This window comes from Papio anubis, chromosome 2, assembly GCF_008728515.1.
Source record: "Papio anubis isolate 15944 chromosome 2, Panubis1.0, whole genome shotgun sequence".
NCBI lineage: Eukaryota > Metazoa > Chordata > Mammalia > Primates > Cercopithecidae > Papio > Papio anubis.
In genome coordinates, this window is record NC_044977.1 from 167,157,303 (window position 1) to 167,229,391 (window position 72,089).

The 72,089-nt window shown below is 36.3% G+C and overlaps 1 long non-coding RNA gene across 1 annotated transcript; it reads left to right on the forward strand.

Moving 5' to 3' along the window:
* The first annotated feature begins 11,559 nt into the window (after window positions 1-11,559).
* On the forward strand, window positions 11,560-43,675 carry LOC108584707. Its single transcript, XR_001900145.3, has 4 exons — window positions 11,560-12,512; window positions 25,559-25,640; window positions 35,934-36,070; window positions 41,531-43,675. It is a non-coding gene; the product is annotated as an uncharacterized LOC108584707 (long non-coding RNA).
* The last annotated feature ends 28,414 nt before the right edge of the window (window positions 43,676-72,089 follow it).

Sequence of the window (72,089 nt, forward strand, 5' to 3'; positions counted from 1 at the left end):
TTAGAGTATTATGAGCCAATCTACTGCACTCAATCCTTTCATTTGGATTGATTTCCCCTTTTCCTTGAATGCTCTTGATGCTGTGTGTAGCTCTCAATTGTGACATTAATTTAATTATGCTTTGTATTGTAGCTATTTGTTCACATTTTCACATTCTATCCTAGACCACAAATTCCATATACCTGAAGCATTTGTTCAACAAATATACATGTGCTCATTTAGATTTCCCAGGTTCTCTTTGGCTTTTTAAGATTTTTAAAATGGCTTTGGGACCCTTCCTCCCTCCCTCCCTCCCTCCCTCCTTTCTTTCTTTCTTTCTTTCTTTCTTTCTTTCTTTCTTTCTTTCTTTCTTTCTTTCTTTCTTTCTTTCTTTCTTTCCTTCCTTCCTTCCTTCCTTCCTTCCTTCCTTCCTTCCTTCCTTCCTTCCTTCCTTCCTTCTTTCTTTCTTTCTTTCTTTTCTTCTTTTCCTTCCTTCCTTCCTTCCTTCCTTCCTTTCCCTTCCTTCCTTCCTTCCTTCCTTCCTTCCTTTCTTCTTCCTTCCTTCTTCCTTCCTTCCTTCCTTCTTTCTTTCTTTTTTTTCTTTCTTTCTTTCTCTTTCTTTTCTTTCTTTTCTTCTTTTTCTTTTTTTTGAGATGGAGTCTTGTTCTGTCACCCAGGCTGGAGTGCAGTGGCAGGATCTTGGCTCACTGCAAGCTCTGCCTCCTGGGTTCACACCATTCTCCTGCCTCAGCCTCCTGTGTAGCTTGGGGCTACAGGCACCTGCCACCATGCCCGGTTACTTTTTTGTATTTTTAGTAGAGATGGGGTTTCACCATGTTAGCCAGGATGGTCGCAATCTCCTGACCTCGTGATCCACCCGCCTCAGCCTCCCTAAGTGCTAGGATTACAGGCGCGAGCCACTGCGGTTTCTAAGAATAGAAAGTGAGTTGAGAATTTTGTGGCTCTAGAATAAGCCACAAAATTCTAGAGATAAGCTACCCTACAAAGCCCAGTGCAGGAGATGGTTGAGAAAGAAAATGAAAAATGAGGAGGGCAGAGCTCGGGCACAATGGACAAATAAGAACTTCTTAGCAGAAGCAGAGCCTAATCAAGGGATTACCTTCCTATTCCTCAGAGTTGGAGTTAATTATGTCTATCTAGTGGGATTTAGACTTATGTTCCAGCAACTGCTGTATGTCTCCTATTCTTCCCTTTACAAAATAAGGGTGCATGTTGTAGTTATCCTATTGCAGCATTACACATTGGTGTGGAGAGTAAGATAATGAGCAATGTCATTCTATGATCTCAAGACTATGATGTGCTACCCCAGTAAGATGAAGAAAGTGCCACTCCACACCCAGAGATGGTAGACTTTGAGGATGCAGAGTCTGTGTGGAACTTTGTATTGGCTCCTTGTAAGGGGATTTTTTAAAATAAATGTTTCTTTGCAATCGACTTTATTTTTTAGATCAATTTTAGATTTGAACAAGACTGAACAGAAGGTATGGACACACTCCTCTCCCACTTCCCACAGCCTCCAGCAATATCAACATCCCCCACCAGAGTGGTACATTTCTTTTAATCAGTGTGAGAGAGGTTGAGTGTATTTACTGTATGTAAAGAAAGGAACAAGGAATATACTGGTTCTAGAAATATGACTTAGGCTCAACAAATATGTGCATGCTTTCTACTCATTCCCCAGACATGTTTACAGTTAGGTTGGGGCTATGTGATTAGATATGGCCAAGAGTCTGTGAGCAGAAGTCATGTGTTTCATTTTTAGGATAATGCAGTTAATATCTAGGGTGATGCTTCTGTCTTTGTCTTCCACTGTCATGACAATTTGAAATCCATTTTTTTCATAAAGTACAATAAGAAGATGAAAGAAGACATCCTCACCTGTATTGAACAGTGTTAAACCACTGAAATCTGGAATCTGTTTATTGCAATAACTAGTGTTAATCACTTTAATTAATGCATTCCTGGGAGGAAATCCTTCATAAGTGCTTTCACATAGGAAGAGCTAAATAACCTTCATCTCTTACTTCTCATTTCTTCTCCAACGTTATACACACCCTTATGAGAGACGTTTAAAGTTTCACATATTTCAATCCTTCATTCAATCTCTGCTCCATTTCTACAATTTTTACAACAAAAAGTTTGCTAATTTGGCATTATCTTCCATATATTTTTTGAAGTGAACTAACATATCTTTGGCTGTGGCCTTCATCCAAAAGTAAGTGCACCTATTATCTTACCATCCATCCAGAAATTTGCTTTTTCTTCCTTGTTTCGCAATCCTAGTCCGTAGGGCTGTCAGTTGCAGTGTCATAACTTGAAGTGTTCTCTTGAACATTCTATATGTAATTGAAGACATTTGACATCTGTTTTACTTTCCTAAATTCTTGCTAATACAATATGGTATAGTGGCATACATTTTATGGAAGAAAAAAATGGAAATTCAAGCATGAAAATAGCAAAGATAAAATAAAAGAAAAACATAGACATTTGAGTTGCATCCAGTAGTTTCTTGTTTACTTGTTTTGTGCTTTGTGTTTATGTACATGTATGGATATTTTGTTATGTTTTGCTTTTTGCTAGTAAGAATACATTTAATGAGAAACTTCTTGTTTGAGACTCTGATACTCCTGAACAAGATTTTTCTCCCAGTCTATGTTACAGAGCTGGGGTTGACAATGCTGGGAATTAGTTGAGTGAAAATAATTAATTCAAAGAGAGTATGAATGTCTATATGGTATGTATATGACACAATTTTTGTAAAGCTTAAAAATAAGTAAACATAAATAATATTCTATTTAGAAAGAGCTTATGGGGTAAAGCTATTTAAATAAATTATGGAATAACAAATGTAAAATTTTAGATAGAAATTGCCTCTGAGGGAATGTAAGGGGATATAAGTAGGCAATAGTAGCATATGATTTTCACTGGAATTTGGTAGTATTTTTGTGGTTAATTTGGGTGATGGGCTCATAAATGTTGAATGAATCACTATAATTCACAATTTCCACACTACATAAAGTTTTGATTATATTAAGTGAATATATTTTTTATAATTCAGAGGTAAACAACTACCTCTAAAGTTTAAAGAGCCAGCAAGATATAATGAACTCTAAAGAAATTTTAGAGTTCACTGAGTAAAAAAAATTTTATTGTCTATATGTGTTTTATTTGAATTTCAACGTCCCTCCAAAGAAAAGGAGACTCTGTGGCAGATAGATCTAGAGATGACACCCGGCAATTTCCACTTACCAATGTGCATGGCTTTGGGTATTCCCCACCTCTTGAGTATGGGTGAGACCTGTGACTTGCTTTTAACCTATTAAATATGAGAGTTCACTTCCACAGTTAGTGTAGATTATATGGCAAAAAAGATGGAGTGTCACTTTTGTGATGATAAGTATGACTCGTGCCTCAGCCTCCCAGTTGACTGGGATTACAGGCATACGCCACCAAGCCCTGCATATATATATTTGTATTTTTAGTAGAGACAGGATTTTGCTGTTTTGGCCAGACTGGCTTGAACTCCTGGCCTCAAGTGATTTGCCCGCCTCAGCCTCCCAAAGTGCTGGGATTTCAGGCTTGAGCCACTGCACCCAGCCTGAAATCTCTATTTTAGAGTTGTTATTAACCTTTGTGAAACACAGGATTGTAGCTTTATTTCTTTCTCTCTCTCTCTCTCTGTCCTTCCTTCCTTCCTTCCTTCCGTCTGTCTGTCTGTCTGTCTTTCTTTCTTTCTTTTCTTTTCTTTCTTTCTTTCTTTCTTTCTTTCTTTCTTTCTTTCTCCTTCCTTCTTTCTCTCTCTCTCTTTCTCTCTCTCTTTCTTTCTTTCTTTCCTTCTTTCTTTCTTTCTCTTTTTGATGGGGGTTGGGGAGACTGAAGAGAGAGAGAGATTATGCACATGTTAACCTCTTTAAAACTATCTCAGGAAAGATCCTCAAGAGACCAATATTCTAGAAATCAGTACCAAACACAACTAGTGTAACATAGCTTCCATTCTTAAAGAATAGCTTCCATTCTTAAAAAAAGCTATTTGAAGAAAGTTAGCTGTCAATCAAAAACTGTTTTATTTGATCAGGCAGAGGCAAGATACTATGGCTATTTAGCGAAAGAAAATGGCATTATAGATACTTGTAAAATTCCAACACATTGTGTAATGTAACAACACTTAAGCTGTCTTCTCCTTATTATTGTAATTAATTTAGATCTATAGTCTACTGACTTAGGTGAGAAAATTGTCCACTTTCCACTTTGAAAGTTAACTAACTTTTATGGGTTGTTCATTTGTTTAATAGTACAAGGAATGAAAACATGTTTTACCATAGGTCTAAAGTATGTAGCACATCCCTCCCCCAGTATTTAATCATAGACCTCATACTACAGTCTGCAGTGTTATGTATCCGTGACAGAATAGTATAAGTAGGATCAAAAAAGATTGTAAACTATCCTTAGACTATGATATTTGAGGGAAGGGATTGTACCATATTTATCTTTATGTCCAACTTTCGAGAACACCTAGGACTAACAAGTCATTGTAAAATGTTTCCTAAATTAAACAGAAAACCAAATCATAGTTATTTTGTGCCAGTGAATCAGGCACAAAATAACTTTATTGCACTAAGTTTCACCAATATTGATGGCCAATACTTGCCATGAGAATTGGATGGCAGTATTTAGAGCTGAATTTAAATGTATATTATTTGAAAGATTTTCTACTCTTTTCAGTTTGTTGGGACCTTAAATGAGAATTTTGAATCGGTGTGTAACTAAAATAGGAAAAAGCATTTAAGGATCTGGTTTGAACTGCAGATGTTTGGGATTACATCTAATTGCTTCACTGCTGCTGCTATTTTTGTCAGTCTGCTGAAAGGACTTTTGTAAATGCTGGAAGAAAGCCTAACTTAAAAGGGTTAAGCTTCTAAAGTGCTGTGATCTACAGTCCAGTAAGAAGTGACAAATTGTAAGCAAAAGATAATCTCTTCTACTTACAGAAATGCCAGACCAAATATCATCTGTAGAAAGACTTCAGTAACTTTAATATATTCATGTTAATGAAGCAGAATTTAAAAATATACATTTATGGATCTTTGGAGTCCTGTTGCTTTATAGATTTCAACTATGCTGGTTAGCAGGTCTTTTCAGTCGTAATCTGATGGAGTACATGGAGGGTCTGTATTTTACAGAGATTCATGGAAAGCCTTTACCTTTACTGTGGAGGTGAGCCAAAACCCAGTCTCCCAACTTTTTGCATCTTCTACACAATGGAAACCCACAGCTTGTGACACAAGGGGCTTTAAACGCATTAGGAAAGTTTTACATTCTAGGTAATAGAACATAAAGTGACTTTAAAAAAGAAAAAATTTAAACCACATATGAGTTATGAAAGTACTCCTCTAAAAGAATCATCTCAATTATGTCAGGATTGTGGGCATTTTTGCTTACCTCTAGTTCTCCCCTCATGGGTACAAAATAGGAGCTACCCTCAACAAAGGACACCACAATATCATATTTCAAACAAAAAGTGAAGGCAAATAGAAAAGGGGCGTTCCTTTGATAAAGAGTAAAATCCTTTTCAGATTTCTCAAGTAACCTCTCTTTATCTCTACTTAGCTAAAAATCACATAATATGGTCATCTGTGGCTGCAAGGGAGGCTGAGAAAGTGCGGAGATGGCAAAGAAGAATGAAATAGTCATAAGTAGCTTAGATAAAGGATGTTTAATCCTATGTTTTAATTCTATGAAATTGGGTGTTTTCTTTTTGTAAAAAAATTTGGGACCTGTTAGCAAGAAAAAGAGTGAAAGCTATAGGGTAGCAGGGTAGCCATGCAACAATGTTTATAAACTCTCATTCTGTTTTATGACTGTCCTAATTTGAAGAACAGTTAAAGGAACTTCTCCACCATCTTCCACATATATTGTTGTTATACTTAATCCAAAGAACAATCAACAAAAACAAAATTAAACCTAGTAAAAGACAACACTAAAGACTCTTGAAATTTATCCATAATTTTATCACTGAAAAAGAATGTGTGTTCAAATTTGTATATTACTATCAACTTGCTCATATTATTTGCATATAATTATACTTTTAAAGTCTATATTCTTTTGCATTCTTCCATTTTCATTTGTTATAAGGCATTTCCTTCTGTAAATTGTTGTAACAATTTTCACTCAGTAGTTTCATAGGTTTTTATCTCATGTTAGACCCAAGTATATGCAACAATTTTCCTATTATTGGAAGTCAATATGCATAGAGAAGTAGCCTAGCAGAACACAAGCTACAGCATCACACTACCTGGCCTCAAATTTCAATACACCACTTTCAAAGTTGGTGACCTTTGAAGGTTATTTAATTTCCCTGAGCTACAGTTTTCATATCTGTAGAATAAAATTAATAGAAAGATCATAATAATAATTAAGAAATGTAATTTCTGTAAATTGCTTAGTATGTGTCTCACTGTGCAGTCCAATATGATAGTCACTAGCCATACATGGCTACTTAAATTTAAGTTTGAATTAATTAAAATTAAATAAAATTAAATATTTAAATCCTCAGTTGCATATGACATTTCAAATACTCAATAGTCACATGTGGCTACCATATTCTACAGCAGGTAAAGAACATTTACAACATTACAGAATGTTTTATTGGGAAGCACTAACTAGAATATGGTAAGAGTTCAATAAATAGTTGTCCATGTTCTTTTTCCTTCTCCTAAATGTCCTTGGAAAAATATCCCTAGGAGTATAGTTTCTAAATCAGGGAATATGAATTTCCTCATAACTTTCAAAATGATATGTATCTATATTTAAGTAGAGTTAAACACCTTTCAAAATGCCTTTGCAAATACTTATGCCTTTTGAAAGCAGTGTTTTCCTCCTTTTACTTACTGAATAACTACTTTAGAATAATAATGTCACATAATATACACTCAATAAATATAGTTGTTGAGTGAATGAATGATTGAATGATTGCCCAGTGAAGTATCTGAGCAAATATCCTTTCCATTTTAAGATGGAAAGTCTGAGCAATTCAGTAAATTGTCAACAAATTTCAACCCAGTTGTCCAAGCCTAAGTTTTATTCAATATTGTCATTGACAAATATTTTAAAGTATAATCATGAAGAAAACAGTACTATCTCTAAAGATCAATGTAGAAATATCTATCTCTATTCCATGACAAATTTTACTGAAGTTACTGCTTAGAGCAATATAAATACATAATATGTATACATATACATTATATGAACATACCATATATGAACACTGCATACATATTTAATCATATGCCTAAAATAATACTTGATAGTAGGGTAATAGATACAGTTACATTTGGATGAAGGCCATGGCCAGAGATACGTTAGTTCACTTCAAAAAATATATGGAAGATAATGCCAAATTAGCAAACTTTTTGTTGTAAAAATTGTAGAAATGGAGCAGAGATTGAATGAAGGATTGAAATATGTGAAACTTTAAACGTCTCTCATAAGGGTGTGTATAACGTTGGAGAAGAAATGAGAAGTAAGAGATGAAGGTTATTTAGCTCTTCCTATGTGAAAGCACTTATGAAGGATTTCCTCCCAAGAATGCATTAATTAAAGTGATTAACACTAGTTATTGCAATAAACAGATTCCAGATTTCAGTGGTTTAACACTGTTCAATACAGGTGAGGATGTCTTCTTTCATCTTCTTATTGTACTTTATGAAACAAATGGATTTCAAACTGCCATGAGAGTAGAAGACAAAGACAGAAGCATCATCCCAGATATTAACTACATTGCCCTAAAAATTGCCATGAGAATCTCCTGTTCCTATGAGGTTTTTTTTTTGACAAGTGTAATATAATTTTGGACATTCAGTAATGATATTAATACTCTGTTATAATCTGAAGATATAGGACCCTAAATACTGCCCAAAATGGATTCATACCTTCCACTGAAGATCCTAAGGAAAATGTGTAAACAAGCACACTGACAAAGTGAAGTTAAAGGCTGATTGTATTGTTAGCTGGGCTTGTGCCCATAACTACAATGCACAGCATTCTGGAAAAGTGATTTAACCCATAGCCTTCAAAGGTATTTCCCTCTGCTTGTGTCTAAATTTTCCTATAGGCCGACTTTTAGAAGCTAATTGATTATTGAGCCATAGTACACTGTGAGAAACTGAAACATTTCAAGACAGATGATCTAAGCTGTCCTACTGACATTGCAACATAAGCAGAAAAGCCAAAAAGCAGCTCCAGAACTATCTAAAACTTCCCTCAGAGAAGGCCCCAGAATGGCTTCCTGCTTTGACATCCGGGAAACCAGAGGAAAGAGAGAGAGAGAATACACTGGAAAGGATGACATCTGTGTCTATGTGCATGCCCTTTTAATGCACAATTGTCTTTCCCACTAGTTAAATGGTCTAATTAGAGTTCCAAAATGTAACTCAATAAAACGAGCTGCTTCTTTACGTGAGAGGAACTGACAGTGGGAATTGCATGGAGGAGTGGATCTTTCCTGCTGCGTTTGGGACCATCAGGGAGCCAGCTGGCTCTTGTCTCTCGGCTAGATTTTGTATTGAATTCTAATACACTGTGTGTCTACATTTGCTTAAACATCTATATTTTCCCAAAAGTGTTTTTTTAAAAAGCGGTTTTCACCAAACAGAGGAAAAAAGTTTTATAAATGCTAATTTGATATGGACTTGAATTAAATTTATGTGGAAGCTGACAAAAATTCTTGAGGCAGATGCTTGAGTTCTTTCTTTATGGGATGGCTGAAGCTTTGTGATGTAGAAGAGGCTCAAAGAAAGAAGAGTCAGAAAACTATCCTTCAGTAAAATGGTGTGGGTGCTGGGTGAACTGTGCATTTTGTGTCTGAAGTCATTCCAAGAAAAATCATCAATTTCTGGATTCTAAACCCTCTCTGAATGCAACAGAACAATGCATCCCTTTATTGAAGGAATCTACAGAAACTAAATGTCATCACTTTATTCTACAATTAGAAGATAATTCTTAACTTTATTTTTAACCCATCACTTATAGCTGTATGGGCCAATTTAAACACATCCTGTGAACTAACTTTGTGTATTATTATATGTTAATATTAATCTCATCTACACAATACTATTAAACCAGGCAAAACGGTGAGAATCAATTTGGTATTGCTCACCTTCCTTTCAAATCTGTGGAAATTGTGAGGCTAGATATTTATAAGAAATAATGGAAATTCAGTAAAATATTCTGAAAACAAAGAGTCTGTTGAGAACCACAATCATGGTAAATAACACAATAAATTTTGATTCTTCTATTGATGTAATTTTGTATGCTAGACTTGATTAGGAAATATATCCAGGTTTTTAATAGAAAAAAGCAAGAATTTGACTATTATTTCTGTCATAAACTACGTTGGTCTAATTCTTTAGTTTTTATAATAATGGTGCAAAAATATCACCATAAGTTTAATTGTTTGGTGATATTAACTGAATTATGAGACATATTATTTTTGTTTATAAATTATTATATTAAATACAAAATAAAATGGTTAAGTGCAGTAATAGTCAAGGGTCACAAAAGCCTGAAAAGACTAGGATGTGTGTGTGTTGTGTGTATGTGTATACGTATATATGTATAAGTGTGCATGTGTGTTTGCTTATATACATGTTTATCTGTGTAACAGTATGATAGCAGTAGAAATGGAGAAATAAAACTACTGGTTGATTGGATATTTACTCTCTTCTAGGCAGTGTTCTGGATACTTTATAGTTATTCTTCCATTCTCTGTATACGTTACATTCAATACATTTAGGGGTTAATGATGCATCCAAATACAGCAATGTTTTGTCACTAGATTCTTTCTGATTTGGTATACTTGGTGGTTTTAAAATCAATACATACTTCATTTTTTGACAGTGCCTTTACTTTTTGAAGTTAGTATAAATGAGTATAAATGCTGTTTAAGTATAAACAAATCTTTTAGTCCTAGAGGAAGACTGAAATTAGCATATATAGTAAACATCTTTACTTAGAAAAAAAAGTTATTTTTGTTTGTGGTTTTCTAGATTTAAGAAATGTGTCTATGTGTATAGTTACACAAATATGTTATCTCAAATCATTATTTACAGTGTATTAAAATGGATATTTTACATAATTTCAAATATAGTATGTACAGGGACTAGCATTAAAGCTGCAAATAGTTGAGTCCAGGTCTACCAAAAGTGGAGACAAGACTCTTTCTCCTTTTTCCAGAAAGAAAAATTGTCAATTATGTCCTGCCTCTTCTATCTTTGCCTAGAGTAAATTTCTATCAGTATTTGCAACCAATCAGCTTAATGCTCTATTTATCTTATTGAGAGATGACTTCTCTTTAATTTTTATAGGTTAATTAATTTAGATAACTAGATAATATGGAAGCATCTAAATGCATGGAAACCAGAAGAATTTCTCTGACTGCCTCGGGTTACCTGATCATGGCTATCACACTGTGAATTCTGAAGGAAGCGGACTCTAAGAATGAGTTTGGCATGCACTAAGTCTATTGGGGAATATTCTTGGGAAGGAAGGAAGCAGGAGTAGGCAGAGGGAGAATTGGGCTGCTTGGGTCATTCTATCCAAACCCCTCCAATAAAAGAGCATGCAGCTTTCTTCAGCTAGGCAGTACTCAAGGGGAATATCAGCTAGGGCGTTCTGCTGACAGCACTATCAGTAGCTGGGAGAAAAAGTCCATCATTCCTGAAGGGCAAGCCCATGGTATCTTACAATATCCACCAAAAAGACCAATAATATGTCAATTTCTGAGAAATTAATTATCGAGCTAATAACACAAGAGAAGGCAAAATGGTAAGAATTTATTCATCCTAGAGACAAATGAGTAGATATCACAACATAATGATCAGGAAAAGAAGCCAGTCACAAAAGAGTATACATGTTATAATTACATTTTCCTAAGATTAAAGCAAGTGAAGCACACAGATGCACGCGTGCACACACACACACACACACACACAGAGCTAAAATTAATGTGTGGGTTTTAGAAGTCTCAAGATAATGTTTACATTTAGTTTTCTTTTTCTAATTTGGTAGATTTCTGTCATTAATTTGTTAATTTTGTTGTTATTTACAAGTATAAAGAATTTTTAAGCAAAAGAATCTATACTTAATTTAGTATGTGTATTTATTTATTTAAGAAGCATAGTAAGCCGGGCGCAGTGGCCTTTCTTTCCTTCCTGTAATCCCAGCACTTTGGGAGGCTGAGGCGGGTGGATCTCTTGAACTCAGGAGTTGAGGACCACCCTGGGCAACATGGAGAAACTCCATCTCTACTAAAATACAAAAAATTAGTTAGGCGTGGTAGCACGAGCCTGTAGCCCCAGCTACTCAGGAGGCTGAGGCACGAGAATCGCTTGAGCCCCAGAGGCGGAGGTTGCAGTGAGCTGTGATTGCACCACTGCACTCCAGCATGGGCCACAGAGTAAGACTCTGACTCAAAAAAAAAAAAAAACGAGGAAGAAGAATAATAATAAACATAATTGAAGTCTATACTAGGGCTCCATAAGAATTCTTTTTTTATTTAAGAGGAATCTATCAGTATTTTAAGTGTTTAAAATGCTGTTTTGTGGAAATTCAGTTGGGCAGAAGCCAATCTTTGGTCAGATGAGTATAAGCAGGTAGGAAAATGGAAGTGAGATTACCTGAGCTGAAAGGGAAAATGTGGAATTGGAGCTGTGGGGCCTGAAACCAACACTGGAAAAGATGTTACTAAATACTAAATACTAAAGACAGCTAACATATGACGATCGGGATGATTTTTCACAGAAGGAGAACTATGGTAACTGCCATATACTGAACACTTTCACGGGCCAGACACTCTGATAAGTATTTTAAAAATATTATCTAAAATTTAAGAACAAAGAAGATTTATTTTTTTGAAGTTTTACTGAGGAAGGCATTGAAGCTCAAAATAACTAAGTAGTATGCCTAAAGTCACAAAACAAAGTGTTTCAGTCAAAAGTCAATTGAAGTCAATTCCAAAGAAAGTTTATACTCTTCACACAAGGTAATAACAACCTGGAGGTGATTTAAAAATATATATACACACACACACATATATATATACACACACACATATATAAAATAAATGTATTTAGTCACAACAGCTGTGACACAAACCATAAGAAATAGGCAACCTCAAATGAGAGAAGATCTGATTGACTAGTCATTCAATTCTAAGGCCATTCTGCACAGGCATTACACATACTTTGGTTTCCTTTTTTCTCATTTTAATCAGCGGGAGAATTTACTTGGAAGCAAAATCTGTGGTTTCTTAACTATTATTACCCACCTGAAGTCATCATTTCTGTTTATTACATCATAATCATCTCTACTTGCCACCAATTGTACATTCCCAAAGAGGAAATTATGATTTCAAGTGAAGACGATGGAACAGAAACAGATGTGCTACTAAAAGAGAGACATCCTATTATTCTAGAAATGTACTCCATAATGAAGAACAAGGGAAAAAAGATCAGAAGGTATTGTCATATATCAAAATAAAGTCTGTTCTAGCAGCAGGATTACATTTAAAAAGAAAGATCTGCTGATGTTTCCATGCACCATTCATAGCGCTTTATGCTTGACATTTGTGTACTAGAGAAATAGCAAAATTAGACAAAAAAATTCCATATGCACAATTTTTGGCAAATCTCTTACTCTAGCCTTTGCAGCAATTTCTTTTATCCTCATTTTGTCTAGTCACCCCATATTGACCCTACTTCCAATTGCGGCACTTCTGTGTGGTTCTGCCTTTCTTTTTCCCAAGACCTCCATTGAATTGCACCACCAGCTATTTTAGAGGTCTTCATAAAATATCTGTGTCTTTTAACCCTAACAAAGTGAAGCTGACAGAATGAAGACTGTGTAACTATTCAAATTATTTTTCAAAACTGATGTTTGTGGTTACTGGGACTGGGAAGCATGTGTTTTATATCAATTCACTCATGAAAGCAGTATTCACTTAGGTGGGGCATGGTGGCTCATGCCTGTAATCCCAACACTTTGAGAGGCCAAGGATCACGAGGTCAGGAGTTTGAGACCAGTCTGGCCAACATGGTGAAAACACGTCTCTGCTAAAGATACAAAAAATCAGCTGGGTATGGTGACACGTGCCTGTAATCCCAGGTACTCAGGAAGCTGAGGCAGGAGAATCGCTTGAACCCGGGAGGCAGAGGTTGCAGTGAGCTGAGACTGTGCCATTGCACTCCAGCCTGGGTGGCAGGGCGAGACTCCATTAAAAAAAAAAAAAAAAAAAAGCAGTATTCACTTAATATGTGTCAGACAATGTCTGATAAACTATAGGTACAGAGATTAAAGACCTGTTACATAAATTCAACGAGTCCATAGTAAAGTGAGACAGTTAAGGTAGTAGATAATCACAAAGCAGTGGCTCAGTGCTATGACAAAGAGATTCACTATGTCTGATGGAAACTTCTTATAAATACAGATGAAGAGGTTAATTCAGACTGACTGGGAAAGACTAAAAATGAGCTAAACAGTGTTTGAAAGGTACAGAGATAAAATAAAGCACGAATGTGTTAGGGACAGAGTCAAGTAGTAATATAAATATATTTAGGCTGTTCGTTGTGGAAGCATCTGATGAAGATATCAAGGGGGGTAAGGAAGGACTTAATGAGCTTTTCAATCAAAATCAATGTGCACAGACTTTTGTCCTATCTCTAGAGTCACTCTCAGAAAATTCCTAAACTAAACCTGCTGCTGGTGTTCCCAAAGCCCATGAAGGCCCAGTGAGGACCACTGTATTTTCTTCTCCATGAGCTGCCCTTTTATCTCCCTTTGAATTTCCTAGGCTTGGAATAGCTTGTGCTATTTTTATGCCAACAGCAACATTGCCATCTCCTTTCCATTTCTCTCTGTTAATTTCTCCTTTCCTGTTGACACAGTAAATTGACTTTGATTAAATAAATTCAACTTATTTTTAACATCATTATACCTGAAAAATCCCTGTAGTGATATTGCATCATATCCATATCTTCTGCTCACATTCAGGGAAAAGGATGATATGAGATACACATACCAGGGGGGCATGAATCTTGAGAACTGTCTTAGAATTCTACCTACCACATGGACTATCCCGTAATGCCTATCACACAGTTCTTTAGGCAGTAGATAATATATATCTGTTCATGGATTTAAGATATGCATTGCATAGCTTCAAAATTATATATAGTATATAAAAAATTAAATAATATTTACCAAAGTTACATAAATAACATGTTTAAATGTTGTACTATTTCTTCTCCTCCCAGGGAAAAAGGCCCTTAAGTTCTATGTAGGTCTATATTTATTTAATCTTCATAAATCATAATAGCTAATACTATTTGACTCTTTCCACATTGTCTGTGCCTTCTGTCAAATGTGAAATTATTTAATGATTTGAACAGTCTTGAGTCCTGGAGGTGAGGCAGAATGGGCTTGGGTTTGTGGGCAGATTCATCTTGATTTTCAGAATCTACAATGAATCTATTATAGGAAGAAATTTATGATTGTTCTAAGGGGAGAAAATGTTCTAATTTCTTTAAATATTTATCTTGGGGAAGAAGTTAAGGACTCCAAACATTTCTTTCTTTAATCCAGGCACTCATGAACAAGTGTTCTTCTATTGTTTTTGTGTGAACACAAACGAAAAAATAAGCATATGCTAATTCTCAGCAAAGTATGTACTGATACTTCATGTTCAGCTTTCTTACTAAAAACATGCAACCTACATAACTGCAAAGTTTGGCTTGTCTGAAGTACAAACATAAAGGTCATAAACTGTTCATTATCCATACTGTTCTCAGGATTGCTATATTGATATTTTGTATTATTAAGGAACTTAAATGCTATGTGGGAATTTTTTATACTGGTCTCCAATAATCAGCATATGCAATGAACACATAAGCAGAAGACTTACAAAACTTATATTTTATTAAATCCCATACAAAGAGAGATAAAAAAAGAAAATAAATTTTACTGTAAATCTATTATGTGCATCTACAGAAATGTGAATGTAAGTGAAAACTGATGGCTACTCTAACACCACTTTACCATAATTTGTATTACAGAGCAAAGTTTCATATGTCTATGTAGTTCAGAGAGTGATGCTGACAAAAAGCGACAGACAGGTATAATAGTTGTATTAGTCTGTTCTCACACTGCTAATAAAGACACACTAGAGACTGGGTAATTTACAAAAGAAAGCGGTTTAATGGTCTCACAGTTCCACATGGCTGGGGAGGCCTCACAAGCATGGTGGAAGGTAAAGGAGAAGCAAAGGCATGTCTTACGTGGTAGCAGGCAAGAGAGCTTGTGCAGGGGAACTCCCATTTATAAAACCATCAGATCTCAAGAAATTTATTCACTACCATGAGAACAGTATTGGGGAAACCCCCCCGCCATAATTCAATTATCTGCACCTGGCCCCACCCTTGACAAGTGGGGATTATTTTCTGATTTTTAACGGTCATGCCAAGACTACTTTGCCTGTATTCTCTAAATGAAACAAAGCCAGGATCATAGTACATCTGTTTACATAATGGTTTACTAAATATTTTTTACCAACTATTGAGACTCACTGTTCAGAAAAAAGAATTGAATATTCTTGATTTTCAAGGTGAGTTGTAATAATCTTCATCAGATGTTTCCACAACCAACAGCCTAAATATATTTATATTACTACTTGACTCTGTCCCTAACACATTCGTGCTTTATTTTATCTCTGTACCTTTGCAAACACCGTGTAGCTCATTTTTGGTCTTTCCCAGTCAGTCTATATCAATAGTGCAGCATGGGTTTTGTCAACTATTTGAAAAAATACTTCAAAATGAAATAAGTGACATTGGCTGTTACATTTCCATTAATATATACTGGCATACCTGATTTGATTGCAATTCACTTTACTGTGCTATACAGATATGCTTTTTTACAAATTGAGGTATGTGGATAAAATGCATCTAGTAAGTCTTTGGTGCCATTTTTTTCCAATAGTGTGGGCTCACTTTGTGTTTCTGTGCCACATTTTGGTAATTCTCAACATATTATTTCAGTCATTTTAATTGTTATATCTGTTATGATGATCTGTGGTCAGTAATCTTTGAAATTGCTATTGTAGTTGTTTTGGGGTACTAAGAAATGCATCCATATGAGACAGCAAATTTAATCCATAAAGGTAGAGTGTGTTTTGACTCCTCTACTGGTTGACTGTTCCTTCATCCCTCTCGTCCTCTTTGGACCTTCCTATTTCCTGAGATACAATCATATTGAAATTAAGCCAATTAATAATCCTACAATGGCATGTAAGTGTTCAGGTGAAAGGAAGAGTCACATGACTTACACTTTAAATCAAAAGCTAGAAATGATTCAGCTTAGTGAGGAAGGCATGTTGAAAACCAACATATGCCAAAAGCTAGGTGTCTAGATGTCACCAAACAGCTAGTGAATTTGGGAATGAACAGAAAACATTCTGAGGAAAATTAAAAGTGCCACTGCGGTAAACACACAAATAATAAGAACGCAAAACATCCTTATTACTGATATGAAGAAAGTTTTACTGATCTGGACAGAAGATCAAACTAACCACAACATTCCCTTAAGACAAAGCCTAATCCAGAGCAAGGACTTTAACTCTTTTCTTTTTTTTTTTTTTTTTAATTTATTTATTATTATTATACTTTAAGTTCTAGGGTACATGTGCATAACGTGCAGGTTTGTTACATATGTATACTTGTGACATGTTGGTGTGCTGCACCCATCAACTCGTCAGCACCCATCAACTCGTCATTTACATCAGGTATAACTCCCAATGTAATCCCTCCCACCTCCCCCCTCCCCATGATAGGCCCCGGTGTGTGATGTTCCCCTTCCTGAGTCCAAGTGATCTCATTGTTCAGTTCCCACCTATGAGTGAGAACATGTGGTGTTTGGTTTTCTGTTCTTGTGATAGTTTGCTAAGAATGATGGTTTCCAGCTGCATCCATGTCCCTACAAAGGACACAAACTCATCCTTTTTTATGGCTGCATAGTATTCCATGGTGTATATGTGCCACATTTTCTAAATTCAATCTGTCACTGATGGGCATTTGGGTTGATTCCAAGTCTTTGCTATTGTGAATAGTGCTGCAATAAACATACGTGTGCATGTGTCTTTATAGCAGCATAATTTATAATCCTTTGGGTATATCCCCAGTAATGGGATGGCTGGGTCATATGGTACATCTAGTTCTAGATCCTTGAGGAATCGCCATACTGTTTTCCATAATGGTTGAACTAGTTTACAATCCCACCAACAGTGTAAAAGTGTTCCTATTTCTCCACATCCTCTCCAGCACCTGTTGTTTCCTGACTTTTGAATGATCGCCATTCTAACTGGTGTGAGATGGTATCTCATTGTGGTTTTGATTTGCATTTCTCTGATGGCCAGTGATGATGAGCATTTTTTCATGTGTTTGTTGGCTGTATGAATGTCTTCTTTTGAGAAATGTCTATTCATATCCTTTGCCCACTTTTTGATGGGGTTGTTTGTTTTTTTCTTGTAAATTTGTTTGAGTTCTTTGTAGGTTCTGGATATTAGCCCTTTGTCAGATGAGTAGATTGCAAAAATTTTCTCCCATTCTGTAGGTTGCCTGTTAACTCTGATGGTAGTTTCTTTTCCTGTGCAGAAGCTCTTTAGTTTAATTAGATCCCATTTGTCAATTTTGGCTTTTGCTGCCATTGCTTTTGGTGTTTTAGACATGAAGTCCTTGCCCATGCCTATGTCCTGAATGGTACTACCTAGGTTTTCCTCTAGGATTTTTATGGTATTAGGTCTAACATTTAAGTCTCTAATCCATCTTGAATTAATTTTCATATAAGGAGTAAGGAAAGGATCCAGTTTCAGCTTTCTACTTATGGCTAGCCAATTTTCCCAGCACCATTTATTAAATAGGGAATCCTTTCCCCATTTCTTGTTTCTCTCAGGTTTGTCAAAGATCAGATGGCTGTAGATGTGTGGTATTATTTCTGAGGACTCTGTTCTGTTCCATTGGTCTATATCTCTGTTTTCATAACAGTACCATGCTGTTTTGGTTACTGTAGCCTTGTAGTATAGTTTGAAGTCAGGTAGCGTGATGCCTCCAGCTTTGTTCTTTTGACTTAGGATTGTCTTGGAGATGCGGGCTCTTTTTTGGTTCCATATGAACTTTAAAGCAGTTTTTTCCAATTCTGTGAAGAAACTCATTGGTAAACTTGATGGGGATGGCATTGAATCCTGAGTACCTTGGCAGTATGGCCATTTTCGTGATATTGATTCTTCCCATCCATGACATCGGTATATTCTCCATTTGTTTGTGTCCTCTTTTATTTCACTGAGGCAGTGGTTTGTAGTTCTCCTTGAAGAGGTCAGCACATCCTTAGCAAAGTTGGATTCTTAGGTATTTTATTCTCTTTGAAGCAATTGTGAATGGAAGTTCGTCCCTTGGTTAGCTCTCTGTTTGTCTGTTACTGGTGTATAAGAATGCTTGTGATTTTTACACATTAATTTTGTATCCTGAGAGTTTGCTGAAGTTGCTTATCAGCTTAAGGAGATTTTTGGGCTGAGACAATGGGGTTTTCATCATACAATCATGTCATCTGCAAGAGGGACAATTTGACTTCTTCTTTTCCTTTGAATACCCATGGTTTCCTTTCTCTTGCTAATTGCCCTCATGGAACTTCCAACACTAATGTTGGACAGAATTGAGGGTGAGAGGGCATCCTGTCTGTGCCAGTTTTTCAAGAATTTTTTCCAGTTTTGCCCATTCCAATTATGATATTGGCTGTGGGTTTGTCATAAATAGCTCTTATTATTTAAGTACGTTCCATCAATGCCACCGAATTTATTGGCGTTTTTTAGCATGAAGAATTGTTGAATTTTGTCAAAGCCTTTTCTGCCATCTATTAAGAGATAATCATGTGGATTCTTGTCTTTGGTTCTGTTTATATGCTGGATTATGTTTATTGAAGTTTGCGAATGTTAGACCAGCCTTGCATCCAAAGGTAAACCCACACTTGATCATAGTGGATAAGTTTTGATGTGTTGCTACGAATCGGTTTGCCAGTATTTTATTGAGGATTTTTGCATGCGATGTTCATCAGGGATATTGGTCTAAAATTCTCTTTTTGCGTATCTCTGCCAGGGCTGAGGTATCAAGGATGATGTTGGCCTCATAGATGAGTTGGGGAGGATTCCCACTCTTTTTCTATTGATTGGAATAGTTTCAGAAGGAATGGTACCAGCTCCTCTTATGCCTCTGGTAGAATTCAGCTGTGAGATCTGCATCTGGTCCTGGACTTTTTGGTTGTAGGCACAATGAAATGTGCCTCAATTTCAGAGCTACTATTGAGATCTGTTCAGGGGATTCAACTTCTTCCTGGTTTAGTCTTGGAAAGAGTGTAAGTGTCAGGAAATTATCCATTTCTTCTAGATTTTCCAGTTTGTTGCATAGAGGTTTATAGTATTCTCTGATGGTAGTTTGTATTTCTGTGGGGTTGGTGGTGATAATCCTTTATCATTTTCATTCGTCAATGTGATTCTTCTCTCTTTCTTCTTTATTAGTCTTGCTAGTAGTCTGTCAATTTTGTTGATCTTTTCAAAAACCAACTCCTGGATTCATTGATTTTTGGGAGGGTTTTTGTGTCTCTATCTTCAGTTCTGCTCTGATCTTAGTTATTTCTTGCCTTCTGCTGCTTTGAATGTGTTTGCTCTTGCTTCTCCTAGTTCTTTTAATTATAGATGTTAGACTGTCAATTTTAGATCTTTCTGCTTTCTTGTGGGCATTTAGTGCTATATAATTTCCCTCACACACTGCTTTAAATGTGTCCCAGAGATTCTATGTTGTATCTTTGTTCTGATTGGTTTCAAAGAACATCTTTATTTCTGCCTTCATTTAGATTTATGTACCCAGTAGTCATTCAGGGTTGTTCAGTTTTCCATGTAGTTGAGTGGTTTTGATTGAGTTTCTTTGATCCTGAGTTCTAGTTTGATTGCACTGTGGTCCTGAGACAGTTTGTTATAATTCTGTTCTTGTACATTTGCTGAGGGGTGCTTTGCTTTGCAATTATGTGGTCAGCTTTCTGGAGCAAGAAGTCACGATGTGGTGCTGAAAGAATGTATATTCTGTTGATTTGGGGTGGAGGTTTCTATAGGTGTCTATGGGTCTGCTTGCTGCAGAGATGAGTTCAATTCCTGGATATCCTTGTTAACTTTTCTGTCTGGAACAGTCTGTCTAATGTTGACAGTGGAGTGTTGAAGTCTCCCATTATTATTGTGTATGGGGTCTAGTCTCTTGTTAGTCTCTAAGGACTTGCTTTATGAATCAGGTGCTCCTGTATTGGTGCCACTATATTTAGGAGGATTAGCTCTTTTACAGTAGAATTGATCCTTTACCATTATAGCAATGGCCTTCTTTGTCTCTTTTGATCTTTTGATGGTTTAAAAGTCTGTTTTATCCAGAGACTAGTATTGCAACCCAGCTTTTTTTTGTTCTCCATTTTGCTTGGTAAATCTTCCTCCATCCCTTTTGCAGACCTATGTCTTGTATGTCTCGTGTGAGATGGGTCTCCTGAATACAGCAGACCTTGATGGATCTTGACTCTTTTATCGGTTGCCCAGTCTCTGTGTCTTTTTTTAATTGGAGCATTTAGTCCATTTACATTTTAAAGGTTAAGATTGTTATGTGTGAACTTGATCCTGCCATTATATTAACTGGTTATTTTTGCTCCGTTAGTTGATGCAGTTTCTTCCTAGCCTCGATGGTCTTTACATTTTGGCATGTTTTGTGGCTGGTGCCGGTTGTTCGCCATGTTGGTGTATGGGGTCTCATAGGCAGGCCTAGTGGTGATAAAATCTCTAAGCATTTGCTTATCTGTAAAGGATTTTATTTCTCCTTCACTTATGAGCTTAGATTTGGCTGGATGAAATTCTGGGTTTAAAATTCTTTTCTTTAAGAATGTTGAATATTGGCCCCCACTCTCTTCTGGCTTGGAAGTTTCTGCCCGAGAGATCTGCTGTGAGTCCTGATGGGCTTCCTTTGTGGGTAACCGGGCTTTCTCTCTGGGCAGTACGGCAGTTCTTTAAGAATGTTGAATATTGGCTCCCCACTTCTTGGCTTGGAGTTTCTGTCGAGATCTGCTGTGAGTCTGATGGGCTTCCTTGTGTAACCCCATCTTCTCTCTCTGGCTGCTCCTTAAGATTTTTCTCCCATTTTGGGAACCTTGTGAATCTTGGCAATTATGTGTCTTGGAGTTGCTCTTCGGAGGAGTATCTTTGTATTCTCTGTATTTCCTGATTTGGAATGTTGGCCTGCCCTCACTAGGCTGGGGAAGTTCTCCCGATGATATCCCTGAAGAGTGTTTTCCAACTTGGTTCCATTTTCCCCTACTTTCAGGCACCCCAATCAGACGTAGATTTTGGCCTTATATAATCCTGAGCATTTCTTAAGATTTTTCGTTTATTTTCGTTTATTGATCCTTAATCGCTGATACTTTTCCAGTTGATCGAAGTCGTGGTTACTGGCTTGCATTTGTCAATGCATTGGTCATGAGCCATCTCTTTCTATTTTATTTAGACCTTTCTCTGTATCAATTACTCAGCTAACACTCCTTCCACTTTTTCAAGATTTTATTTTGTGTTAAAAATTTAATTGTTCTTTATTCTTGAGGAAATTACGGACTGAAGCCTTCTTCTCTCATCCTCACAAGCCATTCTCCGTCTTAGGCTTTGATCCATTGTTGGCGATGAGCTGGCGTGCCTTTTGTCGAGATGCTACTTTATTTTTGACTTCCAGCTGTCTCTTGCTTTTTCCCCATCTTTGTGGTTTTATCTGCCCTCTGGTCTTGATGATGGTGATGTACTGATGGGGTGTTTTGGTGTAGGTGTCCTTTCTGTTTGATAGTTTTCCTCTAACAGTCAGGACCCCCAGCTTGCAGGTCTGTTGAGATTGCTTGGAGGTCCACCCAGACCCTCTGTTTGCCTGGGTATCAGCAGCAGAGGCTGCAGAAGATAGAATATTTCTGAACAGCGCAGTGTACCTGTCTGATTCTTGCTTTGAAGCTTCCTCCTCAGGGGTGTACCCACCCTCTGTGAGTTGTGGGTGTCAGACTGCCTAGTGGGGATGTCTCTAGTTAGGGCTACTTCCAGGGTCAGGGACCCACTCTGAGCAGGCAGTCTGTCCTTCAGATCTCAACTCCATGTTGGGAGATCCACCGCTTCTTCAAAGCTGTCAGACAGAGTCATTTGCGCCTGCAGAGGTTTCTGCTGCTTTGCTATTGGTGTTTACTGTGCCTGTCCCCAGAGGTGAGTCTACAGAGACAGGCAGGCTGAGCTGCTGTGAGCTCCACCCAGTTCGAGCTTCCCAGCAGCTTTGTTTACCTACTTAAGCCTCAGCAATGGTGCCTCCCAGCCTCGCTAAGCTGCCTTTGCCGGTATATCACAGACTGCTGTGCTAACAATGAGGGAGGCTCTGTGGGCTTGGGACCCTCCCGCCAGGTGTGGGATATGATTCCTGATGTGCCTGTTTGCTTAAAGCGCAGTATTGGGGCAGGGAGTTACCCGATTTTCCAGGTGTTGTGTGTCTCAGTTCCCTGGCTAGAAAAGGGATTCCCTTCCCTCAAGACTTCCTGTGGCATGATGCCTCGCTCTGCTCAGCTGTCGCTGGTCGGGCTGCAGAAGCGACTAGCACGGATCGGCCCCGCACTCCCCAGTGAGAGATGAACCTTAGCACTCAGTTGAAAATGCAGAAATCACCGGTCTTCTGTGTCGCCGCTTGGGAGTTGGAGACTGAGCTGTTCCTATTCCTCGCCATATCTTGCCAGTAGGTTCAACTCTTTTCAATTCTTTTTTTTTTTTTTAACTCTTTCAATTCTATGAAGTCTGAGAGAAGTGAGAAATTACAAAAGAAAAGTTGAAGCTAGAAGAAATTTGTTCATGAGCTTTTAAGAAAATAAGCCCCCTCTATAACATAAAAGTGCAAGGTGGTGAAGCAAATACTGATGCAGAAGCTGCAGAAAATTATGGAAATGACCTAGCTAGGCACTGTTGAAGCTGACTACACTACACAAGATATGTTCACTGTAGACAGCAGCCTCTACTCAAAGAAGATACATCTAGGACTCTGCATAGCCATGAAAGAGAAGAAATTGATACCTGGCTTGATGCAAAACTTCAAAGTATAGAATGACTCCTCTCCTGGGGCCTAATGCATCTTGTGACTTTAAGTTGAGGGTTCAATGCTGGCTGAACATTCCAAAATCCTACAGCTCTTAACGGCTATGCTAAGACTACTTTGCCTTGTGTATTCTAAATGAAGCAAAGCCAGATCACAGTACATCTGTTTACATAATGGTTTACTAAATATTTTTACCAACCATTGAGACTCACTGTTCAGAAAAGAATTTCAAAACATTACTGCTCTTTTGTCAATGTTCACCCAAGAGTTCTTGGACGGAGATATACAAGAGATTACTGTCAAGCTTTCATACATTAATACACCTCTATTCTGAAGCCCATGGATACAGTAAGCACTTTTGATAAGTCTTATTTTTAAAAATACATTTCATAGGCCATATAGCCAACATAGATATTATCTCCTTTATGAATCTGTGGAAAAAACTGTATTGAAAACTTTTTAGAGCATTTATTATTCTAGATGCCATGTAAAGAACATTTTGATTCATGAACAATGTTTAGATATCAACATTAAGAGGCACATGGAAGAAGTCGCCAACCCTCGTGGGATGACTTTCAGGGTTCAAGACTTCAGTGAGGGAAGTCACTGTAATATGGTGGAAATAGCAACAGAACTAGAATTAGAAATAGAGCTTCAAAGATGTGAGTGAATTGCTGTAACTTCATAATAAAATCTGAACAGATGAGGAGTTGCTTCTATGGATGAACATAGAGTGATTTATTTAGATGAAATCTACTCCTGGTGAAATGCTGTGAACATTGCTGAAATGACAATGAAACACTTAGAATATAATAATATAAACCTACTTGGACAAAGCAGCAGCAGGATATGAGAAGATTGACTTGCCTTTGAAAGTCTCTACTGTGAGTAAAATGCCATCAAACAGCATCATATGCCACAGAAAATCTTTGTGAAAGGGAGAGTGATTCCATGTAGCAAAATTTATTAGCTCCTATTTTCAAGAAATTGCCACAGCCACTTCAGCTTTCTTGTAGCAACCACCACTCTGATCAGTCTGAAGCCATCAACATCAAGGCAAGATCCTCTACCAGCAAAAGTGAAGGCTCAGATGATCATCAGCATTTTTCAGCACAAAGTATTTTAATTAAGATAGGTATATATTCTTTAGACATAATTTTTTACATAGTTAATAGTCTACTCTACACTATAGTATACACATAACTTTATATCCACTCAAACCAAAAATTTGTGTGAGTCACTTTATTGTGATATCTATTTTATTGTAGTAACTTTGAACTGGACCTGCAAATATGTTTGAGATATTTGTGTATTAATATTTACAACTAATGCTGACCTAAATTACTAGGAATTGAAATGTTAACATTCGCTAAATTTTATTTTAATAATCAGTTAAATATTAGACATCACTGAAGAAATCCCAAATACTCAATGTATACAATGAGTGAAATGAAATGAGATATATGTGGTTAATAAGGAACACGAAACAAAAACCTATATAATTGCTTCTGCTGACGGAATTGGTACATTAATGGAGGGAAGGGATAATTCATATATTTTTTAATTTGGATTATTTTACATTTCTCAGTATATGGCTCAGGACATTTTAATTTAAAAGAATCTAAGCATACTGGCCTTGTTTGTTCTCGTAGTTTCACTTGGGAAACAACACAATATTTTTTAGAAGACAAACAGGGTTGCACTTAACATGGGTAGCATTCCATTAGAAATGACCGGAAGGGAAAAATAAAGAAGACACTCATGGAATGTATAATATATTGACAGATGCTATACATTAGATAAACATGCCAGAGGCATGAGCAAGGATGAATTGGGATTCAGCTCATAAATAGTGCATTGTTATGACAATGGGAAATTAGTTGAACCCTATATTCAAGTCTCAGAGAAAGAAAGTGCTCTAAAGATGATGGTCAAAATACTTCTTCTTCCTTTCTTATCTAGTTTGACCTCTCCTTCACATTTCCTTTTTCCTATAAGAATCCCATTTTGCTTTTAATCGATTTGTGCAAAGGACTAGTAAACCCTAAATACACCCCCTGAATTAGGTAGGATTTTTTTGTAGATAAGAATACTGGTGACTTAAACACAGTATACAGTAACTGCTTCTGGCCAACATTGTTTTCTCCCAGGCAACTAGAGTCCTAGTACATACAAAGATGATTCTTCCACATTCACACACACACACACACACACAAATCCTAAACATAGTTTTAAACTGAAAATCGAAAAATATATATATTTGGCCATTCTCCCTTTGCTATAAATAAATACTTTAGGTTGGGTAATAAGAAAAGAGTTTTAATTATTTATGGTTTTGGCAGGCTATACAGGAAACATAGAAGCTCTGCTCCTGGGGAGGTCCCAGGAAGCTTCCAATTATAGCAGAAGACAAAGGAGAAACAGGTATGTTACCTGGAGCAGGAGCAAGAGAGAAGGTGGGAAGGTGCTACACACTTTAAAACAACTCTAATTTTGTGAGAACTCACTCACCACTATGAGGACAATATCAAGAGGGATGGTGATAAACCAATCATGGAAACAGTCCTCATGATCTAGTCACTCCTCCTGGGCTCCATTTCCAACACTGGAGATTACAATTTGATGTGAGATTTGGGTAGAAACACAGATTCAAACCAATATCACCATAATTTTTGCCATAGTTAAAAAAGATTTTAAATTCTTTTCTTAAGTAACTGTTATTTATATTATATAAATAAGTGGCTAGCACTATTTCTTGAACCAAATACCAATAAATGAGAAGAAACAGAGAAGGCAATATCTGGTGATATTCTAGGCTCTTTCAGCAGCACAATGGGTATGGTGGGAGGGGAGTCACAAGAAGATTAATTTATAAATAAATATTTACATTGCTGGGTCTGTATGTATACTCAGTATACTCTTGGATAAATCTAACTATCTAGAAAAGTATACAGAAAGATGAAATGAATATGCCTTAAGGGAGAGGAAGAACGCTTTCTTTAGGAGCTAAGCCAAGATCTATATAGGCTAAATGTAACAGAAAGAAGAATTTATCATGAAAATAACAGAAATTGATCTGACCCACGGTGATGACTTGACGCTGGAAGAAAACCGCCAAAATTACTTCAATAGTTTTATCCTCTAGTGGATGGTTAAGCCAAAGTAGATAACATGGCAAAGTCTATTAATATGAACAACAATATGCTGGTAGAAAGATATGAAAGCCTTTAGGCCATTTTCATTATTATTCATTGACTAAAATCTGTTTGATATCTTAAAAAGGTCTTGAAGTTTATGAACACATTTTTCTGCAGTGTTCTAAGGCAAAAAAGAAAAAGAATAAAAGATTTTAAAATAAAAAAATTGTACTCCTGGAAGCAATTTTAATCATTTTCTCAGCAAATTGAACATTTGTATGTCTTATGGTGCAAATTCAACATAATAGCCTAAGATTTGTGTGTGGTAGTGAAAAATTCCTTGTTCCAGAATCATAGGTCTCAGGCTTAAAGTTTACAGCCCTTAAAAAGACTTGATACCCAAATTACATTCTGAGAGCATTTTAATCCCCTCTGTTGCATGTAAGCTGTGCTATAGCCAAAACAACTTAATAGCAGCAAGCACTCTGTCTTCCTCTTTCCTGACACCCCACATATTTTCTGAGTCCGCGTTTTTGTTCAAGAAAGTTCCAGCAACTTTTATACAGCCCTCTATCACCCCTTTGTAAATATCTTTACAGAAAAAATGCCTCAAACCCCTTTAGTGACTGAAATAAAAAAATACTTTCTCCCAAAACATGCTCTTCTTTATTCCCACTCTTGCTTAGTTATCAACAAATATTCCATTTTTGAGTTAAAAATGCCAGAGTCTAACTGACTTTCCTCCTCACTGGCCACATTCATTAAGCAAGTTCACTTAATTGTTACATTTATTTGGTTGAACCTTTGATATTTTTTTCCTCAATTTCACTACCCTTCTTTCAGATGTGACACTTCACTGGATATGCATGCTGTCCATATATGATTTCGCTGCTATAAAAAATACATTTTTGTATATACAAGCATCCTAATAGAGAGTAATGCTTTTAATGTTTTAAGAATTTTACATATGATATCCTTTTGAACCTACATTTTAAAGAGCAATCTTTTGTTTTGTTTCACTTAACATTGTATTTTTGTGATTTATCTATGCTGACATTTTTCCTGATTCAGTCATTTGGTGTTTCCCCATCAGATGACTAGACTATTTCCCATTGGTGGCATTCCATGGTGCCAATATTCTATTACAAACTATGCCCAAATGTTTTGGCTACATAAATGAGAGTTTCAAACCCTATACCTAGAAATAGAAACACTGGCTATAAGTCTTTTATATTTTTAAGTAACATAAGCTGTTACATTGCTTCCTATTGCTGTTAACAAATTACCACAAAGTTAGTGTAGCTTTGAATACTGAAAATTTATTATATTAGAGTTCTGCAGGCCAGGGTCTGAAGTGGGTTTCACTGGGCCTAAATCAAGGGATCAAGGGCCACACTTACCCAGAGGGTCGAGGAAGGATCTGTTTGCTTACTTTGCCCCACTTTCTGGGGGCTGCCTGTACTCCTTTGTTCCTGGTCCTCCATCTTCAAAGCCAGCAGTGTAGGATCTTTCAAGTCTCTCTGATACTGACTCCATTTACTTGTGTTATCACATCTCCTTCTTGACCTGACACTCCTACCACCCTTGAAGAGACTCCTATACCTAATATTGGGTCACTTACATAATTCAGGATTATCTTCCCAGCTCAAGATCTTTAACTTAATCATGTTTCAAAGACCCTCCTGCCATTTAAAGTAACACATTCACATGTTCAACAGAGATTAGAATGTAGAAATAATTAATGTAACAGCATTCAGCCTACCACAGGTATAAAGATCATCAAGTTACTAGGATATAATATCACTTTTTCTTCAATGCAGCTGTAGCACTTAAGTACTGCCTCCAGTGTTTCTATGCATTCATCAATACCTGGTGTTGTCAGCTTCTCTGGAAGGCATAAAACCTGAACTAATTGCTATTACTTATAACTTAAAATTTTGATGTAATTTGTTATACAAGAAAGTTGCAAAGAATAAAATGAACTCTTGTATATCATTATTTTACCTACATTCACCTAGTTTGCAATTTCACCCCATTTGGATACTAAGGTGTAAATGCATATTTATCTATATCCCTTTTATTCATAACCATTTTGGTATGTATTGCCTAAGAATAAAGATAATCTTTTATTCACTCACATTGCAATTATGTAAATCAGACATTTAATATTGATTTAATATTAATTAATCCCTCAGTCCTATTCAAATTTTGTCAGTTGCTTAATAATATAATACCCTTTATGCCTCTTGTTCCTTGATTCAGGACTCAATTCAGAATCACACGCTGCATTTTGTCATCTCTTCTAGATTCCCTTTCATTTGAAAAATTTCTTTGGTCTAATATTTGAAAGAATACAGGCCAGTTTTTCTATAGCATTTCTTTCAGTTTGGGTTTATCTAATATATCTCCATGATATTATTCAGGTTTTATATATTTTGGGGTATAAATACTGTAGAAATGATGTTATTTCCTTTCCTCAGTGCAGCTTTATCAAGAGGTACATGATATTTTTTCCCTAAATTTAGCGGATAATACATTTAGCCTTTTTTTTTTTTTTGACGGAGTCTCGCTGTCGCCCAGGCTGAGTGCAGTGGTCGATCTCAGCTCACTGTAAGCTCCGCCACCCGGTTCACGCATTCGCCTCAGCTCTCCCCGAGAAGTTGGGACTACAGGCGCTACACCGGGCTATTTTTGTATTTCTTAGTAGAGACGGGTTTCACCGTGTTAGCCAGGATGGTCTCGGGACTCGACCTCGGATCCGCCTTCCATCTCGCCTCCCTAAAGTACTGGGATTATATATTTGAGCTCATCACACTCGCCATACATTTAGTTTCTTATTTAGGTGGTTTCTGCTAGATTTCTCCACCATAATATTATAGACACCCCAGATATATCTCAGGCTCAATTGCAGACTACCAGATAAAGTGAATAATGCAACAAAGTGAGTCACACAAATGTTTTGGTTTCCAGTGTATATAAATGTTATCTTTACACTATCTTGTAGTCTATTAAGTGTGCAATAGCACTATGCCTAAAAAGCTATGTAAATATTTAAATTAAAAATACTGTATTGATAAAGAATACTAATAATCATCTGAGCCTTCAGCAAGTCATAATTTTTTTTGCTGGTGGAGGTTCTTGCCTTGATGATGATGCTGGCTGACTGATCAGAGTGGTGGTTATTGAAGACTGGGTGGCTGTGGCAATTTCTTAAAGTAAGACAACATTGAAGTTTGCCACTTCAATTGACTCTTCCTTTCACAAAACATTTCTCTGTGGCATGGTATGCTGTTTGATAGCATTTTACCCAAGTAGAACCTCTTTCAAAATAAGAGTGAGTATCTTAACCACTGCCACTGTTTAATTAAGCAGGTTTATATAATATTCCAAGATCTTCGTTGTCATTTCAACCATGTTTATAGCATATTCACCAGAAACAGATTCCAATGCAAGAGAACACTTTCTTTGCATATTTATAAGTAAGTAACTCCTCATCCTTTCAATATCTGTCATGAAATTGTAGCAATTCAGTAGCATCTTCAGGCTTTACTTCTAATTCTACTTCTTTTGCTGTTACTTCCATTTCTATTTCCCTTGCTATAATCATCTGCAGTGATTTCCTCCACTGAAGTTTTGAACCATTGAAAATATTCCGTAAGGGTTGGAATCAGCTTCTTCCAAACTATCTTTATGTTAATACTTTGAACTCCTCTTATAAATCACAAATGTTATTTAAGGCATCTAGAATGATAAAGCCTTTCCAGAATGTTTTCAATTTGCTTTTCCTAGATCCATAAAGGAATCACTATCTATAGCAGCTATAGCCTTATGAAATGTATTTCTTAAATGGTAAGACTTGAAAGTCAGAATTACTTCTGGACCCATGGGCTGCAGAACTGACGTGTTAGTGGGCATAAATACAAGAGTAATCTCTCTGTACATCTCCATCCAAACTCTTGGGTGACTATGTCCACTGTCAATAAGCAGGAATGTTTTGAAAAGAATTATTTTTTTTCTGAGCAGTGGTTCTCAACAGTGGGTTGAAATATTTAGTAAGCCATGATGTAAACAGATGTGCTGTGATCCTGGCTTTGTTGTTTCATTTAGAGAACACAGGCAGAGTAGATGTAGCATAATTGTTAAGCACCCTAGGATTTGTTAAATGGTCAATAAGCATTGGCTTCAACTTAGTCACCAGTGGCATTAGCTCCTAGAAAGAGAATCAGTCTATATTTTGAAGCTTTTCATCAAACCCAGGCATCGATTTCTCCTCTCCAGCTATGCAAGTCTTAGATGACATCTTCTTTGAATAGAAGGTTGTTTCATCTGCATCAAAAATAGCTTGTTTAGTGTAGTACCTTCAACAATGGTCTTATCTACATCTGCTGGATAACTTGCAGCAGCTTCTTCATCAACACTTGGTGCTTCACCTTGTTTTTTTATGTTAGAGAGATGGTTTCTTTCCTTCATCATCGTGAATCAATTTCTGATAGCTTCAAACTTTTCTTCTGCAGCTTTCTTACCTCTCTCAGTCTTCATAGACTTGAAAAGAGTTAGGTCCTTACTTTGGAATAGGCTTTGGCTTAAGGGAATATCGTGGCTGGTTTGATCTGTTTGGAGCAGAAAAACTTTCTTCATATCAGCAATAAGGCTGTTTTACTGTCTTATCATTTGAGTGTTTACTGGAATAGCACTTTTAATTTCCTTGAAGAATGTTTTTTCATTCACACCTTTGCTATCTATTTGGTCACATCTAGATGCCTATCTTTCAGTCTATGGTGGCTTTCAACATGTCTTCCTCACTAAGCTGAATTATTTTTAGCTTTTGATTTAAAGTGCAAGATGTGTGTCTTGAACTTTAACACTTGAACACTTAGATGCTATTTTAGGGTTATTAACTAGCTTAATTTCAATATGGTTGTATTTCCTGGAATAGGGAGGCCAAAAAAGTAGGAGAGAGACAGAGAAACAGACAATCAGTGGAGCAGTCAGAACACCACAACATTTATTGATTAATTTTACCATCTCATATGGGTGCATTTCTTAGCACCCCAAAGCAATTACAATAGTAACCTTGAAGATTACTGATCACAGATCACCATAACAAATATAATAATGAAAAACTTTGAAATAGTGTGAGAATTACCAAAATGTACATAGAGTTACAGAGTACATACTGTTGGAAATGGTACCAATAGATTTGCCAACACAGTTGCCGTAAACCTTCAATTTGTGAAAAATGCAATATCTACAAAGTACGATTTTAAAAATGAAATGCAATAAAATGAGGTATACCTGTATTAATTTTTTCTTTGTAATTAGTAACTAATTTGTGGGACTGTACCATGAGATTATAGGTATTCTTTAATGAAACTTTTACTCACTAATTTTAGCATTTATGTATGAGTTTAACACCATCAATAATCCTATATTTATTAGTTGGCATTTTTATTTATATGTTCCAATTGTCCCAGATTTGGCTAGTTAGAGCCCCTTCAAACTAGCTGAAGTATATTTTTAATATATCTCCATCATTCATTAAATAATCTATTATTTTGTGGCATGAAAAAATGTTCTGGGCTCACCTTGTGCCTATGTTTGATTATTTTCTGTTCATTTTATCTTGCAGTGCTTAGCCTTAAGTACGTGATAAAATAACATTATTGAGTGTCTTGGTGATTAGTATTTATTATTCAATCCTAAATGCATTGAATACTAAAATGTGATGATGACATGAGGGAAAACAGAAAGAAGAGAATGGCAGTGATGGGGAGAGAAAATAACAATATAGAGATGGCATTGATTAGAGTTACTGTACATCTTGGAAAATGAATTTCTCTCAGTGATGTTGTCTAGGCCTCCATGTAATACCCTCTTAAATTGTGACAGTATTTTAAGTGATTGTGTTTTTATTCTTTATAAAATATGCCTGCACAGACTCACCCAGACATTTAGTCTTTGCTGTGTTTCAGTTCATATTAGTTTTCCACTGCTGGTTTAAAAAATTGCTACAAACTTAATGGCTTAAAACAATACAAATTTATTATTGTTCATTTCTGGAAGTCAGAAGTCTGAAATGGGTCTCAGCTAGTTAAACCCAACATGTCAGCAGATCAGTGGTCCTAATGAAGTTTCTAGGGAGAATCGATTTTCTTGCTCTTTCCTACTCCTGGAAATCACCCACACATTCCCTGGCCTATAGACCCATTCCTTAATCTTCAAAGTCAGCAATACCCAGCTGAGTCCTCACACTGCCATCTCTCTATTTAAGGACCTGGATAATCTCGATCATGTCCCTAAATTAAGGTTAGCTGATAGCAAACTTAATTCAATTCGGTACATTAATTATCATTTGCCATATAATGTAATATATTCAATGTTTCTGAAGATTAGAACATGGACATCTGTGAGGGACCATTATTCTACTTCTCACAGTACCCAAGACTAATAATATTCCTGCATGGGTAGAAATTGTATTTTAATGGGGGAGACGGAAAGTCAATAAACACAGACCTATGTCATAAATTTTCAAAAATAGATACATACTTGAATACAGCAGGGTAAGTATTGAGGGCAATAAAAAAGTGACTATATTATCTCCAGTTTACAAATGAAGAATTAAGATCAGGCAGGGTTAGGCACTTTTGCCATTGTTAATTTGACATTCTCTTCTGCAAGTCCCATGCTCTTTTCTTTTTAAAAAAATTTCAACTTTTATTACAGATTAGAGGGTACACATGTAGGTTGTTATACGGGTAAATTGCATGATGCTGTGCCTTGGGATCCCAAAATCCTGTCACCCAGGCTATACACATAGGCCCTAATAGGTGGTTCTTCAGCCCATGCCCCCCTTCCTCCCTCCCATATAATGATGCCCAGTGTCTATTGTTCTCATCTTTACAATCAAGTGTATTCAATGTTTAGCTTCTACTTGTAAGTGAGAACATGCAGTACTTAGTTTTTGGTTCCTGTGTTATGTTGTTTAGGATAATGGCCTCCAGCTCCATCATGTTTCTGCAAAGGACATGATTTTGTTGTTTTATATGGCTACATAGTATTCCATGGTGCATATGTATGACATCTTCTTTATTCAACCTACTGCTGATGGGCATTTAGGTTGATTACACGTTTTTGCTATTGTGAATAGTGCTACAGTGAGCATACAGGTGCATATGTCTTTAAGACAGAATGAATTATTTTCATTTGGGTACCTACCCAGGAGTGGGATTGTTGAGTCAAATGACAATTCTATTTTTATGTTCCCTGAAATATTTCCAAATTGCTCTCTACAGTGGCTGAACTCATTTTTATTCCCACCCTCAATGTATAAGCATTCCCTTTCCTCTGCAGTATCACACATCTGTTGTGTCTTGACTTTTTAATAATAGCCATTCTGACTGGTATGAGATGGTATCTCATTGTGGTTTTGATTTGCATTTCTTTGATGATTAGGGATGTTGAACATTTTTTTCATATGTTTGTTAGCAAGCTGTATATATTCTTTTGAGAAGTATCTGTTTATGTCCTTTGCCCATTTTCTAATTGGATTGTTTTTTGCTTGTTGATTTAAGTGCCTTGTAGATTCAGGCTATTAGATCATTGTCACACTCATAGTGTACAAATATTTTCTCCCATTCTGTAGGCTGTCTGTTTACTCTGTTAGCAATTTCTTTTGCTGCGCAGGAGCTCTTTAGTTTAATTAGATCCCATTTGTCAATTTCTGGTTTATTGCAATTACTTTTGGGGATTTAGCCATAACTTCTTTGCCAAAGCCTACGTTGAGAACGGTATTTCCTACGTCTTCTTCTAGGATTTTTATAGTGTTAGGTTTTACATTTAAATCTTTAATCCATCTTCAGTTAATTTTCATAGATAGTGGAAAGTAGAGGTCCATTTTCATTCTTCCCAACACCATTTATTGAATAGGAAGTACTTTTCCTGTTGCTTTTGTCGTTGTTGATTTTGCAAAAGATCAGAAGGTTTAAGGCATGCAGGTTTATTTCTGGGTTCTCTATTCTGTTCCACTGTTCTATGTGTCTATGTTTGTACCAGTACTATACTATTTTTATTACTGTAGTCTTGTAATATAGTTTGGAGTCAAGTAGTATGATGTCTCCAGCTTCGTTCTTTTTGTTTCGGATTGCTTTGGTTATTCAGGCACTTTTTTGGTTCCCAGTGACTTTCAATAGATTTTTCTAATTCTGTGAAAAATGACATTGGTCTTTTAATAGGAATAGTATTGATCTGTAAATTGCCTTGGGCAAGTATGACCATTTTAACTATATTGACTCTTCTATTCAATGTGCATGGAATATTTTCTGTTTATTTGTGTTGTCTCTGATCTCTTTCAACAGTTCTTTGTAGTTCTCCTTGTAGAGGTCATTCACCTCCTAGGTTAGATGGATTCCTAGGTATTTAATTTGCTTTGTAGCTATTGTAAATGAGATGTGTTCTGGATTTGTTTGTCAGCTAGAATGCTGCTGGTGTATAACAATGCTACTGATTTTTGTACATGATTTTGTATGCTGAAACTTTACTTAATTTCCTTATCAATTTCAGGGGCTTCATGCTCTTTTCATGATGCAGCTCTGTTTCACCATCTCTCCAGTTCCCAGGTGAAGATGGTAATGAGTCTACTCATGTTATTCACAATTGTATCTCACAACAAAACCTCAATAATAATTTGCTGTTGGTGTTATATTTCTAAGACATTCTCATCTCATATTTTTATTGTAAGCACAGAGCCAATAGAATAAAATCTTGAGATACATACTCATAAATCTCCTTTGAAAAAATTTCTGAAGTCTAACCAATAGAAGTATCTATAGCTTATAACATTTCCCATATCTTTCCATTGATTTCTTGAATGCCCTCTGAAGGTGGGCCAGAGCCATGGATAAAATATCAGTAAGCAATGGATGTCTTCTCTAGGAAAATAAGCAAGTCAAAGATATTCAAACGTGATCAGTGGCTGATATAGTCCTAAGAGGTTGTTTTTAATAACTTGGCATTTCTTTAAAATGGAGAATAATACTCAAGAAGCAGGTTACATAGTTTTCTTTGTGGTAAATTATTTTCTTCATTTTCGTGCTATTGATACTTGAGTCATTCTACTGTTGGAAAGTAAATTTCAGTGAGTTCTTATCATCACAGCCCTGTCATCACAGTCAAGGCTCTTCACAATCTGGTCCCAGTCTGTTATTTCACTTTCATTTTTATCATCATATATTCTATTGTAGACTACATTATATATTGCATCTAAATGTTTCCAGCTTCCAGTAAAGTTTTTGAATCCACACTTATCTATGAGCATGAGTTCCATAAAAACAGAGACTGTGATACTTATTTTTGTAGCATTGATACTTAGCACAAAGTCAAGCACATAAAAGAGATTCAATAGAAAAATTATGAATGAAAGGCTGAATGAATAAATTATAGATACATTATCAGAGCATTTTGACTTCTCACTAGTTATTGTTATTGTTTCTTAGATCTGTAACTGCATTTATCTCTATTAAAAATATGGAACACTTGCTTTATTTTTAGTGTCGAATTAACGCAGGTATTTCTTATTTTTTAGATTCAAAGAATTAGCCTGACTATGTCTCAAGGTGGATGACTCTGTGGAAGCTTTGAGCTGTATATAACAACCTCCTGATCATCCATTTACCTTGCTTTGGTACATTAGGACTTTAATAGAAACTGCCTAATGTGCAGGTAAGTCAGCAAGAAATGAAATATGGGTCATTTTTCTGTGGTATCAATTGAGCAGAGCAGCCAAACGTAAACCACTGAGAAATGGGAATGGTTTATGCCATTTTGCAATTTGAACTAAGTCTGAAGACTTCATGTGGCTGAGAGGTCCCAGAGTTCACTTCAGAAAGCTGAGCAGCAAATCTCTCTCCTGTAAGGGTCAAACTGATACTAATAACTCCAATCTCTAGCAAATGGAAGTACAGACTGTATTTTTCCCTATGCTCTCTAATTGTCTAACTATATCCTTCATGTACATATGTTATACTATGTGACTTTAAGTTTGTCACTTAGGTTTTCCAAACCTCGCTTAATTCATAAGACAAAAATTACACCTACTCTGGCTACTTGGCATGATTCTCTTTTAGCATTGAATAAACTATGCAGCAGAACTTGGAAATGAGTATCTCAGAGTCCTTTGGCCAACACCCAACTTCTAGTGTCTAAAGCTGTGCACCTGAGGATGCTGGAACTGTGGAAGGCTCCATTGCCTATATGTGTGCATGCACATACCGAACAGGTGGAGTGCTGACGAACTAACACTTCCATGAGCAGCTCTCCACCAATGGTTCTGCAATAATCTGTATATAAATATTCCAGTTTCCTTATACTTCAAGTCGGATAATTATGTTGCATGTTTTCTATGAACTGTGCTATCAAGCTTGGTGATCAATTTCCAGCGTTTCCAAGCAGGATCTAGGTCAAGTTATGTACCATGTTAGTTGGTATATTAGCCCATTCTTAGGCTGCTAATAAGGACATACCCAAGACTGGGTAACTCATAAAGAAAAAGAGGTTTAATGGACTCACAGTTTCACATGGATGGGGAGGCCTCACAATCATGGCAGAGGAGGAGCAAAGGCATGTCTTACATGGTAGCAGGCAAGGAGGAGTGCAGAGCGAACAGCAGGGGAAACACCTTATAAAACCATCTGATCTCATGAGAACTAACTCACTATCATGAGAACAAGATGGGGAAAACCGCCCCCATAATTCAATTATCTCTACCTGGTCCCTTCCACAACACGTGAGGATTGTGGGAACTACAACTCAAAATGAGATTTTGGGGAGGGACACAGCCAAAGCACATCAGTTGGCTTAGTAGCTCACCTTTTGTTGGGTGTTGGCTTAGTAGCTCACCTTTTGTTGGCTGTTGGCTTAGTAGCTCACCTTTTGTTGGCTGTCTTCCTTCCTTTTTATCACACTCTATCTGTGTTATCTGAATTTACGAAACTTGCCATTTACATTTAAATTCTGGTTGAGTAGAGCCTAAATAAGAGAGCCTGTACATTGTGAAAAGCTACATGAGTGAGGAGTGATATTAATAATTTTTAAAATTAATATTTTGATGAATTTAATATTCATCAACTTAAGAATGCCTTTGATAAATAAGAAACTTAAAAGGTTTTTCTTTGGTTTGGGTTTTTTCAAGAAATATAAGGAAGAGGTATGTGAAAAGATCTAGTGATAGGCAGAGTAGAAAGCAGAGCAAGGGAAGAGTCTAGCTGAGCTCAAAGATTTGGCCTAGAAAGAAAATAAGTAGAAAATAGAAAATCTGAACGAACCAATAACAAGTAATGAGATTGAAGCAGTAATAAAAAGTCTCACATGCAAGAAAAGTCCAGGACCTGATGGCTTTCCTACTGAATTCCACCAAACATTTAAAGAACAGCTAATACCAATTCCACTCAAGCTCTTCAAAAAAATTGAAGAGGAAGGAATACTTCCTAAATCATTCTATGAAGCCAGATTACCCTGATACCAAAACCAGAAAAGGACACACACACACACACACACACACACACACACACACACAGAGGAAACTACAGCTGGGCACGGTGGCTTACACCTGTAATTCCAGCATTTTGGGAAGCCGAGGCATCACGAGGTCAGGAGATCAAGACCATCCTGGCTAACATGGTGAAACCCCATCTCTACTAAAAATACAAAAAAATAAAAAAGAAAAAAAGAAAAAGAAAAGTAGCCAGTTGTGGTGGTGGGTGCCTGTAGTCCCAGCTACTCGGGAAGCTGAAGCAGGAGAATGGCGTGAACCCAGGAGGTGGAGATTGCAGTAAGCCAAGATTGTGCCACTGCACTCCAGCCTGAACGACAGAGTGAGACACTATCTCAAAAAAAAAAAGGAAACTACATGCCAATATCACTGATGAACACAGGTGCAAACATCCTCAACAAAATACTAGCAAACCAAATTCAACAAAATATTAAAAAGATCATTCACCATGATCAAATGAGATTCTTCTCAGGGATGCAAGGATGGTTCAAGATATGTAAATCACTAAACATGATACATCACAAGAACAGAAACCATATGATCATTTCAACAGATGCTGACAAAGCATTCAATAAAATTCAACATCCCTTTATGATAAAAACCCTCAATCAAGTATAGAAAGAACATACTCAAATCACTAAAAGTTATACATAACAAACCCACAGGCAACATTATACCCAATAGGAAAAAAATGAAAGCATTTCCTCAATTACTACTTTTATTTAACATAGTACTGGAAGTCCTGGCTAGAGCAATTAGGCAAAAGGAAGCAATAAGGTATCCAAATTGTAAGGAAGAAGTCAAATTAGCTTTGTATGCAGACAACATAATATTAGAGTTTAAAAAAGCTAGACTTCAATAAAATACTCTTAGAACTGATATATTAATTTAAAATTGCAAGATACAAAATCAACATACAGAAATCAGTAGCATTTATATATACCATCAGCGAACAATGTGGAAAAAAAGCAAGAAAGCAGTCTCATGTACAGCAGCTACAAAGAATATAAAATGTATAGGAATCAATTTAATCAAAAAGTAAAAGATCTATACAAAGAAAACTATAAAACACTGATGAAAGAAATTGAAGAGATTACAAAAAAAATGAAAGAATATTCCATGCTTGTGGATTGGAAGAATTAGTACTATTAAAATGACGATAGTATCCAAAGCAATTACAGATTCTATGCAATCCCTATCAAAAACACCACTATACTATTCCCAGAAAGAGAAAAAGTAATCCTAAAATTTATATAGGCCCACAAAAATGCTAGAGTGCCAAGGAAATCCTAAGCAAAAAACAAAGCTGGAGGCATCACACTACACCTGACCTCAAAATATACTAAAATGCTATAGTCATCAAATCAGCATAGTACTGGAATAAAAACAGACACATAGACCAGTGGACTAGAATATAAATGCATGCATTTAAAGCCGACTGATTTTCAACAAAGGCACCAAGAACATACAATGGGGAAAGGACACTCTTTTCAATAAATGATGTTAAGAAAACTAGATAACCAAATGAGAAAAAATAAAACTATATCACTACCTCTCACCAAATACAAAAATCACATCAAAATGGATTAAAGACTTAAATCTAAGGCCTCAAACTATGAAAGTAGTAGAAGAAAACTTTGGGGGAGTGTTCCAGGACATTGGTCTGATCAAAGATTCTTTTGTGTAAGACCTCAAAAACACAGACAACAAAAACAAAAATAAACAAATGAAATCACATTCAGCTAAAAATCTGCACAGCAAAGGAAACAATCAACAAACTAAAGAGACAACCCCCAGAATGGGAGATAGTATTTACAAATTAGCCATCTAACAAGGGATTAATAACAAGAATATATAAGGAGGTCAAACAACTAAATAACAAAAAAGTAAGTAATCCAATTAAAAAATAAGCAAAAGATGTGAATAAATGTTTCTCAAAATAAGACATATAAATGGCCAACACATATGAAGAAATGCTCAGCATCACTAAGCATAAGAGAAATACAAGTCAAAATCACAATGAAGTATCTGCTCACTTAATTAGAGTGACTCTTTATCAAAAAGGCAGAGGATAACAGATGCTGGTGAGGACATGAAGAAAGGGGAATTACTAATATTGTACACTGTTGGTGGGAATGTAAAATAGTGCTATGGAAAACAGTGTAAATGTTCCTCAAAAAAATTAAAACAAAACAAAAAATCTAAAATTAGTGCTATAATACAATGCAGCAATTTCACTACTGGGTATATATCCAAGAGAAAGGAAATTACTATATCAAAGAGGTATCTGCGCTCCCACGTTTAGCACTATTCACAATAGCCAAGATATGGAATCAACATAAGTATCCATTAATGGGTGAGTGGATAAAGAAAATCTGTGTATACACACAATGGAATATTATTCAGATATAAAAAATAAAATTATGTTATTTGCAGCAATGTGGATGGAACTGGAGATCACTAGTTAAGTGAAATAATCTAAGCACATTGCCACTTATATGTGGGAGCTAAAAAAGTGGATCCCTAGAAGACAAGGAGTAGGTTGGTGGTTACCACAATCTGAGAAAGGCAAAGGGGGGATAAAGAGAGGTTGATTAATGGGTATAAATATGCACTTAGAAAAAATAAGACCTGGCATTGGATAGATTAGTAGGATAACTGAAGTTAGTATTATTTAATTATATATTTCAAAACAGCTAGAAAATAATAATTTGAATGTTCCTGGCATAAATAAAAGATAAATATTTAAGATATAGATTTTTCAATTACCTTGTTTTGACTATATGAATGTATCAAATTATCACATGTACTGTGAAAATATGTACAGGTATGGTATGTAAATAAAACTTAAATAAATATTTTTTTAACAAAGGATTTGGTCTAAGGGCAGATCATCAGACTTCAGCTCAGAAAAACATTTTTCAAATCCAGTAATGAGCTCTGATTCATTAATGCAACTGAGACAAAGAAAGGAAAGGTAGTAAATTGTATTTCAGTCACATTCCTATGTGAGAACACACCCATAGCATAGAACCTTAACTCTAAAAGAGATCTTATCAACTCATACCAAATTACCTTTGTAACCTGTTTTTCTGACATTTCTGATGGATTGATTTTCAAAATTGTTTCAGAAGAACAATTTGAGAAGGAAAATAATGATACTGTTAGATTATTGCCCATAAAATAAAACAGGAAGCCATGAGTTACTATTGATTAAACAGTTTAAATAAAAACAAATAGTAGGTTACAGACAGGTCTTCCTTAAAGTAGAATTCCAACTAATAAATCTAGAAGGAATGAAAGAAATGGAATAATTGTTTCAGCCAAGAGTTAACTATAGATGTTAGGCAAAGGCCTTATGAGAAAAAAAATATTTATACAGTTTTTAAGTATCTCCCTATATGTTACTTATTAATCATAAACCAAAATGTGGTAACTTTTAAAGTGGAGAAACTTTTAGACATCACCTTAACTTCACCAATAATGAAACATGGATATCCCCAGCCTAGGACAAGCAGGATGTGCTGAGAAGGCACAGCGTTGCTTCTGTGGTACTCTTACAAAAATGCATAATCATAAGAAAACATCAAACTAAGTCAAACTAAGAAACATTTTACGTATTATCTCTCCAGTAATCTTTCAAAGTGTCAAGGTTATGAAAGACAAATGGTCAACAGAGGAACCCTTCCAGATTGAACGAAAGTAAGAAGTCACGACAACAAAACGCATCCTCTGACCCTGCATTGGATCCTGGGTCACTATAAGGACATTTATTGGTCATTTGGAGAAATTGGTCTGTAGATTTAAGTATTAATATTGTATCAAGGTTAATCACTGATTTTTCAATGAACTGTAGTTATATAAGATGTTAACACATGGAGAATCTGGATAAAGGGTATAAGGAATTCTTTGTACTATTTTTGCAACTCTTTTAATGTCTAAAATTGTTTCAAAAATACAATTTAAAAAATAATTTAAGAAAACTTCTAAAATAGACTCCTCAGGGAGATCCACATGTTCCTAAAAACTAATTCAACCTCAGATTTCAAAACAAGGCACCAAAATTTAGAAATAACATCATATTTAAGAGAAATTGTCTCCTTAAAATATTTTTATGTTGCTTTAGCTTCTTTAAAGCATACAATATTTTGTAGAAAATCATGTTTGACAAGGACTTATAAAACCAGTTTCTCTCTAACTCTACCACCTGAGTACATTTCATCGTATGTCTCTTCATTTCCATTTTCTTCTCTGAAAAAAAGATAAAGATAAAAATCATCTGTACCCTGAGATCTCACAAGTTAACATGAACAAAGACAATCAAACTAGTTGTAATGAAAATCCTATAAAACAGCTCTTTCTATCTTCTGTTGACTCAGGTTCAATATCCCATTGTGAATGAGTAAAAAACAAGATCTAGTATTTTTCTTTAAAGATGACTTATTTTGAAATATGGTTACGTGTTTCAATATGTTTCTTTCTATTGAGGCTGAATTTTTTTAACCTCAAAACTTTCTCTTTTCTCAAGAGGTTGCCTTTTAATTATGTCCCCTCTTGATCTAAGGTCTTTCTTATTTGTTTAAATGTTATTGTTTGGACCTGTGTTGATTGCTCCTGTTCAATTGCAGCATTAGTATTTGCTTAGATCTACAATGAATTTATATTCCTGTTGCCTTGAGGACATTCACTGGAAACATCATGTTGTGCATGATGGAGGTTCTCCTGATGAAAAGATTCACAACAAAGAACAAATTAATTTTTTGTAACAATCAGTGGCATGATCCAACACATTTTCCTATTCCCTTTGCTGTTCTATTCTTTTCGTCTTCCGGCTCCTGATTCCTTTCATGTAGAAAGTGGACTGTAGTTTATTTTAAAAGAAATACTCTGACTGTCTCCTTCTTGTCTTAATTAAAACAAGGACTTTAGCTCATCTGGAATCGTAATCTGGTAAACAGAAAACATAAAGAATCAAGGGAGACCTATCTTTCCTGAAGCAAAAGAGAAATGGATCCTCCCAGCTATAAGACGGATCTGTATTCCAGTCAACTCCTTTACTCTTATTTTTACACACACACACACGCGCGCGCACACACACACACACATATCATATATGCATGTTTGAGATTTGTTTTGTTGTGTTGTGATTTTCACAATAAAGGTTATATTATGAATCCACAAGGAATAATTAAATTATTTGTGGGTTTATCCTGCACTAACTTTTCGGTTGTTATTAATCTTGTTTAGCACCTTCCTTTATAGTGCATAGAGACTGTAGAAATAAAATATAGCATTACTAGGACATTGTTCTGCATTTGAAACAACACAAGGGCAGCCAAGCTGACCTGACATGGCCAATTTACCTAGCTTAGTTTGTCAGAGTGGGTTTGCATGTTGAAAATGGTATACTCAACTCAGAAAACTATATTTCCTCCCAAAATACATATTTGGAATCCCTATGCATTACTAATTATGTGCCAAGTGATATACTCCCTAAATTGCTATAAGAAAGTCAAATGACCCATGGTTCTGAAGAATTTTGGGTGGAAGGAACTATACATTGAGAGCATAAAGTCTATCCTCTTACTATAATAAAGGAAAGAGGTTTCTATCTTCAGTGCTATCTGGAAATTCTTGAATTGCAGTACTCAAAAGGACGCATCATTATTTCATATACATTAACCAATGACTACAAAAGCTTAGGATATGTTATATATACTTTTTCTTTTCTTTTTTTGTTTTTGAGATGCAGTCTCGCTGTGTCGCCCAGGCTGGAGTGCAGTGGCGCGATCTAGGTTCACTGCAAGCTCCGCCTCCCGGGTTCACACCATTTTCCTGCCTCAGCCTCCCAAGTAGCTGGGACTACAGGTGCCTGCCACCACACCCGGCTAATTTTTTGTATTTTTAGTAGAGACAAGGTTTCATCATATTAGCCAGGATGGTCTCGATCTCATGACCTTGTGATCCGCCCGCCTTGGCCTCCCAAAGTGCAGGGATTACCGGCATGAGCCACCACACCCGGCCAGGATATGTTATATTTTAAATTAATATGCATTAGGATGACACAGTAGGGGTAACACTTGTTGCTTGGAAATACAGCTTATCATTTTCAAGTTTCCTATTTTTTCCCCCAAAGAACTAATATCATCCTTAAAACACAGTAAATACCTCTTTCAAATACATATTTCTAGAAAAAGCTCATATGTCTTGATAGAACCTGTCAAGGGAAATAAGAGAAATGGAGAAGAGGAATTACAAGGAAAAAAATGAACATGGAGAGTCTGAAAATCTGTTCAATTTAGCCATCAGCAGCTTCTTATTCACCATGGGCCAAGAAATTGTCTTACATTTTATTATTTGAATGAGAAATTAGAATAATTCTTTCTTTACTTATAAATATTCTGAGAGTGTAGGTTATTTGTGTAATGATCTTCACTAAGATCCTTTCAATATTTCCTTCTGCTTGATTTTCACATATGTGTGCTAACATTATTATAGGAAGTTCTACTAAATTAAAATATTGTTACGGCTAAATGTTACAGGTGTTACATTATAATTCATGATAAAAGGTTATTCATTGGTTCAAGGTTCTGTTAGCACAATCTTTCTGCCTTCTTGACTAAGAAGTAACAGTGTTTTTTGGCTCTATAATAGTGACCTAATTGTTCATTTTCCTAATGCTTGCCCTGAGAAGAAGACGTAAAGAACATAGTGGCAATATTTTCTCCTTCCTAGTTAAATAAAAAGAGGAAGGAAGAACAGTGTATTTGAAAAAGCTACAATTGCAGAATTAGAAAAACTGAGTTTCAGATTCATCTGCTGTTTCTATACATCATTCAGAAAGTGATTTCCTGTTTCTGAACCTGTTTTCTTTAACTGTAAGATGGGGATAATAACAATTGACACTGTCTTCTAAGGATGTTGTGAGACTCAAATGTGATTGTGTATGTGGTCACACGTGTACATTTTAAAGTGTAGGGTATTATTAACATTATATTTCTGCAATGATTTAAACATGGGCTTCTGAGAATATGTGACCAGTTTCCCCCATTCCCCCCAAAAGCACTAACAACAGTGGGACTTTATAGGGTTGTTTAGATATGCTCATGCAACTTATGATGCAAACATTAATCTTTAAATGATCACTAATTACATTAATACTGAAAGTCATTTTGAAAGAAGGAAAATACTGTTACTGTTGCATGGTGAGTAAGTATATGCAAACCTGTCCTCAAAGGCTGAGGGAGCTGAGGGATTTAGTTTCTCAGAAAGAAATTATTTAATAGGGACTTATGAACAGAAGCAATGTCTTGGGTGGTTGTGAAACAGCAGATCTTTATACCTACCCTCTAGAAAGAATCTTTTATATAGCAAGCCTTTATGGTAAAGGCACGTGAAGCTGGTTACTTATAAGACTTTCTTACTGACTGTGACCACTGGTGACGTTAGATAAGCATCTTTATGAGGAGTTATCTATGCTACACGCATTGCTGAAAGACCTTGCTGCAGAACACCTTGGTATGCTTGAGTCAGATATCAGTCATTATGGTTGCTTTGCTTCAAGATGGCATCACTGTGTCCATGCAACAATCTGTTTTCTTCCACTCCACTCCTCAAAACTGGTCCTTACAATTCCACATGGGATGTCTGGGATAGTTCCTGGGCCTAGAGGAAGGTTTCTTGATATTTCATGGCTTCAGCAGTAGTGCATTGTCTCCACTGGAGACAGATGCCACAGCAACAGTAAAGGCAAAGACAAGACAGTAAGCAACATATAAATATAACACCTAAACTAAGAAGCGGCTTCTGCCACTGGGTACCCCAGGAAGCAAACCAAACCAGCTATGAAACCAATCAAAGTAGAGGTTTGGTCTGAGAGATCAGTTATTTGGGTATCATCTTAGTCATTAATTTAGTGATATTATATGACTCATCAGGAATATAAGCACAGCATTCAGTTTTTATGATTGCACAAATCCCTCCTTGTGCAGTAATATGCCTAAAACCATGCAGTTGTTCAGGACAGCATTTCTCATAAGAGGGACTTCCATGTTTAAAAGAGAGATTCCCATGTGGCTATTGTTCAAAGCTTTCTTTGTATAATTGTGTTACAATTTCCACATGCCAAATAACATATTTAATGTCCAGTTGAGGAAGAAAAACAGAGGTCAAATGATCAGACCAAAAATAAATGTGGCCCAATTGGATTTCAGATAAGGCAGATTTGCAGGCTTTGTAACGGTGTGAACTATCTGATCTTGTGCCCATGTATAACCAAAAGAACATCTTTTTAATCATCTGGGGTGTAACCAAGGTCATAAGTTGATGCCATACATGCAGGAAGTTCCATTTGGAGCCAACCAATAAATTCCTGGATGCAGTGCCCATTCTATACCATGCCAGTCACTACTTTGTAATATTTTAGTATGTGAACATTTGTCTCTTGGTATCCATATCATATTTCTCATGCTATTTGGTAAGGTATTTTTAGAATGATTCTTTTGTTCCTAGAATAGCCAGGCAAATTTACTGGAGTATTGGCATTTGGAGAGTAAGTGAGCTGGTTTTATTGATAGAGAAACTCTTCCTGTGTCCTCTTTCAGAAACAGTAGTATTAATGGGCCATTGGATTATTTTATCTCTTGTCATACTTCCATTCAATACCGTCATGCAATTTGGGGAAGCAGTTATATATTCGTGATATTCTATCTAATCTCATCCTTGGAAGGGAGATAACCACCACAGCAGGCCAGAAACGTTGGTGAGTGGCATAAGGCCACACATGCAACAAGTGTTTTCTGTAAGCTGATAGAATAGTCTTGGATCCATTGTAGGAAAAGATTGGCTTCAAAGGTGACAGCTGGTGATAGTAGCAACAAAACATAATAACTGAAGTTTAAAAGAAAGAAAAATGGGGTTCTTGCAAGAGAAGTTCTCCAACTATTAGGATGACACCAATAGATTCATCTACAGCAGTTAGTAAAAAAGGAGTTCTTGACTTTTCTAAGAGGGTTGTATATCAAATATGTTGCCCAGGGATCATGGGACAGCGGTGGTTGTCAAAGTAATTTGGTTGGGAGTACACCGTATTAGAGATGCCACCACCATGCCATATGTTTCTCCTGACCATTTATAGTGGGTGATTGTGAATCCAGTATTAATAGGATCAACAGGTACCATTCTAACTCTTTAGGATATTCTCCACTCTCCAGCAGGAAATAGCCTATCCAGCCTGAAGATATTTGCCCCCAAGTCCCAGTGGAGTCTTCCCTTTCCTGGTGGTATGTCCATTGGTGTTTTCACGTGCAAAACATGCTGATTGACAATCAGGTCTGGGAGCAAAGTAGTTGTCTCAGTTACCCATGTGCGAACAGTGGCGGACTTTAGGGACAGTTGTTTCAACCTGTCATTTGAGGCACATGTCTCCACTTTGGCTGAATTTAAAGAAATAAAGTCTCCTGGTAACACATTCATCCACCTGTGCAATGTAGGTTCCCCCAGTAAAGTTTGAATTTGTGTTTTCAACAGACCATGTTTTTTTTCCTTTCAGTTAATCTCACCTCTTGGTGATTACATAGGAGATGAAAATGCTATGCTGCACTGTGTTCCCTGGCCCAGTCCTGCACATCATGTCTAGCAAAATTGACTCTTTGGTCACTGTCAATGTGCTGAGGATATCTATACATAGTACTTGGAGCCTCTGAACCCTTAGTAGTACTGGCTTGATTAGCTTACTTACAAGGAAATGTTGCAGCAGTCCAATAGCAGTGTCCATGCAGGTTGATACATATTCCTTTTCTTGGCTTACAAGGAGATGTTCTATATAATCCACTTGCCAATCTGTTACAAGGTAAAAAACCCTATGAATGTGTCCTGCTTGATACAGTATATGTCATGGACACAATCAAGATATAATAAACAGTAACAGCTGTTAAGAGGTCACTATAATTTAAGGGCAATCCTGCACCCTTGGCTATCTCCCAGCCTACTCTTGCACTTCCAAGACCACTTTTGTTACGTACCCACGTTGCCAGTTCAGTAGCCTGGACTGGCACAATGGTCCTAATTTTTTAAGAGTGTTAGCTTCTATATTTTCTGGAACTGAATCTTTGTGTGTGACCACATGATATACAGTTAAATCAGCAGCAGGGTGTTGCTCCTTCTTCCATATGTCTTGCCACGTGTTCATGCCTGATATGCATTTGTGCATAATCATCCACTTTTCTAATTCCCATTGGGCTAGCCACATGGGCTATCAGTGCAAAGGGTAGGGGTCAGGGCTCATGTCTGATTACCAACCAAGAAGCTCACAACTCAGTCCACTGACAACTCTAATGTGTACCTATATCAAACCATATTGTATCAGTTTGTGATTGTAAAGCAACTGGTTCAAGTATAGGAAGTTCCCCTGCTAGAACCATCTGTATTGTCCAGCGTGAGTAACATTCTTTCTCCTATTGTGTCAGGCGCTGGAATAGAAGGGGGTAAAAGAGTGTCCTTCTGTTACTCATTTATAACAGGGCCTAACATAGCAAGCAATTCTAGGCTTAATGGACTAATTTCCAGATATTCGTTGTTGTAAATAGACATGTTATTTATTCAAAGAAAATGTTTGGACTATAGCAGAAGGGAGTCATTTAAAGAACCCTCCTATCCATCCCTTGATTGGTAGACCTATTCTCACAGCTACAGAAGAGTCTTTGTTAACCGTCTTGCTTACTGTAGAACAGTATATACAGCTAGCACTTGGTCAATGAGAGAGTGTCTGGTTTCAGCTCTTTTCTATAATTGTGATCGAAATCCTTAAAGGACTATTTACCATACTTTGGTTGTCACAAGATCCAACTGATACCTTGAGGAGTAGCAGTCACATCCAACACCATATCCTCTAAAAGTGTTCCTGAGGCTTCTGCCTGTTTATATTACCACTGTATCCTTTTCAAAGCTTCCTGCTGTAATGTGTCCCAGGCCCAATGTGGCCCATTTATAATAAGTCTGTATAGTGGTCTCAAACATTGGGCTAAGTGTGGATAAATGCTCTCCAATAATCCAAAAGACCCAAAGACATTTGGATTTCCTTTACCATTTTCAGAGTGAAAAATTGTCTGACTTTGTCAGTTTGATACTGTACCTGGTACCAAATGAGTCTTATCTGGCTATGTAACCCCCAAAATCTTCACTGAGACCCTAAGCTCTGGATCTTGAGGGATCATTCCCATAGATGAGCACACAGTGCTGTAAGGCTTTCTTATAACACTTTAAAATCTTCAAAGTCTAAGGTAATGTCATCAATATAATAAATACAAGAAAGACAAGATGGGTTCAAGCGATTTTCCTGCCTCAGCCTCCTGAGTAGTTGGGATTACAGGCACGCACCACCAAGCCCAGCAAATTTTTTGCATTTTTAGTAGAGATAGGTTTTTACCATGTTAGACAGGCTGGTCTCGAACTCCTGACTTCAGGTGATCCACCCACCTCAGCCTCCCATAGTGCTGGGATTACAGGTGTAACCGGGCATCAGTGAAATCTAAGGCAGCATGCTATCTGCAGCACTGGCACTATGTGGTTGACTACCTGAGTAAACCTTGAAACTGCAGCATGTATGGACATGGTTACCTTATTCAATTTCCAAGTAAACCATGGTCATCTGTCAGGTACCATCTAGTTTGTATACAGGCTAGACAGGACTGTTAAACTGGCTTTGAGCTGGGCAGGTGATAGGCACCTCTGCCAGCTCCTCAATAGTTGCACTTATTTCAGCGTACTCCCCAGTCAATTTGTATTGCTTAATGTCGACAGCCCACCTAGGGGAAGGGAGTTAAATGCATTCCCATTTTGCCTTTCCCCTGACAACAGGCTTTACTATAGGTATTTCAATCTGCATTATCCCACTGAAGTTTGAAAAGTCTTTCTTAGCAGAATATCCATGCCTAAAATGTTTTCTGGGATAGGGGAAATAAACACCAAATATAAGGCTGGGGGAGCTCTTCCAATACCTTATATTGGAAGGTATATTGGGGGAGGTCTTCCAGTACCTAGATGTATTAAAGTCCTTTTTACGTGGATTGTTTGTCCCCCATAACCATTCATGGCAGCCCATTGACCCGGGTGTCTTCCTGAATTTTCATGGGTTAAAGTACATTCCACCTCAGAATTTACTGTGGCAAGTCTTCTCCTAATTTGAGGGGAACTAGTAAATGGTGAGCTCAATATAGGGAATGAATTTATCCACTATTGCTCAAACATGGGGTCAACTTTGGCCCAGCTCCTAATCTTGAAGGGCCAGGGTGAAATCCACCCAAGATAGGCTGGGCCATCAGGAGAGGCGGAGTTGTGTTTCTCTTCAGCTGGAGGAGCAGAAGGAAAAAGCTGAAAGTGCTGTTCAGGTGTAGTTTCCTCCATAAAGCTTCGAATGTAGCATTAGGTTGCTTGTTTACTTTTTTCTAGGGATGTTTCTGCTTCCAATAAATCATGCCACATTTGCTTACATGTTATTCTTGTCTCTTTTTGCCATTTCACCCTACTTTTTGCAGAGCTTTCTTGTTCCCTTTTGTTAGTCCTTATTGGGTTATCAAATATACCCCCTCCTTGGTTTCTCAGTTTCTTCCAAATCTGCAATGCCTTCTCTCACATCATATACATCTTGTCCCACTATAGGAGTCAACAAAGACAGCAAAGGGACATGCTATTTTCTTGATGCGCCATATAGTAATTTATTTTATGCCAGCAGTGAAAACTTTTAGTGGGCCCTACCAAAACCTGAGCATAGATGGCTTGCCTCATCCCTAATTCTCATGGATTCTGTTCATGAGAAGCCCCTGAGCTTCTGATGGCTTACCTCATCCCTAATTCTCATGGATTGTGTCCAGGAGAAGACCCTGAGCTTCTTCAGTTGATCACCAGGAGCTCATCTCTCCTGGTAAATCTCCTTCGTTAGGCCAAGCTTCACTGATCCTCTTTAGAAGTTTGCCTATTGCAGACATGACTGTTTGGTCTGAGAAAGTGAGAAGTCATGGGTGGCCTGAAGAAGGGAGAGAATTTATCTATATTCAATCTTCTCCAGAGGAGCCCTGACCAGAGATTTGTCTACCTACAGTACTTATGAGTGTCACCAAGCATAAAGACTACAGGGTCCTGCAAAATCTGTGCCACCATCTTTTCTTTCTTTGGTTCCTTCCAACTTTGATATTAGGTTCAGGGAGTACATGAGTAGATTTGTTGCAATGGCAAATTGTGTGTCACTCAGGTTTGGTATACAAATGATTTTGTCACCCAGGTAGTAAGCACAGTACCCAATAGGTAGTTTTTTGATCCTCACCCTCTCACTCCTTCCACCCTCAAGTGGGTCCTGGTAGCTATTGTTCCCTTCTTTGTGTCCACAGAAACTCAATGTTTGTCTTCCACTTATAAGTGAGAACATGCAGTATTTGGTTTTCTGCTCCTACATTTATTTGCTGAAGGAAATGGCCTACAGCTGCATACATATTGCTGCACAGGATATGATTTTGTTTTTTATGACCACATATTATTCCGTGGTGTACATGTACCACATTTCTTTAGCCAGTTCACTTACAATGGACATCTATATTGATTCCATATCTTTGCTATTGTGTTGAACATAGACATGCATGTATTTTTATGGTAGAATAATTTATATTCCTTTGGAAATATACCCAGTAATGGGGTTGCTGGGTCAAATGTTAATTCTGTTTTAAGTTTTGAGAAATGTCCAAACTGTGTTCTATGGTGGATGAACTAATTTACATTCCCACCAGCAGTGCATAAGCATTCCCTTTTCTCTGCAGCCTTGCCAGCATCTGTTTTAACAAATAGCCATTCTGACTGTTGTGAGATGGTATTTCACACTGGTTTTGACTTGGCATTTTTCTAATGATTAGTGATGTGTAACATTTTTACGTATGTTTTTTGGCCATGTGTATGTCTTCTTTTTGAGAAGCATCTGTTCATGTCCTTTGCCCCTTTTTAAATGATGATGTTGGTGTTTTGCTTTTTGATTTAAGTTCTTATAGATTCAGGATATTAGTCCTTTTTCAGATGCATAGTTTGGAAATATTTTCTCCCATTCCTTTTGTGTTGATAATTTCTTTTACTGTGAAGAAGTTCTTTAGTTTAACTAGGTACCATTTGCCAATTTTTTTGTTGTAATTGCTTTTAGAGTCTTTGTCATGAAATCTTTGCCAAGGCCTATGTCCAGAGTAGTAGTTCCTAAGTTTTCTTCTAGGGTTTTTATAGTTTTAGGTTTTACATTTCAGTCCTTAATCTATCTTGATTTGATTAATGTATATGGTGTAAAGAGAGGGTCCAGTTTCAATCTACAGCACATGACTAGCCAGCTATCCCAGCACCATTTATCGAATAGTGAGTCTATTCCCTCTTACTTGTTCATGTTGACTTTCTCAAAGATCACATGTGCATTTTAGGTGTGTAGCTTTATTTCTCAGTTCTCCAAGTTTTTCCATTGGTCTATGTGTCTGTTTTTGTACCAGTACCATGCTGTTTTGGTTACTGTAGCTTTGTAATATAGTTTAAAGACAGGTAGTGTGATAACTCTGGCTTTGTTCTTTTTGCTTAGGACTGCATTGGCTATTCGGGCTCCTCCATGGGTCCATATGAATTTTAGCATAGTTTTAACAAAATCCTGTGAAAAATGTTCGTAATTTTATTGGAATAGCATTAAATCTGTACATTGCTTTGGGCTGTATGGACATTTTAACAATATTTGTTCTTCCTATCCATGAACATGGATTTTTTCCCATTTGTTTGTGATGTCTCTGGTTTCTTTCAGCATTGTTTTATAATTGTCATTGTAGAGATCTCTCACTTCCTGGTTAGCTGTTTCCATAGACATTTTATTCTTTTTGTGGTTATTGTGAATAGGATTGTATTCTTGATTTGGCTCTCCATTTAGAGATTATTAGTATATAGAAATGCTACTGACTTTTTATATTAATTTGTATCCTGAAGGTTTGTTAAAATTGTTTATCAGATGTAGGAGCCTTTGGGCAGAGACTGTGTGGGGTTTTCTAGGTATAAAATTATAATGTCTGCAAAGACAGAGAGTTTGACTTCCTCTCTTCCTATTTGAATGCCTTTAATTGCTCTCTCTTGCCTGATTGATCTGGATAGGACTTCCAGTACTATGTTTAACAGGAGTTGTGAGAGTGAGCATCCTTGTCTTGTTCTGGTTCTTAAGGGGAATGCTTTTAGATTTTGCCCATTCAATATAATGTTGGCTGTTGGTTTTTCATATGTGGACTTTATTATTTTCAAGTATATTCCTTTGATGCTTTGTTTGTTGAGGGTTTGTAACATGAAGGGATGTTGAATTTTAACAAAAGCCTTTTCTGCATCTATTAAGATGATCTTGTGGTTTTTATTTTTATTCCTATTTATGTGATGCATCACATTTATTGATTTACCTATATGGAACCAAATTTGCATCCCAGGAATAAAGCCTACTTGATTATGGTGGATTGGGTTTTTGATGTGCTGCTGGGTTTGGTTAGCTAGTCTTTTATTGAGTATTGTTGATTATTGAGGATTGTTGAATCTATGTTTATCAGGGACATTGGCCTGAAGCTTTTTTTTTCATTGTGTCTGTGCTAGGTTTTGGTACAGAATGATGCTGGTGTCGTAGAACGAGTAAGGAGGAGTCCTTCCTCCTCCATATTTTGGAATAGTTTCAATAAGATTCTTATCGGCTCTTTTTGTACATATGATATAACTTGGCTGTGAATCCATCTGGTCCAGGGGATTTTTCTGGTTGTCAGGTTTTTTAAATTACTGAGTTAATTTTGGTGTTCATTATTGATTTGTTCAGGAATTTAATTTTTTTCTGGTTCAATCTTGGGAGGTTTTAAGTTTCCAGGAATTTATCCATTCTTTCTAGGTTTTCTAGTTTTTATATATAGAGGTGTTTACAATAGTCTATGAGGAATTTTTGTATTTCTGTGGGGTTACTGGTAACATCTCCTTTGTCATTTCTTACAGTGTTTATTTGGATCTTTTCTTTTCTGTATTAGTTTAGCTAATGATCTATCAATCGTATTTATTCTTTCAAAGAACAGATTTTTTAATTTGTTGAACTTTTATATGATTTGTTGCATCTGGATTTCCTTCAGTTCAGTGCTAATTTGGGTTATTTCTTTTCTTCTGCTAGCTTTGTGGTTGGTTTGCTCTTGTTTTTCTAGTTCCTGTAGGTGTGATGTTAGTTTGTTAATTTGAGATCTTTCTAACTTTTTCTTGCGGACCTTTAGCACTATAAACTTCCCTGTTAATACTGCTTTAGCTGTGTCCCAAAGAATTTGGTATGTTGTATCTTTATTTTTATTAGTTTCAAAGAATTTCTTGATTTCTGCCTTAATTTCATCTTTTACCCAAAAGTTATTCAGGAGCAGATTGTTTAACTTCCGTGTAATTGTATCATTTTGAGACATCTTGGAATTGACTTTCATTTTTATTGTACTGTGGTCCAAGAGTGTGGTTAGTATGATTTCTTTTAAAAAATTGTTGAGAATTGCTTTATGGCTGAGCAGGTAGTTGATATTAGAGAATGTGCCATGTGAAGACGAGAAGAATGTTTATTCTGTTGTTGTTGGGTGGAGTGCTCTGTAGATGTCTGTTAGGTCTATTTGGTCATGCATTGAGTTTAGGTCCCAAATATCTTTGTTAGTTTTCTACCTTAACAATCTGTCTAATACTGTCAGTGGGGTGTTGAAATTTCCTGTTATTATTGTGTGGTTATCCAAATCTCTTCATAAGTCTTCAACAACTTGTTTTATGAATCTTGGTGATCTGATGCTGGGTACATGTAGTTAAGGGTTCTTGTTGAATCATTTATCATTATGTAATGCCCGTCTTTATTCTTTATAATTTTTGTTGGTTTAAAGTCTGTTTTATCTGAAATAAGAATTGCAACCATTGCTCTTTTTTGTTTTCTATTTGCTTGATAGATCTTTCACCATCTCTTTAGTTGAACCTATGGGTGTCATTGCATGTGAGATGTCATACAGACAGCATACAGTTTCATCTTTCTTCTTTCTCTGACTTGCCACTCTGTGCCTTTTAAGTGTGTCATTTAGCCCATTTACACTTGAGATTAATAGAGATATGTGCAGATTTGATCCTGTCTTCACGTTATTAGCTAGTTGTTATGTACACTTGATTGTGCAGTTGCTCTATAGTGTCAATGGCCTATGTAGTGAAGTGTGTTTTTTGGTGGCTGGTAATAGTCTTTTGTTTCCATCTGTGGTACTCCCTTGAGGGCCTCTTATAAGGCAAGTCTAGTGGTAATCAATTTCCTTATCATTTGCTTTAACTTAAAAGAACCTTATTTCTCCATTGTGAATGACGGTTAGCTTGGCTGGAAATGAAATTCTTGTTTGGAAATGCTTTTCTTTAAGAATGATGAATACAGGCCCTCAATCTCTTCTGGCTTGTGGGGTTTCTGCTGAAAGGTTTGCTGTTAGCCTGATGGGCTTCCCTTCATAGGTGACCTGCCGCTTCTCTCTAGCTGCCTTTAACAATTTTTCTTTCATTTTGACCTTGGAGAATCTGATGACAATATGCATCGGGGATAATCTTCTCTTATAGTATTTTATAGGAGCTCTCTGAATTTTCTGAATTTGATTTTGACCTCTCTAGCAAGGTTGGGGCTGTTTTCATGGATAATAGCCTGAAATGTGTTTTCCAAGTTGCTTGTTCTTTCTCTCTCTTTCAAGGACAACAGTTGGTCATAGGTTTGGTTTCTTTACATAATCCCATATTTCTTAGAAGTTTGTTTCTTTTTTTAAATTCTTTTTTTTTTTTAATTTTGTCTTACTGTGTTGAGTCAAAGAATCAGTCTTCAAGCTCTAAGATTCTTTCCTCAGCTTAGTCTATTCTGTTGTTAATACTTCCAATTATATTACAAAATTCTTGTAGTGAGTTTTTCAGCCTTATCAGATCAGTTTGGCTCTTTCCTGAAATAGCTATTTTGTCTTAGCTCTTGAATTGTATTACTTGATTCCTTAGATTCCTTGGATTTTGTTTCATCTTTCTTCCTGATATTGATTATCTCCATTGCCATCTACATTCTGAATCCCGTGTCTGTCATTTTACCCATTCCAGTCTGGCCAAGAACCATTGCTGAGGAACTAGTGTGGTTATTTGGAGGTAAGAAGATGCTGGCTTTTTGAATTGCCAGAGTTCTGACACTGGTTCTTTCTCATCTTTGTGGCCTGATGTTCCTATAATTTTTGAAGTTGCTGTCCTTTCCTTGGGCCGTTTTGCTTTTACATATTTGCTGCTCTTGAGGGTTTGACTATGGTATAAGTTGAGTGCAGTTGACCGGTTTCACTTCTAGATTATTTTAGTGAACCGAGTCTCAGCTCAGCACTCCAGGGCTGCATGTCCTATTTTGGGGGGACTAGGACCAGTCCCACGGCTTTGTTCTCTGGTGCCTTAAGGTTAAGGACCTCCTGCATGGAGGGGCCAACGTGTTCTCAATCCATTGGCAAAAACACTGTAATAGGGTAATGTTGGCAAAAGTGTTTTGTCAGAGTGGTGGCAGTGGGGCCTGCCCACACACATACCCACAGGGGCAGAATGGTTGCAGCAAAGTCCATGCACACACATGAGTGCCTCTGGTGGTGGAGCAGCAATGTCTACGTGGGCATGCCAGCTAAGCAGTGATAGGAGACTACAGGCAAGTACACTCTGACAAAGCTATGGGAGGAGGCTGCAGGTGGGTACATGCTGGTGGGGACCCATCTGCAGGAGCTCTCTGGTGGTTAGGCAGGATCAGTCACCAAAGGAGCTATGGCAGTAACTTCTGTGATGTGCCCTGGTTAGGCATTTGAAGCTGCATTGCAAGTGGGTGTGGCCAGGCAGTAACCCTGGTGGAGACTGACATAGAGAGGGACACTCAAGTCAGACTGGCCACATCCCATGGGCAGGATAGCCCTGTTCTGTTCAGATCCAAGTGTCGTCAAAGTCCAAAGCCAGCTAGAGGAGCATGGTGAGCCTTGGGGGATGAGTATCTCTGGCTGTGCTCCACTGTAGACTTTCCTAAGCCAGACCCTCTGGGCTTTATGCAGGCTGGAGTACTGTCCCTGCTGACTCCCCAAACTGTTCTCCCTGACAGCTCAAATGTCCGTGGAGGCTACGGGGTTTCCTGCAGGTAGGATTCTGGAGGTCTGTGGTGAAAGTGAGCTACTCCATGCCTATTTAACTCACACCTTCCCCAGGACCCACTTGAGGTCAGGAGCAAGTTCTGGTGCTTGGCAACCTTGTGCATGGTTCCCAACTTCCTTCCCCTTCAGCTTGGGGTCTGTGTCCTCTCTCTGCGCACTCTCAATGCCTTCCTTCTAAATAGATGCTCAGAGTGCGATGGTATTCTTAACATTCTGGTCTCTTGGTGGGAGAAGCTCTTCCTGGCTGCATGTAATTAGCCATCCTGGTTCTTCCCTCCTTGACCCCAGGCTTCTTAATTTCACCTTGAACTGTCCTTCTCCTAACTTACCATACTCTAGCCATGCCAATCACCTATTCATTTTAAAAATGTGAAGTCTTTCCATCTCGGGACTTTTATATTTTCTGTTTTCTCAGTACTCTACTCTCTGTTCTTTGCATAGTTGTCTACTCCTAATCCATGAATTATAAACAAATTGATTTTTGGAGTGAGATTCACAGTAGGCCCACAGTTACATAAATACAGCATGGTGTAAACTAGAGCTGGCATTTACACCTTGAGAAAAAGAAATGGACTATTAAATAAATGGTATTATGATATTTAGCTACAAAATTTGGAGAAAATATATTTTTAATGTGCTAGAAAACAGAAGACAGTATGTTTTCAAAATAGAGCCTTTTATACCCAACACAAATTACAGAAACTTTAATAACTTAACCAAACTTAAAATTCTTCTGAAAGCATATACATTTTTAAAAGGACATAAATAAAGTTAAAATGTAAGTGGCAGATCTGGAGAAAACATGTATTTTCAATGTATATGTCAAGAAAACAGTAATCTATGACCAAGATAGCCTTAACGTTCCCCTCAGCTATACTAAACTTGTAGACAGACTTCTTTCAGACTCCAGGCCCTGGTCTTCCTTTTCTCAGAGCATTTTCTGTATAAAATTTGTAAATTGTAGATTCTTTTTAAAAATTCTTTAGAAATATATGTAAATCTTTTTTTAAAAGCTTCTTGCCAGTTTTAGAATCCGGAAATGTCTTTCTCAAGGACCTGGAAACATCTTTTCAAAATATAATTCTCAGGGGAGATAGTGCTCCCATCCCTCAGTTTCTATGGGTGGATAGGAGCCTAACTTCAGAGAAAAAGACGGTGCCTTGTTTCAAGTTGTATAACTTTCTCCTCTCATTTATTTAGATATAAGACAAGTTGCTTCTTTAAGGGTTAAAGCTAATTATCAAACACAGATGACCTTTGTTGTACACAATCTCCAGGGCTTGAAAAGTCTCCACCTTCTGATTTAGCACAGTTGACTTCAGACTGAGCTCTGACCTTTCTTTCTGCTATTGCAATAGTTTTAGATGAAGTCGTCCTTACATGTTTAACTTAGAAGCAATTTTTGCTTTAACACTAGAAAATACAAAGAGCTGGAATAGATGAGAAAAACAGAAAGTCAAATTTTAAGTGATAAAATAAATAATACATTTGCATAATAAGAATCTAAAATGGACAATAAACACAAGAATTCTTGAACTAACTAATTATTAGGGAATCAAAAATTATGAAAAACAATAAAATATCGCACTTAACCATAAAAAATTTGTTAACAACTTAGTATTCAGGTCTTGTAAAGGCATAAATAGATTCAATTCTCATAGACTTCTTTTGGGAATGGATTTTAGCGTGTGTGTGTTTCAAGAATTTGTTGGTATCCATCCAAATGTAACATGGGTGAGCTTTTTTTGTCCTAGGAATATAATTTCTAGTTATCTGTCATAAAGAATTTTTTATTAATTAGATATTAAAATTGAAGAAAGAGATCACCTACATTTTAATGATGAAAGAAAAATTAGAAGTCTCCAGAAAAAAAACCTTTTCTAAATGGAAAAATGACTGTAAAGAAATACAGTACAGTAAATGTTAAATATGCTGAATTTAAGAAAGCGGCTTTTATTATATTCTTTACACATTTTTTGTACTTTCCATAAATTCTCCAAAGAATGCCTATTAGCTTTACAATAAAAACATTAATACATTATTATAGCAAAAATATACAATCAAATTTAAAATTGTTGATTGATTGTGGCTCACATCAAAACATAACTCTTTACTTCAGTAGAGACTGCTTGCTATTACTCTATAGTAACCTCTCAGAAATGAATGGTTCTCAGTGATTTAGCACTTTAAATATGATACTTAAGAAATAAGACATCCATTTACACTGTCCACTCCTCCTCCAGAGAAAAATAAGAGAGAGAGAGCCTACTCTAAAAATAACAATCTATCTTTTTAAGCAATAGCAAGGTCATTGCTTAAAAAGATTCTCAAACCTCACCTTTACTTCTTTTGAAGGCCCATTATTGCAGACAGGGAAGTTTCCCACCAGCATGAATAACCTCAAGCCTCGGAAATGAGTAGCATCTTTGTAAATATTGCATGTCCATTTGATGGTGCCTGGGTGTTAGTTTCATCTTTCATCTGGTTCTCTCTTCTGTGGCATAGTGATGCTTGCAGCCTGGAAAGCACCCAGCACAATGTGGCCGCCCTGATAAATATTAAATGATGATGATGGTAATGACAGAGCAGAGTCATGTCTTTGCAACTGTATAATTCCTCCCTTATATTGCATGCCTCCTCAGACAGCTGTCACATCCTTTCTTTTAAGAGGCAGAGATTTCTTGCCAAATTAAAGCTTGAGAGGAGCACATTACATCCTCATGTCAATGTGGGAATGTAAGATGTGAATGCCTACAGCCATAGACGCCACTCAGATGCACATCTATTTGATAAATACTCTTTTAAGAGTCAATTCAGATTGACTACCTGGCCAGTTCAATCAATCATACAGAGAACTGCCCCAGAGAGTTTGTAAGAAGCCCAGACTATTGACCAATTTGAGGAGGAAAATGTCCAGTCCATTTAAGACCTCTTAGCACATTTTAGCTGAGTACCATTAATTTTAAATTAATGTGTTTTTGAAGATTTTTAAAAATATGAAATTTAATGAAATTTTTTGAGGGAGTAAGGAGATATAATGATCAATATCAATGTCAGTTTTTGAGGAATAACTAACACTACTGAGGCAATTTGCCAGTCACTATACAAAGTACTTTTCATGTATTTTCTTCTTTAATATTCAAAAGTCTCAAAAGGTAGACACAAATACTGTATTTTTGTATACTTGGAAAAATCAAAGCCAAGAAAAATTAAGCAGTTTGCTGCAGGCCACAAAGTAAGGAAGAGGAAGTTCATGGAGTCCAACTTAGTTCCTTTGAATCCATAGCTTTCACAAGCTTATTTGGAAACATTTCAATAACGGAAAGAACACCTTGACCATAACGTTTACTCACATGCATTTTAAAAGTGTAGACTAAGTATCTTTTGTTCAAGGTCTAATAAGAAATAAGCATAACAGAAAACTAAGAAAAATTCCAAGTTTATGCACTCTGAGCTAGAAATTCTACTTCTTACAAACCATTCAAAAAATGGTAATTCTATTCAAATTACAACAGAGCAGTTTTCTTATCTCCCAACAGATAAGAAAATGGCCATGTCCAGTAACAAAGGAATGGCTTAAAACCACAGGTGAAATATTTTTTAAAAGAATACAGCACAGAATAAACTTAAGTTTTTTTTTTTAAGTTTTAATTTTTGTGGGCACATAGTAAGTGTATATATTTATGGGGTACATGAAATATTTTGATACAGAAATGCAACATGGAACAATTGCATCATAAAATAATGGAGTGTCCATCCCCTCATTTATCTTTGATATTACAATCTAATTGTACTATTTTAGTTATTTCGAAATGTCCATTTAAATTACTTTGACTATAGTCAGTCTGCTGTGCTATCAAATACTCATACTACTTGTTACTTCTAACTATTTTTTTCTTTTTATGCACTAAGCATCCCTACCTCTCTCACCATCCTACTCCCCTTCGTAGGCTCCAGTAACAATCCTTCTATTCTCTATCTACATGAGTTTGATTGTTTTTATTTTTACATCCCACAAGTTAAGTGAGAACATAGTATTTTTTTTTTCTGTGCCTGGCCCATTTCGTGTAACATAATGACCTCCATTTCCATCCATGTTGTTGCAAATGACAGGATCTCATTCTTTAGGGCTGAAGAGTATTCCATTGTGTATATGTATCACATTTTCTTTATTCATTAATCTGTTGATGAACACTTAGTTTGCTTCCAAATCTTTGCTATTTTGAATAGTGCTGGAAAAAAAAAGTGTGCAGCTATCCCCTTTATATACTGATTTCTTTTAGGTATATACTCAGCAGTGGGATTGCTGAATCACATAGTAGCTCTATTTTTGCTTTTCTGAGGAACCTCCTAACTGTTCTCCATAGTGGCTGTGCTAATACACATTCCCACCAATGATCTACAAGGGTTTCCTTGTCTTCATATCCTCTCTAGCATTTTTTATTGCTCGTCTTTTGGATATAAGCCATTTTAACTTGGGTGAGATCATATCTCATTGTAGTTTTGATTTGCATTTCTCTGATGATCAGTAATGCTGATCACCATGTCATACATTTGTTGGCAATTTGTTGGTCTTTTGAGAAATGTCTGTTCAAATCTCTTCCCCATTTTTAAACTGGATTCTTATTTATTTGTATAAAGTTGTTTGAGATCCTTATATATTCTGGTTATTAATCCTTTGTCAAATGGGTAGTTTGTGAATATTTTCTCCCATTTTGTAGTTTGTCTCTCCACTTTGTTAATTGTTTCCTTTGCTGGATGGAAGATTTTTAACCTGATGTGATTCCACCTGTCCATTTTTGCTTTGATTGCCTGTGCTTGTGTGATAATTATTGTTCAGGAAATCTTTGCCCAGATCGATGTCCTGGAGTTTCCCCAATGTTTTGTTTAGTAGTTTTGATAAGTTGATGTCTTAGATTTAAGGCTTTAATCCATTTTGACTGGAGTTTTGTATATGCCAAGAGATAGATGTCTGGTTTTATTCTTCTGCATCTGAATATCCAGTTTTCCCAGCACCAGTTATTGAAAAGATAGTCCTTTCCTCAATGTATATTCTTGGCACCTTCGTCAAAAACGAGTTCACTGTGCATGTGTGGATTTGTTTCCGGGTTATCTATTCTGTTCCGTTGGTCTGTGTGTCTGTTTTTATGCTAGTACTATGCTGTGTTGGTTACTACAGCTCTGCCATGTATTTTGAAGTCAGGTAATGTTATTCTTCCTATTTTGTTCTTTTTGTTCAGGATAGCTTTGGCTATTCTGAGTCTTTTGTGCTTCCATATTACTTTTAGGATTTTTTTTTTCTATTTCTGTAAAGAATGTCATTGTTATTTTTATAGTGATTGCATTGAATCTGTTGATTGCTTTGCATGGTATGAACATTTTAATACCATTGATTCTTCCATTATGTGAACATGAAATAGCTTTTCCATTTTGTGGTGACCCCTTCAATTTATTTCATTAACATGTTACAGTTTTCATTGTAGAGAGCTTTCCCTTCTTTGGTTAAGTTAATTTCTAGGTATTTAATTTTATTTGTGGCTATTACAAATGGGATTGCTTTTCTGTATTCTTTTTAGATTGTTCACTTTTGGCATATAGAAATACTACTGATTTTTGTACCTTAATATTGTATCCTGTAAATTAACTAAGTTTGTGTATCAATTCTAATAGTTGTTTAGTTGTTTGGGTGAAGTCTTTAGGTTTTCCAAATATAATAACATCATCTGCAAAAAATCATAATTTGATGTCCATTCAAAATATAATATATCATCTGCAAAAAAAGATAATTTGATGTCTCTTCCAATGTGGTTGCCTTTTATTTCTTTCTGTTGTCTGATTGCTCTAATTAGGACTTCCAGTACTATATTGTATAACAGTGGTGACAATGGGTATCCTTGTGTTGCAGATCTTGGAGGAAAGGCTTTCAGTTTTTCCCCATTCAGTATACTAGCTGTGAGTCTGTTATATGTGGCTTTTATTATGTTGAGGTAAGTTCCTTCTATACCTTGTTTTGTGAGGCTTTTTATTATGAAAGAATGTTGAATCTTATCAAATGCTTTTTCCACATCAATTGAAGTAATCATATAGTTTTTTTCTTCATTCTGTTGATATGATGTAACACATTGATTGATTTGCATATGTTGAGCCATCCTTACATCTCTGAGATAAATCCCACTTGGTCATAATGAAAGATCTTTTAAATCTACTGTTGAATTTAATTTGCTAGTATTTTGTTGAGATTTTTTGCATCAATGTTCATCAGAGAGAATGGCCTGTAGTTTTCTTTTTTTTATATATTTCTTTGTCTGGTTTTGGTATCAAAGTAATACTGACTTTCTAGGATGAGTCTGGAATATTCTGTCCTCCTCAATTTTCAGAGTAGTTAGAGTAAGATTGGTATTAGTTCTCTAAATGTTTGTGTAAATTCAGCAGTGAAGCCATTGGGTCCTGGGCATTTGTTTACTGTGGGACTTTTTATTATGGCTTTGATCTCATTACTTGTTATTCATCTGTTCAGGTTATGAATTTCTTCATAGTTCAATATTACAATATTCAATTGTAGATGGTATGTGTCTAGGAATTAATTCATTTCCTGTAGATTTTCCAATTCATTGGCATACAGTTGCTCATAGCAGCCACTAATGTTCCTTTGAATTTCTGCAATATTCATTGTAATGTCTCCTTTTTCAGATGTGATTTTATTTATTTAGGTCTTCTCCCTTTCTTTCTTCAGTAGTCTGGCTAAAGTTTCATCAATTTTATCTTTTAAAAAATCAACTATCTTTTTTGCTTATTTTTTGTATTGTGTTTTTTAATTTAAATTTATTTATTCTGCCCTGATCTTTATTTCTACTAACATTGGATTTTGTTTGCTCTTGCTTTTCTAGTTCTTTAGATGCATAAATAGATTACTTATTTGAAGTTTTCCTTCTTTGTTGATGTAGACTCTTATAGCTATAAATTTCCCTCTTTGTATTGCTTTCACTGTATTCCATAGGTTTTGGTGTGTTGTTTCCATTATCATTTGTTTCAAATAATTTTTCAATTTTCTTCTTAATTTTCTCATTGTCCCATGGTCATTCAGGAACATATTGTTTAATTTCCACGTGTTTCTATAGTTTTCTAAATTCCTCTTCTTGTTGATATCTAGTTTTATTTAATTGTGATGAAGGAAGATGCTCATTTCATTAAAAATATTTTAAGACTGATTTTGTGACCTAACTTATTGTCTATCCTTGAGAATAATCAATATGCTGAGGAAAATAATGTGTGTTATGCAGCCTTCAGATAAAATGTTCTGTAAATATTTAGTAGGTCCATATGGTCTATAGTACAGATTAAGTCCGATATTTCTTTGTTGATTTTCTGTCTTGGACATCTGTTCAATGCTGAAAGTGGGTGTTGAAGTCTCCACTTACCATTGTGTTAAGGTCTATCTCTTTCTTTAGCTCTAATAATATTGGTTTTATGTGTCTGAGTACTCCAGTGTTAGGTGCATATGTTAATATATTTACAATCATTATATATTGTTGTTGGATTGACCCCTTTATATTCAATGACCTTCTTTGTATTTTCTTACAGTTTTTTTCTTGAAATATATTTTGTCTTATATAAGTATAGCTATTCCTGCTTTTTTTTTCTTGGTTTCCAATGACATGGAATATTTTCTTTCATCCCTTTATTTTCAGTCTGTTTATCTTCATAGGTAAAGTGTATTTCTTGAAGGCAACAAATCATTGGGTCTTGTTTTTCTCATTTATTCCACCATTGGATGTCTTTTAATTCAAGAATTAATCTATTTTCATTTAGTGTTATTATTGACAAGTAGGGACTTACTCATGCCATTTTGTTATTTGTTTTCTGGTTGTTTTGTGGCATTCCTTCTTTTCTTCCTTCCTGTCTTCCTTTAGTGAAGATGATTTTCTCTTGGGATATAATTTAGTTTCTTGCTTTTTAATTTTTGTGTATCTATTGTATTTTTTTTTTTTTTGGTTTAAGGTTACCATGGAGCTTGCAAATATATCTTATAACTTAGTATTTTAAACTGTAGACAACAACTTAAAACTGATTGCATAAACAAACAGGAATGCAAAAAGTAAACTAATAAAAACTCCACATTTTAACTTCATCCTCCCACTTTTTAAATTTTTGTTGTTTATTTTTATATCTTATTGTATTGTCTATGTCTTAAAATTTGTTGTAGTTATTCCTTTGGGTTGGTTAATCAGTTCATCTTTCTACTTAAGAGTAGTTCACACACCACAATTACAGTGTTATAATATTCTGAGTTTTTATGTGTGCTTACTATCACCAGGAAGTTTTATACCTTCAAATAATTTCTTCTTGCTCATTAAAGACCTGCCTTTAGCATTTCTTGCAGGACAGGTTGAGTGTTGATGAAATCCCTTAGTTTTTGTTTATCTGGGAAGGTCTTTATTTCTCCTTCATGCTTGAAGAATATTTTCATCAGATATACTACTCTAGGGTAAAAGTTTTTGTTTTGTTTTGTTTTGTTTTGTTTTTTCCTTCAGCACATGTCACACCACCCTCTCCTGGCCTCTAATGTTTCCACTGAAAAGTCTACTGCAGGATGTATTGGAGCACCATTTTATGTTATTTGTTTCTTTTATCTTCTTGTTTTTAGGGTCCTTTCTTTATCCTAGACTTTTGAAAGTTTGTTTATTAGATGCCTTGAAGTATTCTTTGGAATAAATCTGCTTGGTGTTCTATAACCTTCTTGCACTTGAATGGTGGTATCTTTCTCTAGGTTTAGGAACTTCTCTGATATTATCCCTTTGAATAAACTTTCTACCCTTATCTCTTTCTTTACCTTCTCTTTAAGGCCAATAACCCTTAATTTGCCCTTTTGATGCTATGTTCTAAATCTCATAGGCATGTTTTATACTTTTTATTCTTTTCATTTGTCTCATCTGCCTGTGTATTTTCAAATAGACTTAAACTCATGAATCTTTCTTTTGTCTGATTAATTCTGCTACTGAGACTCTGATGCATTTTTCAGGATGTCAACTGCATTTTTCAACTCTAGAATTTCTGCTTGATTCTTTTTAATTATCTCAATATTTTTTGTTAAATTTATCTGATCAAATTCTGAATTTCTTCTCTGTGCTATCCTGGATTTCTTTATTTCCTCAAAACAGCTGTTTTGAATTCTTCATGTGAAACGTCACATATCTGTTTCTCCAGGATTGGTCCCTGGTATCTTATTTCATTTGTTTGGTGATGTCATGTTTTTCTGGATGTCTTGATGCTTGTGGATGTTTGACAGTGTCTGGGCAGTGAAGAGTTACATATTTTTTGTAGTCTTCACAGTCTGGGTTTGTTTGTGCTCATCCTTCTTGAGAAGACTTTCTAGGTATTCAAATCGACTTGGGCCCAAAGCCCAATAATGCTGTTGCTTCTGCAGACTTACAGATGTATCCCTTTGGGGGTTTTGAATAAGATCTGGAGTAATTCTCTGGTTTACCAGGCGGAAAATGTTGTTGTTTCCCTTACTTTCTCCCAAACAAGTGAAGTCTCTCTATCTGTGCTGAACAGCCTGAAAATGGGGATGTGATGATGCAAGCACCGCTAAGGCCACCACCACAGGGACCACACTAGGCCAGCCTTGAAGACAGCATTGCACTGGGGCTTGCCCAAGCCCCACTGTAACCACTACCTGGCTACCCTCTATGTTCACTCAAGGCCCTAGAGCTCTATGATCATCAGATGGTGAAGCCAGCCAAGTTTGTGTCCTTCCCTTTAGGGTGATGAGTTACCCTAGGACCCAGGTAGGTCCAAAGAGGCTGTCTGTGTGCCGGGCATTAAAGTAAAAAACCTAGAAATTTGCCTTATATTCTATTCTACTCTGGCTAAGCTGGCATTCAAACCACAATACAAAGTCCTACCTACTCTTCCTTCCCCTTTCCAGAGGCAGAGGAGCCTCGGACACTACCACCACTGGTCCAAAGGGGTTCTGCCAGGCCACTGCCAATGTTTACATAAAGGCCAAGAGCTCTTCAGTCAGCTTGTGGTGAATTCTGCAAGGGCTGGGACTAATCCTCCAGAGCATCAGGCCCCACTCTGGCCCAGAGAAGGTCCAAAAATGCTGTCCAAGAGCCTAGGCCTGGACTTGGTGACCCAAAGGGCCTACTTGTTTCTCTACCCCATTGTGGTTGAGCTGTTATCTAACTTGCAAGACAAAGTTCCCTTCACATTTCCTTCTGCTTTTCTTAAGAAGATGGAGTCTTTCACTCTAGCTGCTATAACTGGCAATGTGCTGGGTCACACCTGTAGTCAGCTTATTCCAAAGCCCAAGGCCCATGGATTACTATCTTGGTATCACTGCTGGTTATTCAGTGGGCTCTATAGTCAGCAGGTGATGAATCCTGGAGGACTAGGCCCTTCCCTGCAAGGCAACTGGCTCCTTGTTGGCCCAGGGTGTGTCTAGAAATGTGGTCCATGAGCTAGGGCTTGAAATGAGAGCTTCATGACTCTGCCTGGTGCCCTGTCTCCAGTGGCTGAGCTGGTATCCAAGATGCAAGAGAAGGTCTTCTTTATCCATTGCTCTCCTTTCCTTAAGCAGAAGGAAGCAGTAACTTTCATTGCTGCAGAGCGCACTCCTGTGGGAGGAGTGTCATAAGCACTCCCTTAGTCACCTCAGCTAGTGTCTCCTTAGGCCATGTGCCAACCTAGTCTTCTGGATCTGAGTCCAGTCCAGCATGAGGAGTTGCCTAGGAATTATAGTCCTTATGTCCTAGACTGCCTTTCAAGTTTACCTAGAACACCAGAGCACTTTGGTCTGTGGTGGCAAGGCTTGCTAGAAATTCAAGTTTCAACTGCTGAGATGGGTGATTCCCCTCTAGCCAAGTCTTGTACAAATGCTCCCTCCATGAGTGGGCACTGACTGAGCCCAGCTTGGCTTTGCTCTATACTATGACAAGGCAACACTAAGTTCAATGTAAAATTTCCGTTTCTGTGCTCTCCCTCCCACAAGTGCACAGATTCTTCATGCCACGTGGCTGCTGCAGGGGTGGGAAGATGGGGAGAGGTAATGGTATAGATTCAAGGCTGTCTCTCTGACCCTTTTCAATGCCTCTTTCAGTATTAAGATGTGTTATGATTGTTCACTTGAGTTTTGATTCTTGTGATGGTGCTTTTCCATGTGCAGATAGTTGTTAAAAATAGGTGTTCCTGTGGGGAGGATGAGCAGTTTAGGCTTCTATTCTGTCATCTGGCTCTATGCCTCCCAGAATCAAATGAAATATTCTGCAGCCATTAAAACTGAGTATTACAAAGAAGAATAAACTCAAAATGCTGACTATAGAACAGAAAATAAGAAAAATGTGAATAAACTGGCTGACTGTGTGACATTTTCTTAAGGTGAATAGAAAAAAAAACAAAAAAAAAATACAACCAAATGCTACAGATGATTATGTTAGGCTGTTGAGTTTATAGATTTTTTTTCCTGTTTTAGTAGTGTCTAAAAACTATTTATGTTAATATAATAAAAAGAAACATTTAAAAAACGGATCCATTATCTATCTAATTAGATCAGCTTTTATATTATAAATGGTAGTCATACTAAATTAGGATAACTGAAGTTAAAATTAATCATATATATTTTTTCTTTGTCAAAGAGCTAATTCAGCAAAAAAAGTTGTAATTTATTGAGTTACTTTAAAAAAGACACTTTGCTAAATTATTGGCCAGATTTGTTTGTACAGTATGTTTTTAATCACATATTTTAAATTATACATTTACTGAATAACCATTTTTAAAGGACAGATTTTAGAAATTTGATTATAATTTATTCCATTTCTTATTTGCATAGTTTACTAGTGCTTTATGTTTTAATTAACTCACCATTACCAGCATATTGAAATTGTATTTTAGTGCACCAATGGAAAAGAAAAGGTTGTCAATTTCTGCACTTAGTCATGCTGCTATAAATTTCATTGTCTCCTTCATGAGATTAAGGAGTGTACAATCAAGACAATGATTTTAATCCACAAGTTCATGAGGCATTTCCTAAGCTTTTCTTGGTTTCTACTAAATTGCATAATAAACTAGATTGTAAAGGCAAGCTACATCATGAAGAATAATAATTATCGCCCTGTTTTGGGAATGGAAACATATTCATTTAGAAGTTCCCTTTCACAGGACGTAAGAAGGGCATGTTGTGAATCCTTGGTGTTTCCATTCAGACCTCCAGAGATGTGTCCTGGAAATTAATTGATTGGGCAATAGTGGATACAAAGGCCTTTGTGATGGTCGGGGATGGACAAAATTCCATTGTATAGTAAATCATTTTTTAAAATATTTTAACTGTTGGCCACTTCTGATGTTAATTCTTCTCTAAAACAACATCCTCAGTAAAACTTTTAAACTAGAAGTGCGTATAGGGAAAAGAGCTAATGCATGCTAGGTTTAATACCTAGGTGATGGGTTGGTAGGTGCAGCAAACCACCATGGCACACGTTTACCTACGTAACGAACCTGCACATCCTGCACATGGCCCCTGGAACTTAAAATAATAAAATCATTATAAAAATAAATGAATAAAAATAAACTGGAAGTGCTTATTTATATTAAGCGCTCATGCTATACAAGAATGTTTTATTATTCTAACTGGAAAAATAAATATAATTTTTGACTTTGCAGTGTTATCTATTCATCCATCCATCCATCTATCCACCCATCTATCTAGTCATCCACCAACCTACCCATTATTTATCTGTCTATTTAGTTTCTGTTTTCTCCCGAGTACAGTTACTTTCCCCATTCACATGTTAAAAATAAACACATTTTGTCTTTAAGAATAAAAAAGCTATAATAGTATATAGTGAAAGTTATTAACCTTTTATTCAATGTTCAAGGTACTTATTTTTAAACATTCCTTTTAAAAATCCCTGCACTAATTCATTTACTTAACTGTAATATCAAAACAATGATTTAAATATGTTTTAATTATTTCCTCTCATAATCTTTGGAACACCCATAAAAAGGGATGCTGTCTTTTAATGGGAATTTATTTTTATAAAGTAATCTTGCTTTGCTATTGTACGGCTTGACAATTAGGGTAAATAGTGCTATGAAGATAATTAACAGATGCTGAATTTTTTTTACAAACATAGTGGTCAGATTTATAATTGTATTCAGACATTTCAGACATAATAGTTTACACTATCCTATTGCTGATTTAAAATGCAATGGTTGAGATGTAGGTAAACATGAAATTGAGTTATATCAAGGTGCTGTGTGTCACTGTGCTAGCCAGGGTATCTAATGTAATTTGTCTGTTATAGGGTTTATAAAACATTCCATCTGGCACAATATGCCTCTAAGACAGAAGGTGTTGGCATATCAAAGATGCGAGTATCTCACATATGACTCTTTACCCATTTATTATTTCAGCAGAACAGAAGACAATACTTAGGAAACAGTGAAGAGATTAGCAAACTCAGACATTTGATTCAGATATAAATTTGAGGACCGCTGTGTCCATAATACATCAAGATATTTTAACAGAAAGTGAGATTTTTGTCTTAAAGCTAAAACCAAATATATCACAGGTACTTTTTCTTTTGTTCATGAAAATCGTACCTTTTACTTTGCTTGGCTGGTTTTTATTTTAAAAGCAAATTTTCATTTTAAGAGCAAATTTTCAGCCACAGTCTGAGAAAGAGAAACACTCCACTAGAGACAAGCTTTCTCATTAAAAACAAAAGAATCACTTAGATGGTTGCTGATTGCATTTTATGGATCTTTTAACAAATTACAGGGACTGCTACCTTACCATGCATTCCCACTGCTGTTTAACATGGATCATTTTTGTTTGTTTGCTTGCAGTAACACTCAGGTAATGAGATACAGAACAGAAAAAAAGATGCCATCATTTCATTAAAAGAGAAAATAGTTAAATGCCGTATTTTTCATACTGGGAATAATGGAGATGCTGAAACTAATAGTACATTCACATTCTCAATAATATCTATTCTGTAATCATCATTATTTGAGAAGATACCATGTAGGATCCAAATCCTATGTGGATGCTATAATTATCCATTTTATCTATGAGGAAATTCAGGCTAAGAGAGGTTAAGCAATTACTCAAGCTTGGCTTTAACCCCAATAATGTTTGGCTTCAAATCCCATGTTCCTTCCCTTGAGATTCCCTCAAGATGGAATATTACTGGAAGAAGTCACACTGTAGGAGTACTAGAATAATATATGATTTAAAATAGCCTAAATCCATTAGAGGTCCAGGGGTTTTCCTGAATAGATTATTAAATCATACTTCCCTGAATTGAAATGTGAAAAATTTATCTAACACAAATTCAGTTACCTTACCTCTTAAATGCATTCCAACAGACAGGTGCCTCTAGCATTTCTCTTCTGACTGAACTGAAATTCCTTCCACTCCAAGACACTGTATTTCCATGTCTGTTTAAAACCTAAACAGAACACATTCCACGGTGACTTCATTTTTCTGCCTACCCAAATGTTTCCCTTTTTAAACATTTCTCTTACTGACAAAATGGTATTAAGATAATAAACTTTGATAAACTTTGTGTTCTCCCTCGTTTTGGTTTTTTGTGTGTTTTTCACTATCAATGCCTCCCATTTGTCACCAACTACATTTCACAGAAACATAGCTTCTTTTTCAGAACTACAGGGAAAAAAGAAAATAACCTTCCATTTTAAATGGTTTTTTAAATGCCTTTTTTTCCTCATAGGTCTTTCCTTGACATCATCTCTAATCATCTTGCTACCTATAGCACATAAGATTTTACCCAGTAAAAACAATAATAAAAATATCTTACACAATCAGAACACTATTCCTTATGCACAACTGCCTTAATCTATTTCTCTGAAATAGTGGTTTCAGCAGCTTCTCACATCAATGAAAATTGAATGTCATGACCTTTCTTTCTTCACAAATTAACGAGTTAACCCCCAACCATATAACTGGCTATCTTAATATCTCCGTATGTCTGTT